Below are 72089 nucleotides of genomic sequence, written 5' to 3'. Positions count from 1 at the left end.
GGCCAGTGTGGATGTGTGTTTCTATTTGTGTGTGTTTTATAAGGTCACCCATAGGTTAGATTTTATGCAGCATTCAGCTTCTGAATAACCCCACCAGCCTGGCAAAGTTGCTGCCTTTGTAGAGATCAACAAATCAGTATTTTACCTTGAGCACCTGCCCCTTTGCCCTTTGGTGCCCAAAGTTCCCTTTTGTCAAAGCAAAATTTCCTCTAATTTTTTTTTGTCATAACGTTTCCTTTTGTGAATGCCTGCTCATACCCAATCTAAATATTAATAAAATTTTGAATAATAATTTAGCCATCAATAAGATGACCAACAAGATGACCTTTGACCTGACGACGACGACCTCCTCATCCGACCGGGACGATTCGTCACGCCGTACGCGCATTTTTTAATTGTCAGAGGATTTTATTTTCAACACCGCGGAAGCTGGTAAGTGGTGTTTCATTCTCAGCGAAGTGAAGTGATTTTGATATTTATTTACTTATTATTATTTTACAAGAACGACGTGATGTGAAAACATGCAGATATGTTGTTTATATTGCGGTGTGTAGCCTGTAGTGTAGAGTAGAGTTAGCATGCTGTTTGAGGGAGAAACGTTTCACAGGCATCGAGGGCAGAGGCGTCATGCCCATTCAAAGATTTCTGAGCCAAGTTGATTTTAAATGCAGCTTCCAAACGACCAAAAAAAAAAAAAAAACAGCAGAATAATATTTTTTATATTTTTTATATAATCACACTGTTGTGATTAGATCGTTCAGTGCACAGCATCAGCTGCTAAATTCTAATCTGTGTTCGCTGGCTGGCGCTGAGCCAGAGACGTTAGTACAACGCTTCATGATAAGCAATCAACGGTTCTGTTGCGCGAATGCAATGGCCAATCGGAGACGTGCAGAAGAGTCATCATGAAACGCGGTGTTTTTGTTCACTTGCTCGCTGACTGAATTATTTAGCGAATTCTTTCTTCAGAGAGAGAGAGAGAGAGAGAGAAAACTAAAAAAAATCCTGATGTGCATAATGTAATGTAAAGTGCTTCAGTGATTGTAATGGTAGTTTTTGAGAGTGCCTGAACTCTGGCTAGACTGAATGAAAATGTTATTTGATAATGTAAATGTTCTTTACTCTCTGTAAAATGAAAGTGTTAAAATAAGTTAACTTACAATATTGTTATTAAAATTTACATTAAATACAAATTCAGTCGTATTAAAAATATTTTATGGCATGATATGGCACTTAAGTAAAAAGTTGGGGTTTTATGTGTAGTTAATAGATTACACTACCTTTCCATTTATTGATCAAATAACAATCTATAAAGGTGCAAAACGCGTTTACTTACACGTTTGAGAATTGAGATATTTCCTGATATATTAAGCATGTTTGGAATTGTTTTGAATAAAAAGGAAAAATAAATAAAACATAAGCCTATATAAGTTATACAGTGCTTTCATAGCATGACTCAGTTGTTTATTGTTTTGTATCAATATTTAAGATGGACTTATTGATTAGGTGCAAGAATAGTAGTGATGGTTAAAATAATAGATTGATAATGAAATAGTAGATTGTGCCTTGTTCCTAGATGGACAGAGACTGGAAAGTAATAGATCAGATGAGGAGATGGAGATAGAGGAAGAAAAAGAGGCAAATGTAGATGCACAAGTGACAGAAAAAGCAGGTAAGCAAGCCAGGAGACAGAGGCTGGTGAGAAAGAGGAAAATGTAGAGTGTTTTCTGTAGTTTTTATTATAACAGCTGTTCTTAATTATTCTGTAGAACAGAGAAGAAAAAGCCATCAGGTTGGGACAATTTAAGACATTTCAGTTTCTAATCCCAGAGCTATTATTAGGTGGAAATAATTTTTCTTTTTTTACTTTTAAACTTGAAATTGTCTCTTCTAATCTTTTTCTTTTTCAAAACTGCATCACAGCATTTGCTGCCGTATCAATACATAATCATCCATATCGATACGCAAATCGGCAAGGAATGCATCACAATATATTGCTGTATTGCTATTTTGAACCGCGCTATTTAAAGCCTTGTTCCATGTGCCCCTTTTATACTTTGAGCACCTGCCCCTCCAAAGGTCTCTGCACGGCCCTGGTAACTTTGCTTGAATGTCACAGATTTTACTACTGTATTGTATGTGTGTGTGCGCAGATGTTCAGTGATCATATGGTTTTCATCATTACATTTTTAAACAGTAGTTCAGTTCTCTGCTCTCTCTCTCCTATCTGTCTCCTCGCTCTTTTTTCTATTTTTATTTCTTTTTGATCAGTTCTTTGCTCTAAGCCTCATTCTTTGTTCTCCTCCTCTCCTTGCTCGCTTATTTCCCTTTCTTCTGGCCTTCATCTTTAAATCTGGATGGCTTATAGCGTCTGTGTGCCAGTCCTCCATTCAATCTCTCTCTCTCTCCTCTCTCTCTCTCTCTCTCTCTCTCTCTCTTCTAATCACAATGTCATGTTTTCAAACTGGCTAAATAGATCCCTAACTCCTCTTTGTTTTCAGCCTCAAATATTTACAGCAGGAGTTATCTGAGAGTCTGTGCCAGAGTCTGTGAGCCAAAACTGTGTGTGTGTGTGTGTGTGTGTGCGTGTGTGTGTGTGTGTGTGTGTGTGTGTGCAGCAGCAGCAGTGCAGGGTGTTCTGGGAGCTTAATTGAGATATCAACGTGACGGCTCTGAACGCTCATAAATTACAATGTGTTGGCCAGACAAACCTGGCTACAGCAATCTCACTGTATGTGTATGTGTGTGTGTGCGTGCGTGCATGTGTGTGAAATAATACGCTGACTAAACCTCCATCTCACTAGCTCCTCTACCATTGCATGTCAATGTATGTCTCATCACCAAACTTCGCCCCCAGGCACATAGTCTATTAAAGTTTTTAGCCATGTATGCTGATTATATTGTGATTTCAATCTCCTGAAATTTTTTAAACTGCACATACATTTTAGGAATTTTTTTTTTAATAATAATGAGTTTAGGATTTAATATTCTACACAAATTCTAGGCTACTTTGTTACATTAGAAATACATTCAGTTGTTCCTGACTTTGGACCCCAATGAATAATAGACTTAATATTTACTTTAAATAAAGTTGATTAATGTTATATTTTTATATATTATGTTTATAAAATTTTTGTTGTTTTTGAAAGAAGTCTCTCATGCTCACCACAGCTGCATTTATTTGAACAAAAATACATATTAAAAAAAAAGACATAATTCAATGTCTCATCATAGTTCAACAGAAATCTTTTGGAACATTACAAATGTCTTTAATGAATCCTTAGTGAATAAAAGTAAGAATTTCTTCATATAAAATTGATCCTGAGATTTTTTTGTCCCTAGCAACATGTACAAACACACTGTTGACTCTTGCATGTGTGTGTCAGTAACGCTGACTTAGGGTTTAATTTTAGAAGCCGTAATGAGAGTGATGTCATCAGCCTGTGCTTCTGAAAACAACCTGGCAATCTGGAAAATGTCAATCTCTCTCTCTCTCTCTCTCTCTCTCTCCCTACATGTGTCTGTATGTGTGTTAAAGTGTGTAGTGCTTCTTAACTATACCCTCCACACATGAAACACACATGGTACACAGACAGAAACACTCAGTCAAACATGGAAAGCTTCATCCACACCTCATCACAGCAACTGTGACACCTTTCCTGTCGCAAAACCTCACCCACATTCCTTAAACGTATTAAAATTCAACAGTTCTGTTCATTCTTTACCTCTTTTTTTTCAGTCACATGTGTTGTTTCAATGGCTTTTTGTCCTTGTAACTTCGCCCTAAACGTTTCATCAATATTAGCCTGTTAGCTAAACTACCTGACTTCTTATTAGCATATATTAATCAATTACCACTGATTATTCCTGACATTCCAAGAAGTCGTCCACTGAAGCGATCATCGGCGGAAGAGAGCAGCGATAACAGGCAGAGAGAAGAGAGAAGACAGCCACTACAAAGTGAGCGCTGGTGCGCTGGCGGGAGCTATGTCCTTGTTATGTATGTTAATGTGCTAATAAAACTTGCAGGAACAGGAAGCCCCCACTTTATAAATGACTAATTAAGATAACGAGGAAAGATGTAGTGGCCATGCCATTTCAGATTAATTCACTTACAGAACAGATTAATCTCATGCTCAAAGGCAAAGACTGAGACTGAAGATGATTGTGGAAGATTAGAGCTGTCACACACATGCTAATGAACATGAAGTCATTGATGATAGATTAGCAGAGGGTTTTGTCATCCATCACACTATCATATCACAGAACTATCTCTTACACTATATATATATATATATATATATATATATATATATATATATATAATAACATGCATATGTATATGCATGTAATTAACATAGAAATTATATTTGTTTTAATATTAAATATTTTTTAAAAGAAACTGGTGTTTTTGATATTTTGCTATTTTCAACTTTCAGACTTATTGTTTAAGTGTGTGTGTGTGCGTGCATTACGTATATATATATATATATATATATATATATATATATATATATATATATATATATATATATATAATGCACTATAATGCAAGTTTTTTTTGTGTGTGTGATCTCATTGTATTAAATGATATATATTTAATATATTTCAGATTTATTCATTATTTATACATTGTGGCTTAAGAAATACACAACAAAAGAAGAATTCCATTCAATATTCATTCTTTTTTTTTTTATTAATATTCCCTCACATACACACATGCAGTATAATATTTATTCAAGTTCACATATGCTTCTTTACCTATTACACACACGCACAATAACACACGTGTGTTCAGCCACTCAGTCTCTCTATCTCACACACACACACACACACACTCTCAAACTGCTGCCCCGGGGCAGGTAGTGTAATGGGATCCTGAGTGTTATTTTTTGCAGAATAAAATAAATCCCACTAATTAGCATGTTAAAGTGATTGATGGGATCGCAGGGCCGTCTGTGAGCGGGGCCGCTTCTCTTCTCGAGGAAAAGAAGACGGAGAAAAAAGGGGAAAAGACAAAATGAGTGACTAGTAATGGGAGAAAATAACACAGAAAGGAAATACAAAGAGGAAATATACTGACAGAAAGAAAGAGTGAGGTTATCTGAGAGAGAGAAAAAATATATTTTTTATAATCTCCACAGTTCTTCTCTTTCTCAGCACTGCTGTCTTTGTAAACGCATCTGACTGAGAAACGCAGAGAGGCGAACGCAAAAGAAAACTAGTCATGTACATAAATAAAATGGGTTTAATGAAGGGAGAACGTGAGAGTTTGGGAATCTGATACGGTAACTCGATCGAGCTTGTCATCTGTTTGTGTGTTTGTACATGCACCTGTGTTTAAAGTGTCCAGATTAGTGCTGACCCTCAAAAAGGACTCTGATTCCCTCTCACGTTAACACACGGCTCACGTTTCTCCACTGCCTTTATGCAGAAGGTGTTAAGCTGTGTTTAAAAAGCACATATCCACTTTCTGAGCTCACTCACACACACGGTTTTTATCTTTCTACACCTGCGTTGTGTTTTTACACATTTGAACTGTAATTTAATTCTGTCCTCCACTATTTCCTCCTGGTCTTTCTCTCATTAAACATTTATTTTTGAGTCTTCAAAAGCTAAGTTCACATTAAAATTTAATTCTCTCATCATTTTCTCACCCTCATGTTGTTCCAAAACTTTTTATCTAATCTAAATCAGAGGGGACTGGTACTGTCAGACTCCATATATATATATATATATAAAACATCTAAATTAAAAGTATTTTTCTTTTTTTCTTAAATCATACATTAGCTTTGTGTGAGAAACAGACTAAAATTGATGAAATATGCCATTTATTCTCTTATATATCATGCCCAAACATCATTAACGTCAATGGGGCCCTATTTGTTTTGCAGAAAAGGATGTTTTTCTGTAATTAATCTCTTAAATGTTGGCCTGTTACTTACACAGAACAATTTTTCGTTTGCAGAAGACGTGTGATATAGCAGTCTGCTGGACTACTTTTATGATGCTTTCATGGTGCTTTTTTTGTCTGTTTGGAGCTTGACAGGTTCAGAACCCATTTACTTACGTTATATGAAAAGAGAGGCTAAAATATTCTTAAATTTATTCAGTTATCGTTAGAAAGTTACATTCATAGCTTTCAGAAAGAAAGCAATTGTTTTGGAAAGATATGAAGGTGATTAAAAGATGACACAACTTTCATTTTTAGGTGACTCCCCCTTTAAATCTAATACTCAACAGTAGCAGCTGAAAAGATATGAAGCAGACCAGGGATGGGAAAAAACGAGAGAGTGTGAGAGAGATAAAAGAGGCAATAAAGAAGAGAATAGAGCAGATGAAAGGATTGATCAGGCCAAAGGTCAAGTGCATTCCATCAGCGCCCACTTGACTTGAAACACAACAATAAGCCAAATCACTGAGAACACACACACACACACACACACACACATACAACCCCTTAGCACAAATTGATTCTCAACCATTTGAACAGTTTCAATGAGCCATACAAACCTGCCTCTCTCTCTCTCTCTCTCTCTCTCTCTCTCTCTCTCTCTCTCTCTCTCTCTCACTCTCACTCTCACTCTCTCTCACTCTCTCTCTAGTCAATTCTATAAATGACATATTTACATTAATTTTAACTTAATGTATTACTTAACTAAAACTAAAACTTAAAAAGAATAAAAACTACAGACACAAATTTAAGAAAAAGAAAAAAATACAAAAGCACACGAAAAATACTAAAATATTAAGAAAATATAAATGAAAATGGAAACTAATTCAAAATATAATAATAACAGTATCTCACGTATCTAAATAGTATCTCAATTATACATAAATAATAGCACTGATATACACATGCAAGGTAATGTAAATATATATAAATATTATTATTATTATTATTATTTGCAGAAATTTATTTTATATACATTATTCATCATCATCATTTTATATACAATATTATTTATATTTTGTATGCTTTCTGTCCATACGTATAGTGCCATACAAACCTGCATCTTTCTCTCCCTCTCTCTCCCTATCTTTTTCTCAATTTCAGATTGCAAGATGGTAGGAGGCTCTTCCTTCTTTCTTTTCAAACAACATCTTCTTATTTGCATTGATGCTGGGTTAATGCAAAAGGCCCAAGAGAGTGAGTCAATGGAACTAATCCAAACACACACACAAACACAGAGTTTCCCCTTGGGTCCAAGCACACTTAGGGACCTCACAAATCCAGCGTCTATGACAACGGTTAGGTCAGCCTAGATAAAATCCATTAGGGCAGGGGGGAAGAGAGAGGGAGGGTGGATGAATGGAGAGAGAGCGAGAGAGACGTGTCAACATGCTCATAACTCTAAGAGAGAAAGTTTTGTTGTCGGGGCCCACATCACTTGTGTTTTAATTAACTGGTGTCATTAACGATCTAATTTGCATAAACAACACATTTGGATAGAGGTCTCAAGGGTCCTTTAAGTCAAGCTGTACATTAGCCCTTTCTCTCATTTAAGTTTAAAACTGCTTTATTGGCATGGTTAAATAAATAAATAAATAACATGATGTTTGTGTGTGTGTGTGTGTAGGGTACAGTACATATACACAGTCAAGACAAGCTATAATGTTTGCATACTAAACTTTGCTGGACAGTTTGAAAATATGTTAAAATGACTGCTAGGGCGGGTTTGATAGCTAAAAGTGGCAGTCTATCATTTTCAGTGAAACACTGTGGGATTTTCGCCTCTTAAATGGGAGAAATAAATTAGAAAATATTTTAATTTGAGATAATGTGTCATAACATTACTAATTGTACTTAATTTTTCTATTAATAAATGCAGCATTGGTGAGCATGGGAGGCTTCTGTCAAAAAGGACATCTTACATCTTAAATAATGTTAATAATACAGTTAAAAAGGTTGTGTTATTGTACCTATTTACAAAACTGCTTCTAAGCATTTTATGCCTGTTGCACGATCATTGGTCATTTTCATTTTTAGTTTGCTGCTCCAGTCTACCCACTGGTGTCTTAGCCTTCTTCCTTTGATGACCATTCTTGCCATCTGCTCGCCTCTGTTGTGTTTAAAGTTATAGATGTTATGCTAGAAAGCTTTTGTGTGTGTGACTGCGGCCGTGTGGTTTAAAGGTTCAGTTAATAGTTCACTCATAGCTGTGTGTGTGTGTGTGTGTGTGTTTAGCTGACTCATGGTCATGCATGGTTGTGGCGTGTGGTTTTTCTAGCAAATGATGCTACAGTAGCATAATGGCTCGGTCATATTTCTGCTAGGATTAAATGGAGAGCGAATGGAGACTTTGGCTTCCCGAGTTTATATAGACCGTAGACTACAGTGGAGTTTCAGAAGAGTAGTGTGCTCAAATTGTACTGCGATAAGTATATGATATATGTAGGTGCCAGTGTTATTCAAAACAATAAAATGTTCCTGTTGGTCTTTTTGTCTTTCTGTCATTTTGAGTAACGACTGATTACCGCACTCTGTTCTTCTAATAGTCTCAAAGTCAGATAGAGACATGAGCGAGTGTGTGTAGTAGACGAATGTTAATCGATGCATCTGTAGGTGATGTCCTAAATCCAGAGGAGACGGGTCGATAGATGCTGATTGGCTGTAAATCTAGCGAATGGACGAGTTGCATCACCGCTCACAATCAAACTGTAGGGCAAAATGATTACTGGTGGAGTTTGTTGATCCACTGAATTCTCTATTTGTCATGCAGCCAATAAAGTTTTGGTCAATTTGATGTAATTGCGAGATGAGGATGACCTCACAAAACAAGGAATGAATTTGAAACCAACTATTCAATTGGCACAATCCAAATGAGGACCATCAGACTCGAAACTCAGGGGGTACTCACACTAGGCACGGTTGCCATGAACCGGGCCCGAGAACGATTGTCCCCCCTCCCCACTCCCCCTCTGGCCTGCACTCACATATAGGGTTTCAGCATTCGTGCCGGAGCACGCTTACGTCATTATGGTGCGACGGTTTCGGGATAAACAGGAAGAGCGGCGCTCTCTGAACACAATGGAGTCCATCGCTCTGTTTTCTTTGTGGATAATTTTGTGTCATTTGGTCCACAGCCCTCTCACAGCCTGTTGTTAAACAGATGTGTCGCCTTAGTGGCGCGAAAATTTTCACATAATCGTGCTGCTCGTATGAGGATGTTTGCAAGGTATCAATCAGCTGAAGTGCAGCAAGGACTTTGCAGTTTTTAGTTTTTATGCGTTTTGCACCTCTGCCGTAGACCAAAGCGACTTTTCCCTGCCATGTTGGTTTTGGAGCGTCGCAAAACCATGACGCAACGCGTCCTTTTCCGTGCTCCGGCACGGTTAGCGCTCACACTGCATGCGAACCGCGCCCGAGTCCAACTGAACCGTGCCCTGGCCCACCTCTTCCAAGCGGGCCAGGGCCGGCTAATCGAGCCGCGCCCGGGCACGGTTTGGAGCACTCACACTAGTCAAACGAACCGCGCTTTGGTGGTCAAACGCACTCGGGCACGGTTCAAACTGGCTAGTGTGAGTACACCCTCACTTTGGTTTGTTTGAATGTTAAACATTAACACGGAACACAAGAGTTAGTTTTGCACTTTAGAGAGTGAGTTAACTAACTGTGAATTTGAATCCCTCTGAAAAGTACCAGTGTGGTTCAGCTTCTATCAACCATTAAAGAACCTGAGTAAACACTCGACTGTTGACCGATTTGATTCAGTTTGGACATTTTGACTTTTACAGAAAGGAAATCGCTCTGAAACATGCCTGTATTAATGCATATGCATTTTGACTTTTTGGGTTTCAAAACGGGTTGTAAAGATAACACCAGAAGTCTTTGTGCACAGAGCATGTGTGTTTTGAAAATGGCTGCTAACTTTAAACTCTATTAAATTTAAATGTTTAAATCAGGGCATTTTTATGTACAATTTGAAGTGCTGGACGTATGTCGATTCTGCTTATAGTGCCTCTTGGTCCCTCTATTAAAAACACAATCTTATTTTCTTTTTTGTTGTTCATTGTTCTGGGCAGTTCTTGGCTGATTAAATCAGTCATGTTTTTGGCCAAATTGAACAGAATTTGTAACACCCGGGAATAGATTTGATTACAAATGAATCTATTTCACCCTGTTTATATGTCAACCTGAGCTCTTTGTACTTCACAGATGTGTTTGTCATTTTACACGCGATGACTTGGTGTATTATGCATGTGATATGATTTTCATTTGCGGTGGGATATGTTTTATATTTTCCGCCCATCACATGTGGACATGTCTGACCTGTGTGTTCTGTAGAGCAAAGCGGACAGCCTCAGGCAAACACACATGCACACGGATCTCCGATTACACTGTATTGATTAATATTTTTGCAATCATTTTTCTTCACGGCTAATAATTTTGTTTGTGGAAATGGTGTTTTAAAATGTTTGCATGATGAGTGTGAGAGCAGGAGTGTGTTCGGGCAGCGTAACCATTGTCTGTGCATGTACCATAGTGTACCAGCGTGGGTCAGGAACTGCAGGCAGTGAATACTGGCACAAAGTAAGGTCACCATGTACCTTCACACACATAGTGTTCTCTCCCTCGTTCATTCTCTCACAGACTGTGTGATAGTTCCTATATGTTCTCTCTCATAAGCGTCAATCAGGAACATAAACATAGAGGAAACGGGTGAGATCTGCAGGAGTTAATATACTGTTCGATCTGGAACTCTCTTCAGTCGAGAGAATCTATCTCTCTATTATTTATAAATTATACAATATTTTAGAAAAATTTAATTAAATAATAAAAATAGTAAAATAACATTATCTCTGTATGTTTGTTTGTATTAAATATTTATATTTAGAAATTATACAATATTTTAGGAAAATTGAATTAAATAATAAAAATAGTAAAATAACATTATCTCTGTCTGTTTGTTTGTATTAAATATTTATATTTAGAAATTATACAATATTTGAATGTAATAAAAATAATAAAGTTACATATCTATCTAATCTGTCTGTCTTTTCACTGTCTGTTGTTCTATTGGTTGTCTGCCATTCTTTTAACTAAGTTTTATATTTTCTTTATTGTTTTGTCTTATGGTTCATCTTTTTATCAATCGATTGCTCTTTTATTCTGTATATTTATCTGTAGGTTTTCCTCTGTCTTTTGTTTTTTTTTTGTCTGTTTTGTTTTTATCAGCTTTTGTCTATGTCTGTCAGTATTTTTTTTTTCTTTTGATAACATAAATTTGCATTTTTGTTACGTTTAATTGACTCAAATTTTGAGGACAGATTTGAGCATTTGTGAACCTAGAGCTAGTTCAGAGGCATCAAGCTACCACACTAGCATGATCTGATTGTGACAATCTAGTCCAGATGCCCTCTCTCTCGTGTGTGTGTGTGTGTGTGTGTGTGTGTGTGTGCTGGAGTCAGTTGTGAGGGGGGTATGGGTCATTAAGTTGGTGTCCTTTGTTTTGTCAGTTTGTTTTGTTGAGCCCTGGTGTACTGAGTAAAACCAACCAAGCTGAAAATTGTCTGCAGCATGTTCAACCCCCCCACCACCACCACCACCACCACCAAACACACACACACACACACACGCACACACACACATGGCCTGGAGTGGCGCCCACTTCCCCTCATTCCAGCCACTTCACCCTACATTGATCACAGATCAGCCTACATCTCTCTCTCTCTTTCTTTCTGTCTCTTAAGTCTAAAACTAATTAGCTTGTTTTTATGTCACATTGTAGCAAATACAATGTTTTCAAGCACTACAGTTTTTAAAAATCAAAATGACATAAACAAGGGAAACTGACCATATCAATCCTTACTTTACCCAGCTCAAAGATTGTTGTTTATTTAAACAACAAGCCACATGAGTGATTTCATCTTGATGAACTACATCACAACATCATGCAGAACCCTAAATGACCGTGACAGACCGGAGTGTCTTATTAGAACAGATTATGAATCAATACAGATGTTATTGGTAGATCATTTAAGGAAAAAGTCCATTAGCCTAACCAGATATGTGAGATATAATGAGGATAGTTTATTAGTCAAGTCCTGTAAGGTACAAATATCTCCCCTATATGAGGTGTTTGAGGAAAGCAGTTTTTCAGTTGCATTTGTTTTAATATTTGTTCATACTTGTACAAATTGTTGTGGACTCATTTATGTCTGGTTTTATGAATTATAGACTTTTGACTAGAGGTTTTGAATGGTTTGTGCTCTGCCCTCTACTGCCCAGTTTCACCTATATGGTGTATCTCAACTATAATATTGGTGGAACAATTCAATTTTTTAAATTTGATGAAATGTGTGTGTGTGTGTGTGTGTGTGTGTATATATATATATATATATATATATGTGTCTTTTTTTTGCCTTTTTATGTTGAGCAAAGTGTTTTATGGTTCATATATTGCATAAACTTTAATAAAGTGTTTCTCATTGGTTTTCTCTTCTATAATGTTATACAGTGTAGTAATTATTTGGAATAATTTCCCTCTATTACCCTATTACACTTTGACACACCAATAAATCAAAGCATGGTTCTAATAATGGGACTTTAATTTTCTGAGCGTCCATTTCCTCTCTACTTTTCTAATCTTTTTCTAATGAAGTGTTTTCACCTGTTGAACAGCACAAAGGACACTGCCCCGGCATTCTGGGACGCCCCGAAGGTCCTGCTGGGAGCCAATGAGAATTTGCGGAATCTGCGAATGATCTTTATTGTTGCAGAGCAGCAGGCCTGTTACCGTGGCGCTTTGATGTGCCGCCAATCAGAGTGCAGATTTTAAATATGTGCACATGTCCAACAAACTAGAGCACAGGGACCTGGAATACATCACCGTGTGGAATAATTAAACCCGGATTCAGGAGGGGGAGAAGAAATTGCGCACCAGTGAAGAGAAGAAAAAAAGGAAACATAGAGTTCAGTAAACAATATCAGTCTTGGTGACACTGGGCTTCAACTCAGTTGGCTAAACATCCAAGTGGACCAGCCAATCATATGTAACCAACCATAGACACCCTGGGTTTGTGACATGTGCAGGCATAATATGGCATTTGGTGTACTTTACATTTTAAAACAACAAACCATTATTTTGTGCATTGATGTTAAAAAATAGTATTAGTACTAATTTCTAAATTAATCAGTGTGTGTACTTTTTTTTATATATATTTAGGGTTAGGGTTAGGGTTAGTCACCCTTGAGTGATGATTCAAATGAATCATAGAGTCATTATCTGGTATGTAATTGTTCATTAAAATTAATGTTCTGAACAAACTGATTCACAATGAAATAATCCCCAATACTAATTGAAATTAACTAAAAGATTTGCTGCAGGAAAATAAATGTGTGAGAACTTGTATTTGGCGGCTTTACGGCTTGAAGAAAGCTCTAAAAAGGAGACTCTTAAAAGACTCTTAAATTACACTTTTGTGAATGTGTTTTTCGCCCTTTTATTTATGGAATATACTCACTGTGTGTGTGTGTGTGTGTGTGTGTGTGTGTGTGTTGAAACTAGAGGATGTTGCTAAGTGTGAAACTACTAGAATTTCACAACATTTAATTATGGCATGTGGAGTGAGAGGTCAAAGTAGAGTGGATCTTCCTGTTTGTGTGTGTGTGTGAGTGTGAGTATGTGTATCTATCTATCTATCTATCTATCTATCTAGTTTTCTAATTTCAACTGTATGTATTCGGACATAATTTATCTCCATCTCCCTTCTTTTTTCCACATGTCAGATTTTCACGTCACTTTTTGATTTTCACTTTATCACTTCATTACCTCTCTCTCTGTCTCTGTGTCATTCTCAGCAGCTGTTTGTGATATTCTCTCTGGTTTAGCCCCGTCCTGTCCGGGTCGAAAATGATGCGGTGTATCTTTACACAGGGTTTGATTTAATTGCCGTATTTTTCTCGTATAAATGCTTAATTGAAGTGCCCAAGGCAGCGCTGCTAAAGTCAATAAAAGACTGAGAATAGGCTTTATAGGGCCTGTCTATGCCTGTAATTAGAGCCTCCAGGCAAAGCCAAAAATCTCTTAAATAAATGGTTATGCAAGAAAGTCCTGCTGAGAGAGGGGAGGAAAAAACCATTAGAGTGAGCAGGAGAGAGAGAGAGTACAAATCATCATCTGTACAGACACCTCAGGGATGGCCTCATCCTGACAGCAGCCTTACCACACACACACACACATACACACACACACACACTTACACAACTGTGAAAATAAAACAAGTGAAAAGTGGGTAATTCATAGTCAAAGCAAAGGACTGTGAGAGCGAGAGAGAGATAATAGTGCAAAACCCTTTGTAAATATTAAATGAAATATGACAAGAGGGATTAGAGAAAACAGGAAGAAAGGAAAACTATGAAAAGTAGGAATTCCGTGATGAAAACATTGTGTAAAGGTTCTTAATGGAGTTCTCAGTTATTTTCATTAATATATATATATATATATATATATATATATATATATATATATATATATTGTCATTCAAACATTGTTATCAGTCTTTATGAGAAATAAAAATAGAAATTGTTGACACAGTAAGATTTAAAGCTAAAAAATGACCATAACTTCAACTTAAATGTCCAATTGCTATTCATTCGGTCTCACTACTGCATAGGCTCTATCGATAGATATCTTGGAACAATTTGATGAGAAATGTGTGAGTTCATATTAAGATACGTGGTTATTGAAAGCAAGCTTTTGTAAATTAAACCTAATCTGAGACTCTGGGATGCCTTCTGAAACTTTAGCAGGTCTTTTTCTCAGGAGACCATCTGAGGAGCAGAAAAGTCTCTCTATTTAATCTCACTGCTGTCTAAGAGAAACTGTTGAGATATAATAGAGATCTTATTTGGGATCTGTGTTTCCTAATGCGTCTTTGTGCGACTGTGACATTTAAAGTGACCTTGATGTGTGTCCAAGTCTGAATGAGTTTGTTTCTCCTTAATGTAAACGAGTGTTTCTGGATCACTGACATCCCAGAGTTAATTGTCTGAAACGGGGTGGTGGGGGTGGGGGGGTTGGTATGTGTTGAATTCTTGTTCACTTGAGGGAATCCAGGTTTCAGGGGAAGAGGGCTGAACCAATGTAATGTGTGCACTGTGAGTTTGTCGAGTTGGGATTCTAAAGCTCCTGTATCACTTACCCTGATTGGAGCGTCTCAAATGTGGCCATGGAGATGCTAAGATGAGATGAAATGCTAATTTTGATGGCCGTTTCAAACGTACCACCAGCTGCTCTGCAATACATCATAAGCAAAGCGGACAAATTAACAATATTTCTGTTTTCATCAAATAGAGTCACACATAGCTCACCATTTGCAACAACTCAAGCTATTTATTGATGACAAATAGGCCTTGCTCTGCAGGTAGTGTGTGTGTGTGTGTGTGTGTGTTTCGATGATAGATGATAGTGTTTGGAGCAGATAACTCACCAGGAGACTCGAGCAGAGACCAGCCAGGCCAAATTCTGCAAATCCCCGCAGACCAACCAACACTGCAGCCTCTGTTCATGGATGTGTGTGAGGTGATGTGTATGATAGAAGCACTGCTCTCTACACGCTCATGTCTCTGGTGTGTGTTCACACTGTTGTCTGTGGGTGTTTGTTTATTCAGCGTATTTTTGTGTGGATGTGAAAGGCTGCTGCCCTCGTACACACACCAACACACGGTTTGGCGCCAGACAGGCGCTCTATCTCCTCTCAGGGATGTTGAGGGTCCGTGAGGATGGAGGGAAAGCTTGAACAAGGGAGGGATGGATAGTGGGTCAGATTGGCCTGTAAGAGCAGTTCTGTTATCAGCTTTTAAAAGTCAGCCCTTTGTCTGGACTGAGACGTGTGTGTGCGCTTGTTTCAGTGTTGTTGTGAGGGAGAAATTCCTGAAAATGTAATCGGGAATGTTGTAAAACATAGCCTTCTAAGTCTTCTGTTTTAGTGAGTCCTACTTCATATTAATATCTTAATTAAAATCCAAAAATACCTGAAGTGTCTTTAAAGATTAGGTTTAGGGTTAAGGTGTAGCATAATTATTATTGTTTGGTATTTTTGCCACTAATTATTGCTTTTGTTGTGTTGTTTTGTTTTGTTTTGTTTGACTTTCCTCAAAAAGTCACTGATCAAAAAATTGCCATTGTGCAATGTGAATAGTCTTCACTTTGTTGCTCCAATAACATAAACAAAATAATAATAATAATAATAATACAAAAATAATAAGCAGCACAATTGATTTTCGAGATTGATCATATTAAGAAATTTCTGCTGATAATAATACTGTATATAAAGGATGCTGAAAAATCAGTAATCAGTAACTGCCAACAGATAAAAAAAATGTATATAATATTATGCATATAATCATTTACCTTTTTTCTCAGACAATATCAAAAATTGCCTTTTTTATTTGATTATTACTGAGAATTGTTGTGACTTTGTGTTGAGCTTTTTTTGTGGACTCTTACTTTCATTTGTGTAAACTTTGTAAACATTGATGAAATCTGTATTTTTTTTTAAAATTTTGTCATCATGATTTTTGCCTCATCAGCAGTGAGCAATGTCATGCATTTCTTAACACGTGCGTTCCCTTGATGTGTGCCTGACTAGAACATCTGAGCATGTAGAATGTTGGAGCTAGTGGACGGTGAATGGAATGCTCTGGTCATGAGGAATGTTCTACAGGAGAATGCAGAATGTTCCTCTGTATTACGAATTCTATTTTCTGCACTCTAGTAGCATGCTGTGGTTTACACACAGGAATGGAGCTTCTCATTAGCAGCACTGCTCTGCCTGATTGCCATATAATAGCGGACAGGAGCAGCTCCCCCTCAGTCAATTGTCCAGGTTGGTGAGGATGATCCCAGCTCAGCATCTACCCACAGCATGTAATGACAGCCCTCTTTCAGGACGCTGAGTTTCTATTGGCCGGCGTTCAGGCTTAAGGGGTTACGGAGAGTTCCCCTGGCACCTACACAAACACACCCTCACACACACTTTTGGATCCGACTCAGTTACTTTGGTCCAGTTACAGTGTGCCAGAACCAATGAAATGTGTGTGTGATTCATTGCACAGAATCTGCAGCACTTCTGGATCGTACTGTAATGCGGTGAACTCTTTAAAGGATGGTGCTCATTGGCCTAAGCACCTCAAAGCTTTATTGTGCAGCAAAAGGTTGAGAAAGTTAAATTAACTATTTGAAATTGAAAAGGGGCAAAAAACAAAAGATGATACTGAAGACCAAATCAGCCATTTAAAGGCGGGGTAGGTGATTTGGTTCAAAAACATTTTTTGTTATGCTGATTTGAAAGTCTCTTCACATCCAGACAGCAATCATAAGTAATCCTAAATGTATTTATATGTATTTATATCATCTGTGGAAGGCATAGGACCTTAAAATGTTCGTCCAATAATATTCCTCGGTCCGAGGGCTGTCCTGCATACATCCGTGCACCCTGTTAAATTAGCCTCTGGTCTGCCTGTGTGCGTTCATGATTTTTGGAGGAGGCGCGGCTTTGGAAAGTGGTTTGCAGGGAGGGTGGGATCTTATGCTTTTAAAACTAGCTTACTATTGCTAGCCTCTCTGAAATCGCTCACCGTACTTTTAACACAGTTTATCGCCCAACTCTATTGGAGATAATCCAAAATTATATTTCTCAATATAAGTTTCGCTTTTGAAGAACAGGTATACCAACCAATTTGCCTGCAAATCAGTTTAGGAATGTTACCTAATTAATATTCATGAGCAAAACTGATCAATGTATCCCTCCCCAATTTTTACACCCCAATAAGAACTTTTGTAAAATCACGTTAATTTGGTTCAGCCCACTGTAAGATTCTCAAAACTACAGGAATGTGAGAAAGTGATACTAGCATTTAAAAAAAAAAGTCCTAACCAGCCAAAGCTTCAACAAGACATTTTGTTGGTGTCTATCAGGTAGTGTTGGGTAGCACAGCAAAATCTTATTGGACCAAATCTCACACAATTAGTTGCATATAATCATCAATTGTGTTCTGATTAGCTATGATTATGTCCCTTTGTATATTATTATATTTCCAGGAGCGAAGAAATGATCATATTCATTGGGCCGGGCACATTAAAAAAATTATAAGCATGTGTTATGCATATTAATTAGGTCACACAACACTGCATAACTTTACACAGTAGTTTCAACATTTTTCCACATTTTTTGTTTCCTTCAAATGAAACTCTTTCAATCTAAGTTTTATATGCAATATAATATACAATCACATAATGCCTTGTTAGGACATTGAATGCTGTTTGGATTCATACATTTGCTGCTGTGATTTTTTTTCACACACTTGTCTCTGTGCATTGATTCAGTTTAGATCTTTTTTTGTGTGTGAATCTCTTTTTATTTCATCCAGCGTCTGCATGTCTGTTTAGGTTTGAATTTATCTTTTGCTACTGTACTTTAATCTGTCCTCCAGGCGGAGAAAGGGGGTGGCTGACACAGGGCTGCCCACAGAAGGAGCCTCCCCGCTGGGCAGAGCGAGGGGCAGGCTGGGGCGTGTTGGTCTGTGTCTCTCCTCCCACCTTTGTGCGGCTCTCCAGGGGTCCGCTTACTTCACTCGCCTCCAGACACAACCTTTGTGTCCGCAAGACAGAGCCCCCTCCGGGCCGGTCTGAGCCAGTGTCTCAGGATCTAAAGGATGTGCGTGTATGTATGTATGCATGCTAGAGACAGAGAAAGAGAGGAGACAGGAGATTAAGTTTTGTCTCTTTGCTCTAAAAGGCCAACTGCCATAACACATATAAATCGGATTCTCCACAAAGTACCATCTTAAAGATGCTCTCATTCACTTAGATACACCACCAGTACCATCCCACTCTCACAGTCTTTTCACTACCAGTCATTCACTTAGATAAATACGCGTGGTGCGGGCGATCCTAAAGATTTTCAAACAGCTCACTGAAAGAAAAAAAACTGCACACATATATAGTTTATTTACACATTTGCTTTGTTATACCAAGGTTTGGAGACACATTATTCCAACAACAACACACACACAGACACATTTTTATCATATTAGATGGCCTTTAATGGTTCTGCTGCCAGAAGGCAGACCCTCAACCACACCAGGGTCACCCGGGCGTCACAATGTCACAGCAATGAGCCTTCACCTCTGCCAGTGGCTCCAGGCGGGTTCGAGAGATCAGTGAGTGAGTGTGTGTGTTTTAAATTCTGATTTGGGATGTTCTTAGGTTCAGAGGTCATAATTACATAGGGTCAATTGGATTACCTTTCACTTAGTCACACACAGGCACCTTAAATATATAAAAAAGAAATATATATATATACAAAATGCTAAATTATAATAACATAAGTATACGTATTCACAGGGTATGTTTGTGTGTTGGAATTTTGGAGTGTGCCTCAATGTATATGGTGTATTTGGTGCATGTTTGGGTGTAAGTGTGTATAAATTTGATTGTTTTTTGTATATTTTTGTGTTTGTGTCTTAGTGCATGCTTGTGTGTGTGTGTGTGTGTGTGCATGCGTGCGTGCGTGTGTGTGTGTGTGTGTGCTAGAAGAGCCTCTCTTCTTCTCTGAATGCTGTCTTTGAGCCGTACTTTTTGGATTGGCCAAAGTCAAATATTTGCTCTCTACATATTTAATATTTATGATGTCTGAGACCAATATTGAGCCATGCAGTGAGTGATAGACAGAGGTCAAGTACAGGAGCAGCACTGGGTGCAGTTCATGCAGAAAACTGCTGCACTACTTGTGTTAAAAACACCGAAACATGCAGAAAACTATTTCACAGCCTTATAAATTAAGTTTCGCTTCAGATCTGCAGGTCAACAGGTTTGTGTGTGTGTGTTCAGGTTCAGCCTGCCAAGTGATTCATAAATATAATAAATTATGTTTGCTAGTTTTTTTTCTTATTCTAAAACTAAATAATAAATAAATAAATAAGGATAGGATTAGGAATTGTAATATGTCCTCATTTAGACAGATGTGTGTATATATGTGTGATTCCTCTCTTTTTAAGCGCTAAGCCACATCACAGACTCACTCTGACCATACTGTTTACACACACACACACACACACACACAAACTCTGTATGTTCAAAGACCATCATGTAAAAATGACACAGGTCAGAAAACATTTATGAATATATTTATTCTACTCATGAACACAATCCCGTAACATGGTTGTGTTGAAGGCTGTTTTGTGTGTGTGTGTGTGTGTGTGTGTTAGCAGTTTAAAAGTGTGCAGTATCAGCGTAACTAAAGCTTGGGCCTCAGACTATCTTTGAATGGCATATAACATTACCACACACCCACTCTCACTTAAAAACCCTCCGAAATCAGATCAGTTATATCATTTTACCATCTACAGTACTTTCAGCCACACAAACACATTTAACCAGCTAAATGAGGAAATGCTGTGTTCATTTATTTACTTGTTATCATTTGTTTATTTGTTTACTTATTTAACTAAACAAACACACTCTCATACATTAAGATCTCAATCTCAATTTTTGACATTTCTTTTAACTTTCTACTTGTATAGTGATGTAAATTTTTCATTTTATTTGTTAATTAGCAATGTAATAAGTTGGATTTATATTATCACAGACCAAACCTTACCATACCCCTAAAAGAAACTTTTTTTTTCAAGTTTGTTTTTACACACACACACACACACACACACATATATATATATTTCTTTATTTCTTTATAGCTATAGTCAAGTAAACCAACACATGCTCACCCTCTCATACACACATAAATAACTCAATCCAAGACCATGACGACATTTGTGTGGAGCAGTGTGACCTTTTTCTCGCTTTCTTTCATCTTTTATCTCTCCACCGTGTTCTTTTCTTCCGTTTTCTTGCTCCAATAAGTGGCAAGAATGTCCACACACCGTGTTTGAGATGTCTTCTTTTGTTCCCGCATTCAAACAACATCCCTCTCTTTAGTCTTTTTCGTCATAGACAGGGACGAAGGATGAAACAAAATGAAAAAGAGACAATATTGGGTGATGATTAAGGTTGGAGGTGGCAGAGCAGAACTCAGATAGCGACATAGATGTTAAGTCATGGAGAAAGCAGGTGTACGGTAGAGCTCGTAACGGACGGATAGCATACAAACACGCTGTATCATCAGTCCTTTCATAAAAAGCCATTAAACTGTTAGCTAAACGACAGCTGAGACTGCATTAGCAACATTGCCGCTGATTAGCATCTACACGCACACACTCGTGCAAATGTGCACACGGTTTGTCTCGGTGGAGCTGACCTGTTGACACGCCGATCGGTTTGTCAGAGATGGATGGAGTGTGTAAGAACTGTGGAGGAGGAGTGTAAAAGAGATAGAGAGGAGGAGGAAAAGAAAGAGTGACAGAGGAGCAGATGGATGGGTTTAGGGCATTTACAGAGATGGAGGGAGGCTGTTAAAGATGAAAAGATGGAAAGAAACAAAAGGAAACAGACATGTGAGGGTTCAAACCGAGAAAAGAGTCTGAGACGTCACTTTTTCGGTTATTCAACCTAATAAAGGCATCAAAGCAACTTCAAATACGAACGACGGAAAGCGTGTTTGCATCCCATCAACAGCAGCTGGAAGAGCAGATCTGTTTGTTTCCTGTCTTCCTCAGATAACATTGAAAGGAGAGAAAGCGAGAGATAGAAAGAAAAGAATGAAAGAGTTTAGAGCCAATGCAGTCTGATGAGAGGTGAGATATCATCTTGCTCCTCCTGTGTGTGTGAACAGACGTAAAGACCTTCCGTGTAAAGGTGATGACATGTTCATAAAGTTTAGCACTGTTCCCAAAAGAGACACGAGTGTCTAACACCCTCCATCCTGCTGTCCTCTCACAATATGAGTGCATATTATTTTATTATATTTAAGTATAAGACAGATGATATCTTCTACTGTAAGTGCTGACTAGTCATACAAAAAAAAAACATGAATGAATGAATGTTGACTGTCAAATTGTGGTAATGTGTCTGATTAAAATAATTTAATTAATTTAATTTAATTTAATTTTATCTTTCAGAATTGTAATTGAATTGTGGATGTCAGACTATGATTGTTTAATATGTTTTGTGTGTGTATTTTACATATAATGGCATTAATAGCATACATACAAATAAAACACCAACAAACTGATAAATAGTAAATAGATAAATAGATTTTCTTCTAATATCTAAGTAGAATTTTTGGTAATGTATCTGGGTTGGTAGTTTTCTGAAAGTTGGAGAAAGTTATTATAATTTGTTGAAAGCTTATGAAGACATATTTTTTTCTTAAAGGGGGGGTGAAATGCTATTTCATGCATACTGAGTTTTTTACACTGTTAAAGAGTTGGATTCCCATGCTAAACATGGACAAAGTTTCCAAAATTAAGTTGTACGTTTGAAGGAGTATTTCTGTTCCAAAAATACTCCTTCCGGTTTGTCACAAGTTTCGGAAAGTTTTTTTTGAGTATGGCTCTGTGTGACGTTAGATGGAGCGGAATTTCCTTATATGGGTCCTGAGGGCACGTCTGTTGGAAGAGCGCGCGCTCCCGTATAGCAGAGCAGAGACGAGACATCCACTGACCAGAGCGAGAGCGTCGCGAAATGTCACAAAAGAAGTGTGTTTTTGGTTGCCAGGGCAAGACAACCCTGCACAGATTACCAAAGAAAAAACTGCATTAAGGGACCAGTGGATGGATTTTATTTTTACAGAGCATCAACGGAGTTGTGCAAGTGTTTGTGTTTGTTCCCTGCATTTCGAAAATGCTTGTTTTACAAACAAGGCCCAGTTTGACGACGGATTTGCACATCGTTTATTTCTTAAGGATGATGCAGTCCCAACGAAAAAGGGTCACGATCGTGTGTTGGAACCGCATGCAGTGAGTAAAACTGCTTCAAATATCTCTGCCTCCTTGTTAGTGCGTCTGCCTCCCATCGGAGACACAGGTTCGAGCCCCGCTCGGAGCGAGTCGTTTCTGCTGCTGCTCTCGTTCAGTTTCAGCCTCTGGATCTGATTCTGGGTCATAAATAAACGGCTGAATCTGACTGTTAGCCATGGTTTGTTTTGGATGTTTTTTTCCTCACGGTAATGTCACAGCTTCCAAACGCCCTCAACACAAAAGCCTACTGGCGCTTGTGATTCCTTAGCTCCGCCCACACGCCACGCCTCCAGTCGGTCGTGTTTTTCCGGGAAAAATCGGTACAGACTATCTTTCTCTTATGAATATAATAAAACTAAAGACTTTTTGGAGTTATGAAGGATGCAGTACTACTCTATAGGTACTCAAGATTAACAGGATATTGAGTGAAAACGAGCATTTCACCCCCCCTTTAAGAATAGCGTGCACTTTTAAGTAGTCCACAGCAACACTATTTAAGATTCGGTCGATTTTGATTTGATGTTGTCTTTAACATTGAAGCAGTGAATGTAAAACAGCTGACAGTAGGCCGAGAGCAGTGTGGATTAGTATCTAGTGTTTGCCATCTTGCTTCCTCCACGCTCTCTGTGTGTTTGTCAAGTTGTAAAGAATCCCTTGTGTGATCATGTTAGTGTCTGCAGTCTGTTTGTTCTCTTCTGATGCATCATTATTGCATTGTGTTCTTTTGAAGTCGACTGTGTGTGTATGTGTGTAATGTGCAGATGAGTGGATTCAGCCATGAGAGTGTGAGAATGCACTAACCATGTTCTGCTGTGCCACGCTGAACATCTATCTATCTATCTATCTATCTATCTTGTTGTGACCTTTATACACATTTGTCTAGACATCAGATTGACCCTGGTAATGTTGTTGGGTGTCTGCAGCACAGACGACACTTTGAAGAAACCTCTTAAAGTGATTAGCAGTGTTTTACATTGGACTCCTGTGGTTTACCAGATAATAGCAATCAACAAAACTATTCTTTCCACTTCCCAAATGAACATCTGCATCTGCAATATCTGTTAACTAAGAGCCGCAGTTCAGCGGAGCTATTTCTGAGACCAAGTGAAAATCAAGCCAGCGGAACGGTCCAAATCTGACTTCAGCCTGTAAGGGAAATAATTACTTAGATCCAAACCTGACGACAAGATTAAGTTCCAAACATGAGGTTTGCCTGAATGCGTGGTCTTTCGTGGAACACGGCCCGTTCAAAGAACGAGAGATGACATGAGACAGAAAGAGAGAGTGCGAGTTCATGAGAGGATGAGAAGTGAATGTTCTGACCCAAACTGCCCTCGCTGTCCTCCGTAAGATGGATGGACTGGGCTTTAGAAGGACTCTAAAAGTAGATACACACACAAACACACAGCCCAATATAGACCAGAGTGCATCACTCTTCAGTAGACACAGAGAAAGAACGTTCCCTTAAATATAAAGACAAGAACTGAGGTAATTGATGGGTTCGAACTGAATGATGGAAAGACGAGAAGAGAAATATTTAGGGAATTAAAGGATAGATGAGGAGAGATGGAATCCAAAAGGAAAGAAAAAGCACCATATTCCAAAACCAAGTGAGCCGTCCAGCTGCCTACCGCCTTATAAAGCAGCGACTGAACTGAAACTCTCTACTTAGTTAGCAAATCTGTATTGATTTTTAATAAAGGCAAGTTGAGAAGAACATGATGCACCAATAAGCATAAATACTGTACATGTAGCACAACATTTTTGGTATAAAATCATTTTATTTCATTTTTATTATTATGAATTAATGTATTTCAACATTTCTTATGCTTCATCTGCCATATTAGAGATATATTGTTTAACTGTAATAGTTTGTAAAATGTAAAAATCTTTCTGGGATTGCATTACAAAAAGTAAAATTTTGCTACCATTGTATTTTGCTACTGGTATTTTGGATGTGTACCATGGTCCTATTATAATATATTGGACATGCACCATGGTAATATTGTGGTATTTTAGACATAATCCATGTTACTACAATGCTATTTTGGATATATACCATGGTACTGCCATGGTCAATGCAGTTAAACTTTGATACTACCATGGTATTTTGTACTTGAACTATGGTACTACTATGGTATTTTTAACATGTACTATGGTATTTTGGACATATGTCATAATACTACCATGGTATTTTAGATGTGTACCATGATTCTTTGGGTGTGTACCATGTAGTACCATGGTATTGTGTTATTTTTGGAAAAGTGCCATTATATTCTGAATGTGTTCCAAGGTACAATCATAATATTTTGGACACATGTATCATATAGTAGCATGGTATTCTTCAAAGTGCCATAATATTACCATATAATAGCATCACTGTCCTAATTTTTTACGGAATTACAGGAGTAGGCATAATTATGATGCCTATGGAACAGCATTGATTTCTAGAGCACATCGGATGTCTTTAAATGCTGGCTATGTAGGCAGCTCTCTAGGTTTTAGAACAAGTCTTTGTGCAATGAATGGGTCAGAGATGTGTTTGTGTTTGAGTTTATGTGTGTGTGTGTGTGATTGTTATAGCAGACGTGCCCTGCTGTTTTATTTCTTTTGTAAAGCATCCAGTTCGCCCAGCGTTGAAGCAATGTTACATTTAAGTCTTTGCAGTGCTGCAGCTAAACCACAGGAATGCAGCTCTCTCCTTCCTCCTTACTCACTATCTCTTTCTCAGCCTGTTTTTCTCTCTCTGCTCCCGATTTCCTCTCTAGCTCCTGTCTGTCCCCGTCCCTGCAGTTAACCCTGGAAAAAAGAAGCTGTCAGAGCAGTAACGTGAGCTTTCAGGTCTTTGTGCATGTCCAGTCAAATGAATCACACACGTGTTGGTCTTTTACCTGTCTGTCTCTCATTTGGGTCTTAGCTCTGGGCTCAGCTGGTTCCCGCTCCGGATGGTTTTCTTTCCTTCTAGGCACAGCGAACAGTCTGTTCCAGACGCCCAGAATTCATTTTCATGACACTCAGGAGAGATTTTGGATCACTGAACTGATAAAATTAGCTCACTGTTCTCCTGATAACAGATGTGTTGGGATTCACGTATTAGTGTCAGGCCTATATAAAGGATGTAATGGATTTAGTTATGAAAATAAATAATATTATATTGAAAGACATTTTTTATGAATTAATGAATTAATTAATAAAAATTATACACACCATTTTAACAAGTATTATATTCAAAATAATTATTTATTTAAATTACATTTTAATAATAAATTATATAAAATGAATTAATTCTATAAAATTAATAGGAACTTTGCACAGACCATGTTACCGTTAATAAGAGTTTTCCAAGAACTGCAAATGTCTCGGCTCATGGCTTAAAGTTAACGCACAAATACATAATCGTGTTTTTTTTTTTTTTTCTATGCAATATTTAGGGCAAACTTTGACTATAAAGTCATCAAACAAGTTTAATAACAATGTGCCGTAAGTTAAAGAAACTTTCACTTATGCGCAAAAGGAACTGCATTATGCCGTAATTGTAACAGTTATACTGTAATTAAGTCTAAAATCTGAATCATAAGGCAAAATTTAAAACCCACATTTTTTTTGCAGTTTAAATAATTACCAATTTTTTTTTTTTTTTGGGGGGGGGGGGGGTGGGGAGGGTAAAAATGGTATCAAAAACAGCCTGTTTATTGCTAAGAGTCTGAGACAGTTCTGGCTGTTTTGGTGCAAGACATCCTGACTAACTTAAACTCTACAATAATGCAACTTCAATATGCACTGATGCTTTTTTTTTCAAACTCTGTTCTCTGTAAAACAGCTGCTGTCCTATCAAAGCAACAATTACTGAGTGCTCAGACTCGACACTGAATGTCTGACAACCCTGAGTGAACAGTGATAGATTGTGTGTGTGTGTGTGTGTGTGTGTGTGCGCACTGGGGATGGTAATGTCTTTAAGATGTCTGTTTGAGGGATTTGAGTTAATTAGGTGGATTTACATGCATCATTTACTGATCACTCTCCCCAGATACAAATTCCATATTTCTCCATGGCTCATCATTATTTTGATATCAGCTCATCCACAGATATATATATATATATATAAGAGCGAGACGGGGTCAGAGAGTTAAACAGAGGCACATGAGGATGGAGGCTTTTTATCAGTCATTGTTTTTTATACTGACCTAATGATACTTTTGATCTCCTTCACTTGAATCTGTCCTTCATACTAATATTTTTAGATTTTCATGATTTAGTATGTTTATTAAATGTTTTCTGGTCCTGACAATGTAGTTAATTTCCAAACTGTCCACTTTTACCCGCAATTTTTTCTAGCTAATTTAATTCTTGTGTTTGTTGGTCAAAAAAAAAGAGAGAGAGAGAGATTTTTTAGAAAGAAGACTTAAAGGTGCATTGCAAAAACAGCCTGTTTACTTCAGCGAGATAATGGATTATATCTAAGAGTTATGGCTGTTTTGGTGTAATAAACCCTGACTAACATTATAACTTAAAGTCTGCAATATGGTGATTTCAGTATGCACTGATGAGCTTTAATTGCAAGTACAAATGCAAAAGTACCCGTATTTGGCTGGTTGTGTGTTTATTTCCCATCCTGACTCTTTCTAAGAGAGAAAGTGAAGAAAAGTAAAGAGAGACACAGAGATGTCCAGTGATGGCCATTTCCCAAGCAGACTGACAAACTGAATCACACATACACATGCATTATTGCATTTAGAAAGGTACTCACTTTTAAAAACTGACCTGGATGTGCCCAGGTTTACTGAAAGGGTTTGTTTGTAAGTTAATTAAGCTTGATTAATGGTCTGTGTTTTTACTTTTGTGATATCTGTGATGACACAAAGCAGCGTTCAGCCACGGCAGGCTCAAAGATCACTTACCGACACACTCTCTCATCAATCACACACACACACACACACACACACCCACAGAGAGAGAGAGCTGTGTGCAGCCTTGTCAAGCTCCACAAACACTGAATAAGTGTTTATGTGATCACATGTGATGGGTCCCCTCTTAGTAACACACAGTGTCATCAATCACAGACACACACATAAACACATAACGTGCTCACATATACTACCAGCCCAAAAATCTCACCATTTATATCTTTTGCCTCTCATTGTCTCCCTTCATAGCATCTTTCTCTTTTCATGAATATACATAATGTTTTTTGGCATGTTTTAAGGCCTTTTGGCCATTTTACTGTCAACATATCTCTTGTGTTTCTCTCTTTCTTTTCTCTCTTTCATTCCCATCAGTTCCACATTTTCTGTATTTTTTTCCTTGCTCCTTCATTCTCATTTTCTCTCTCCTTCCTCTCTGCTTCTCTTTTTATGTGGAGTTGCCGTAGGCGGCATGGCTGGCCGGCGAGGGTCACCAGTGGGAATTCTGGGAGCTGAGGTTCCAGTCATCCATTACTCTGCTTGTTTCTCACTCTGGCAGCCCTGCGACAGGGTTCTATTAAGAGCTCTTACACACACACACACACACACACATACACACATATACTCATGCATTTGATCAGCGCTTAGATTACACTCTAAAAGCACTGGACACACACATCACACTGTGTCGCAGACAGCCTCAGGCTTCACGTGCATGTAATGACATCCAATATTCCACTGCAGTTTTCCTCACTATGCATGTATTTATATGTGAGTGTGTGTTCAGGTGCAGGGAATGTTTTTGTATGCTAAGCCTGACCTGAAAATGCAAAGCGGGGTTTAAAGAAAGCGAGAGAGAATATAAGAGTAATAATAAAAGTTTTGGTTTTGGTTGTTTGTTTGAGGAAATGAGTGGACAACTTAAAGTTACCAAGAAAAAAAAAAATCTACCTTTTTTATCTTTTGAAAAAGTTCATGGGCTTATCTTGCATGATTCATCAGGAAACAATTATGTTTTCAACTAGATTTTTTTACATTTCTGAAAAAAAAATAAAAAATAAAATAAAAAAAGGATAGCTATGCAAAACCAGTTGCCATGACAGAGGGTTGTTGGTAAGTACGCATTAAATTGAAGTATAATGATTTCTACAAAAACTTAAAGCAGCACCGCTGTTTACAGCATTGATAATAATAACAAATATAAAAAAAAATTCAGCTTTGCCATCACAGAACTAAATTACATCTTAGAATATATTTAAACAGGAAAAACTTATTTTAAATTGTAATAACATTCCACAATATTACTTTTTATTGTATTTTTGATCAAATAAATGCATTAAAAAAAAACATCTTAACGACAAACAATAATGTGGCTAGATGTAAACGCTTTTCTATGTAGTTTTTGTCACTTTAGAATACCATTTAATGCCGTCTTTAAATGTTTACTGTTAAACGTATTACCATTTAAACATTAATTGTTCTGCTATTAATAGACAATCTCTCTCTTGCCGTGACCCCCTCTAGCTTTTCTGTAAGAGTGCTATCATTAAATCCACATATGCATTCACACATATAGCACACACACATACACTGACACACATTCGTATTTCATACAGACAAAAACCAAACACAATATTTCTTCTCCATGAATCCCTTTTGACCACATAACGCCTGGTCTTAAAGCCTGCGGTAAACTTTAAAGTGCTGTGGAGCTGCAGCATATACATCATAAACCTGCGACCGGCAAACATAAGTACATTATAAACATGAGCCAAACCATACACACCTCACAGCTTCTCAGCCAAACACACACAGCTTTATAAACCTCTGACTCCTCTTTATTATGACATCATAAACATGAGCCCTACATCCAAACTCATGTATGTGTGTGTAGCTGTTCTTTTAGAATTTAAAAAAACCTGTGAAAGAAAGCAAAAGAATAAGGATGCAAGCAAAGAAGGAAGAAACAAAAGACATGAAGAAGGGAGGAAGACATAAAAATAGAAGAAAGGAAGTTTGGAAGGAAAGAACTAAGAAAGGAAGGAAGAAAGGAAGTTAAGAAAAATAAAGCAAGGAAAGAATAAGGAAATATGGGGAAAAAATAAGCAAGGAAGGAAAGAATAAAGAAGGAAAGTGGGAAGAAGAAAGGTAAGAAATGAATGAAGAAGGAAATGTAACCATAAGAAAATAAAGACATGGAAGGAAAGAATGAACTTTCTTGAAGAAAGAAAGTGAGGTTAAAGAAAAAATAAAGAAATGAAAGAAGAAAAAGGGAGTACGGAAATAAATAAGCAAGGAAGGAAGGAAAAAATAAAGAAATTTATGAAGAAAGAAAGAACGTTATGAAATTGAACTTCCTTATAGCTTTGGAGGGAGAAAAAAGAAAGAGGAAGCAAGGAAAGAATGAAAAGGGAGCAAGGAAGTGAGGAAAGAAATGAAGGAAAGGAGGCAGGAAGGAAGAAAGGAAAGAAGAAACTAAGAAGGAATGAATGAAACAAGGAAGAGATGGGAAGAATTAACAGCCAGAATGGAGGGAGAGAAGACAAGAAGAGAAAAAGAAAGTGAGGAAGAAAAGAAGGAAGGAAGAGGGAGGAAGAATTAACAGTAAGTATGGATGGATGGAAGGAAGACAGGAAAGAAAAAAGGAAGTGAGGAAGGAATGAAGACAGTAAAGAAAGAATGTGATAAGGAAGTACAAATGTTTAACCTGTTAAATGTCACCCCGTCCCGTATACGGGACGCCTACGTTGACTATACTATTTTACAATCAAATCTAATCTAATCTTGACAAACTATATATCGTTGGAAAGGTCTAAGACTTCCAAATATATATTTTACCAATATTTTTTGTTAGAAATTATGTAGGAAAAGTAATAGATGAATTTATGACAAGAGTGCACCCTCAGAAATCTACATTACAAAAGGAGCTTTGACCTTTGTTTAAAAAAAAGACTTCCTCGTTGCCTTTTTCTCTATCACATTTTAGAAATCGTCAGAAGTTATATATCACTTGAAAACATCAAATCTCAAAATTCATCCTTCAAAACCCATTTTAAAATCAGACATTGCATTACCATGTAAATGGCACATCAAAATCATGTTACAAAATGTTTTCAGTCATGAATTATAAAAATGTAGGTTTGTATCATGCACATTCATGTCTATCTTCAAAAACGTGAGTGACAGTTAACAGGTTAAGAATTAAAGTCACAATAGGACAAAGAAAGGGACTCAAATTAAGAGAAAAGAAGATGGAGTGAAGGAAAGAGTGGGACAGTTAAAAGTGAGATGACAGCTCTCGTCAAACAAACAGATATTTAGTGTGAGCTCATCAGTCGAGCCGACACTCTGTGTACACACTCTCCACATCTTCATAATGAGGAACTTTCACTCTTTATAAACAGGATTATCCACAGATAGAGAGATGGAAAGAAGGGGGTCTCTGTGTATAACTGATCTGAGGAATGTTTTGGCAGATTTAGGCTTTTGGGGTGAAGGGAAGCTTAACACCAAGAAATATATGGATTTTTGTGAGATATTTTTGGAGGCATGTGCACTTTGGCTTGTGGTATGCTGTAATTTGATGGTGGTTTATTTGATGGTGATTTTGTTCTAATAAACATAAATAAAATGACTATATAATTAATTGTAATATATATATATATGCACTACTGTTTCAAAAGTAAAATATTTTTTAAAGCAATTAATACTTTTATTCAGCAAGGATGCATTAATTTGATTAAAAGTGACAGTACATTCATTTATAATTACAAAAGATTGTTATTTTTTTTTTATTCATCAAGGAATTCTGAAAACATTTCTCAGTTTCTATAAAAATACTGACATAGATAATAATAATAAGAAATGTTTCTTGAGTACCAAATCTCAATATTAGAATGCTTTCTGATGGATCATGTCACAATGAAGACTTACATAACTGCTAAAATTCGATTTTGTTATGACAGGAATAAAATATATAAAAAAAATAAATAAATTGTGTGTTAATGAGAAGAGAATGTGTGTGTAATCAGTAGCCATTTCCTGTCCCTCCATCTGTAGGGCCCCTCTTTCTCTTTGGCCTTTGTTTCAAACTCCGTCCCACAACTTTAGGGGAAACTACCATCTTTGGTGTGGTCAGTGTGTTTGTATGTGTATAAGTGTGTGCCTATTTCTGTACTAATCGATATTTCAGGGTGCTGCAGATGTTGTTCATCCACAAGAGAAATGTATCAGTGTTAGTTTATGTAAGGAGAGTGTGTTTATGTAAGGTTTGCTGAAGCTTCTTGCATTAGGACTTCATCACAGTGAAGACTATAGAGAGAGAGAGAGAGAGAGAGATGGAAAGAAAGAGCAGAGGAAAGAGCTTTGGCATTGTGAGTAATGCAGAGAATGCGATGAAAGATGGATGAAGAGTTATGCCAAGAGAAAAGATGGAGGAATGAAATATTAGAGGGATGGAGAGATGACGAGCGACGAAAGAGGAAAATAAAGAGGGAGAGAGAGATGATCTAGTCATATCCCAATGGTGTTCCATCACCCCAAACTCACAATAAGCATCGATCCACCTGTACCTGTGTGTGTGTGTGTGTGTGTGTGTGTGTGTGTGTGTGTGTGTGTGTGTGACGCTCACCATTGTCTTATTCGCTCACACACACATGATTGATCACTGAATCAGTCTCTCCAACATTCAGCCATAAAAGCTATAACTGGCCCTCATAAAAGCAGATTTATCAGGCCAGGCCTGCCCGGTGCCCGCACGCCACCCAAAAGCATGTGACACCTCCATGATTGGGTTGGAATTGAGTAAACCTGCACTATTGACGCCCATGTCTGACAAGTCAATCAGCTCCCGGTTCACACACACACACAGACACTAAAATATGAGAATGCAGTCTTCTAAAAGACTCTTTGTGTTTCTGCATACATTTAATATACAAACCAACTCATAGACGCAAACACGTGTGGCCATTTGTGTCACAGCACTTTAGCATCTTGCTGGGTTAAATATAAACCAACTCTAACTTAGCTCCCCTTTGAAGCTACTGAAAACCAGTGAAGCTCTAAATAGGAGTGACAAGTTAATTAGGCAGAGTTGTCTTTTTTATCCCCTTTGAAATGTTGCATTCGGTTTGTTCTGCTTGCAATTAAACGCAAGGGTGTCCATTTCCTTTTAAACGCTCCTTAGATAAACTCCTTAGATAAAACTCCTCAGTAAAAGTTGCCCATGTGTAAAAGCCTATAGGAATCCAATCAGAGAAAAAGATCACAGGACTGGAGAGGAAATTGGGAAATTTACCTCTAAATCCTACAATGAGTGGAAATCAAAGAACATAATATTACATTAATAGAATATGATTTACTTCATCTGCACATAATCCCGTTTGGCTTTTGGAATGCCGGCATTCCATTTCTAAATGAAGCTTTTATTTGTCAATCTTTAAGCACTCATGATTTTTCACCTTGTTTGACTTTTCCTCACAATTAAAAAGGTGCAAACTCATTATGGTGGCAGGCCAAAATGAAAATTGTTGCCACGTGCCTGCTAGCACATCAGTAACACGTGTGTGCTCCGGTCTCCTCCAAAACACCTGCGTTTGCAGGAGGAGGAAAGAAATCAACTTTTTTTTCCCAGCACTAATGACATCAGTTTAAAGGGTAGCGCTGAAACGATTGTGCCTCTTACATGCATGATTATTAAAATGTAGACCTGACTGTTTTAATGGGCACCGTTGCTCCGCAGGAATTTCATTTCCCACTCGGTTTAAGCCACAGAGTGACGGCCTGTGGATGTAATGAGCCTTTTTTGTGGTATCTAATTTCCCATTATGATAAAGGTGCATGTGAGTGTGTGCCTGTTCCTCCGCTGGTAAGCACACCAGATAGGCCTATATCTCCAATATTAAATATGATGCTTTAAATTGGACACGGCGTACAGGAGAGCTTGCTGTTAGCTCTCAAGTGCATCACACATCAAAGGCTCTCAGACAGCACAATAAACGTAATAAATGTTCAACACCCACGCCTCGGATCTGAGGTGGTACGTTCCACTACTTTAGCATTAAAGTCTTTTAAAGATGATACACAGGCTTTTAACCCTGTGAAGCCTGACATGTGAAATAATCTAAATGGAAGTTTATTGAACCTTTAGACAAAAGTTTGCATATGTGTTTTTTGTTGAAGCTTTAATCATGCTTTTATGGCTCAAAAAGTATGAAATAGATAATATGGAGGTCATATACATACTTGAGTAGGGGAAAAAACTGAGTTTGATTCAGAAGAACAAACTGAGCAATTATATTCAATTTGGTGCAGGCGCTGATACAATGATAAATGGCAAAATTTGAAGAAGAAATTAGATGGTAATACAAATCATTGGGAACTTTAAAACAGTGTAGCAGGCTACTTCAGGTTGCCTAATCTTGAAATATTACAAACAATATAAATGTTTTTGTTACACTCGCTTTATAAAATCTTTTGAAGATTTCACAGCAGAAAGTGTGTATATTTTGGACATTTTTAGAATGATCCTAAACGGCCTTTTATTTGCTAAATAAAAAAGTATCATCTATCGATCAGCAGAAAGCATGTAGTAGATTGTGGACAACAGGTTTTTCTGCAAAGTTTTAATCATGCAAACATTTTAGAGTCCATAGAAATTTGCATATCAAATTTAATATGCAAAACAAAAGGGTTATCTTATTACCCTCCAAAGCACCGAGATGTCTGTGTGTGTGTTTTACTGTGGTAAATGAAGTTGAAATTTCCAGTGTGTCCTGTTGAGTTTTAAGTACGCTTCTCCCTCCTCACTAATTTATGTTTTAAAAACGTTACCTCTGACACAGCTGCCGAGTTTATCGCACACCACGGCCGGCATACATTCTGGGACATGTGTGTGTGGAAACGAAAGGGAAGTATCTGTGATTACCGCAGCCCCCTATCATAAACCCCTCCCTTCCCCCGTCCCCCCGAGGTGGCACATTCCAACGGTCGGCTGTGTGCCGCACGGTGCCAGAGGCCACACTTCAGGAGAGAGACTTCTCAACCCTGAAAATCAGCGGTGTAAATACAAGTCCAGCACTTCCCACCTATGTTTTCGAGAAGAAAAAAAATGCATCCCCCTGTGGCCCCTATAAGTCTCACGGTTTGAATAGTGCATTGTGCTGCAGACTACTGGTTCTGTTTTAGGCCGGCCTGTGTTATTGCGACCGAGTCACGTCTTGTCATTCCCGCTGTCAAAGCAATTAACTTCATGTTAGCCAGAGAACACAAACTATCTGTTTCTCACCCGCCCGTCTGGCGCAACGGGTCCCGCCACTTACACGAACCCGTTTCGTATCCAAAACATAAATTATGCTTGTAATAATTAATCCTCCTGAGAAAACCGCAACAACTTTTTAGTCTCTTAATGATGAATTGAAGATTTGTGATGTTGCAATAAAGTGGTGCATATTGCATTTAAACAATCAATCTGTGGTAGCTGTTTGTTCCACACGGTTGTTCTTCAAATATAAAGACTAAATTATTCAGCATGTAAGTGGAAGTTTTGGGAGCTCAGCCAGTTTTCTTTTCATTTGGATGTGTGTGTGCTTGGAGATGAAACATAGGCCCCTCGTCATGCATTCGGGGCCCCAGGGCCCGCAGGGGACGAGACGGGTGAGACTGCACAGACGGGGCCGAGATGATGGGGTACTAATTCAACACAACCCACTCCTGAAATAGAGGGAAGAAACACTCTCTCTCTTCTCTTTCTTTGTGACCCTGGCAAATGAAAATAATCTTTAATTAGGAGTGAGCCAGAGACCGGGTGAGAGGGTAAACATGGCGCAGGCGCGACGGACTTAGCCAGGGCACTTCAGAGGAGGGGGCACACTGACCTCGTCCACATAAAGCTGTGATTTATGGCACGCAGGGCGCAGCAGCGGGGATGCGGTCCCTCTCTCAGAGAACCAAATTACCGAGGTGGAGATTAACACACACGCTACGGGCCTACTTCCAGATCCAAGGAAATTTTTATTTACATTTTTCCACTTTCATTTCCTCCCTTCTCTTTTAATGGTAATTGGTTGGTGTTAGGAAGGAGAGCTCTCAAAGCCCCTCAAGAGTGTTTTATTTAGGGATGCAGATGGAGAAGAGTGGTAGTTTTGTGTGGCACACATGCAATATTTTTTTAAATGTCAAAACATGTAGAATTGTACTGACAGATGTGCCACACTTAATAAATCGTCAAGTTTTGATATTATTTATTTGTTTTATGTTGACAACAATTTTTATTTTGTTTTTCAAAAGTAAAACGTAAAGAAAAAACAGTATTCATGTTGGTTTCATACATTAAAAAAACATATATACTATAAACGTAGTTAATATTTAAGTTTCTTGTTATCACATTATGTTTAACATGGATTCCTGCATGGTGGATGCTTCACATTTTGATTTGGTTAATTTTTTTTTTTTTTTAAACAGAATAACTTCATTAGGAACTTCACTACTCAACAACTAATAACAATTATTTATTTTTTCAGCCTTTTAATGACACCCCCACCCCATCTTTTTACTTTAAACCTAACAAAAAATATCAAGGTGACTTTTAATGCAGATACTGAAAACATTTTCATCATAGACAATGTGTTTGGAATTGTCCAAATTAATTGCTGTTTTGATGTACTTACTTGATTATTGCACCTTAATCATGTTATGCAAAATGTTATTAATGTTGTTAATGATGACATTATTATTGTTATATACAGTTCGATGGCTGTTTGAAATGTAAAGCTCTATCTAGCCACGTCAAGATCATTATGTAGCTGTTTTCATTAGATTTTCAAGCTATTAGAGGCAAACAAAAGATGACTAAGTGGTAAGGAGTCTCAGCCCCGGGCTCTAAATTGGTCAGTTGGAGCAGTTTTAAATGAGTTTTGGTTGAGCCCGTTGATTGAGTGGCCCCGCGTTTTAAATAAATAGCTGGTTGTGGAGTCCATCGTCTGCAGGGAGGCGCGGTGCAGGCTTAATGCAGAATTTCGCTCCTGTCAATGGGAGGTCTATCTCGATGAATGGTTGAACTATTTCATGTGGATTTGGCTGCGATATTTTCTTTTTCTCTCGCCCCCTACCCCCTTCCCCTTTAGGATGTGCTGGAATGCATCTCTCGTACACAGTGTTTCCATTAGAGCGCGACTCCAGGGCTGAGGGAGAACGCGGGGAGCAGCTCCTTCCCGGCGTCAGTTTCTCGCCCATCTGGGATTCCCCTCCGCACAAGTTTAACTAACGTCTTAATGCGCGCAGTCCAGCGCTGGTGCACTGCAAATAAACAGATCCGAGCTGCAGCGCTGCCTGCCTGCCAAACGATTGCGTCTTGAAGAGGGGAACGGTGAATGCATAACTGCATCCAGACTTTAGCATATGCTGATTTTATGTAGCGAAACAAAACACTAAATGCAGCTTTAATGTGCTCCAAAATAAAAAATAAAATAAAAACTTTAAAACACTTAATCAATAATAATAATAATAATAATAATAAAATAAAAAGATTCAGTTTTAAAGTGTTATTCTGTTCAAAGTGTTTATGAATGAACATAAAACGCTAGACATTTAAAATCCTCTGATCAATGCACGTTTTAATGGTAGGCTTTCGGGTCAATGAAGTGACGCGTCTTTTCCTGATCTATTAGGTTAATTAAACACATTAAAATAAATGTAATTGGAAAGAGAGTGACTTCAGTAAAATTTTTATTTGATTATCATTGTGTTAAATGTAACTTTGATATTTATGTTGCGCTTAAAATCAAATGTGTTAGATGGTGTAACTGTCCAGTGATTTTCTTTTCTTTTTTTCTTTTCTTTTTTTTTTCTTTTTCTTTTCCTTTTTTTGTTAGAAAAAAATGTTTGGTAGCTTGGTATAATCAATTATTATTTATCTAATAATAATCAGTAGACAATAGCAATTCTGTTTTAAAATGTTAGTACTTAAAACACGTCCATCAATTAAAACAAGTCGCAGCCTATTAGTGTGGCATAAACGTGCAGGAGGCCACTTTGTTGTCTTGTGACATGAAAACCATAAAATAGAGAGAACCTCTTTACACCCTCATGTCAAGTAGGCTATATATTAAGTCATTTTTATATAGTAGACTATATAAGCTATCGCTTATATATTTTTATTTAAGTGTTATTCAAAGCTATTCATTACCTAAAAACCTAGGCTATTTGAAATGTATATTTATAAAAAATAAAAATAAAATTCATTTATTGAAATTTTGAAAATATTTAATTTTATTTTTTTATTGTTTTTTTACTTGTTACACCACCACATTTTAAGAGTCAAAGGTTAGCCTACACGATTACGAACATGGCACGTGTTTTAAACTTGATAATTTTAAAGGATTTCTCATAAAATCATCTCTGATATATTTAGCAAAATAGCATTGATCTACGTGCAGTCAGCTGTGACGTAGTTTAAACAAACACCTAAAAGAAATAAATAACATCTACTATCTAAATGATAGTGCTTTTATTAAAGAGATTCATTATAGGGTCGGATTAAATTCAGTTTTATTGAATTCAACCATGTTTAAGCGTCGAGTTGCATTGTTAGGTCGTTTGGGCAATTTTTCTAGCAATACAACTGAATCTTTCATGTTCCATCTAGCAATTTGACGCCTTAATGTGTACGGCGTTGTGTGCAGCAATTTCGCAGCCATGAAAAGAAATGACTCCCGGTCTCGGTAGCTCCACAGCTCCGCGAGAGAGAGAGCGCGCACGAGAGCGAGCGAGAGGCGGCCAGTTCTCTAAATAATACAGTTTCTAGACTCCTCGAATCTATCGAATTAAACATGTGTGCCCGTTCAAAATAATGCCTGCAGGTTTTCCCTACACATGTGACATTAAAGAACGTGTCAACAATGCAAAAAATGCAACTTCGTTCCTGAGGAAAGTGGAAAGTTTTCCTCCTGTTTTTAAACCCAGCTCACTACGCCATCTACCGGAGAGGCGCGAAGTGACGCTCCAGGAGTTGCCCCTGCCCCGTGGGCTCTCTTACCCCGTGTTACCCCTGCCTTGGTACAGATAGCACCGGCCCTTTTGTTTATCTGCTATCGCTTCCTCCTTTTCAGAACAATTCAGCTGAGGAGCCTCTATCACCAGCCTCCATCAGACCCCGGCGAGGCCAGGCAATCACTTTCCCAGATTACTTGTATTTAATACACAATGCATCATAAACCAAATCCCTCATCCTGACAGTGAGAAAATAGAACAGCTCATAGCTTGAGCTTTCCCAATTTATGGCTAAATTAAAAAGGCTTCCAACAATGGACAAGTCGAGGAATGGCAGGAAATCGATGCGCGGCGGACCGGGGTCTCTTTGCGGTTCTCAAGGAGCGCGGCTATGGGAATCTTTGACGAGGGCCGCCGTATTTACAACATGATTTTTCCTGTCCTTCCTCCGCTTCTGCCCTGCGATTTCATTAAACAATGGACATTATCTGAACCTTGAGTTCAATGTCAAAGATAGGCCAGGGAGACATATTCATCTTCATCAGAGTCATTAGAGTCCCGTCAGTGGACTTGCGCTTCTTACATGCGCATGGACTCCTCCAATATGAAGTCTCACTCTTAAAAATAAGGGCCTAGTGCAAAATGAGATCATTCAAGTTCTTAAGAAACTTAAAAAATAAACAAATAAAGAGCTATGTGCTAAACCGCTTGATGAATCTTTACTTTTAAATATTGCGCTAGATTTAAAATATAAATAATGCAAAACATAAGTGAATAATAACCACATAGTGTAGAAAATGTATTGCACTAAAAACACATTTAATTTGATGGAGCTGTTAAAATAGTAGGAAATAATTTTCCTGCTCATAATAAACTTTTTATTATTAGTAGTAGTATTTTTTTTTTTTTTGAAATAATGCATTTGTTTCGTGTGAAGAGATGGGAGAGGATTTATTTCGCTTTGTATCAGTCGTGGGCTGTCTGGAGCAGGTGTATTGTGCATGAGGCGAGAAAGAAGACAAAAAAAAAACTATTAGCCTATTTGGAATGTTAAGGTAGCTCTGTTTGTGTACTAAAGCTAAACGCAAATGTTAGTTCTTAAATGAGTCGTAATGTTAATTGCACGTCATTTAGTTTTAAAGAAACAACAGTGTTACACCTCAGTGCACTTTCACTTGCACGCTCCCTCGATTTCATGTCCTTCCCCCGCGAGCAAACGCCGCTGATATCGTGATTATTGGATGGCTTCATTACAGCAGGGAAATTCGGGTCCAACTACGAGCAGCCCCGTCCCGACCTCGCGCTGACCTCGCCTCACCGCTATCGTGGAGAAGCCTCGCGCAACTTCCGACCGTGGACACGCGAGACAGGTCCCCCCTCCCCTCCTCCTCCCCATCCTCCTCCTCCTTAGCGCATCTCCCTCGCTTGGGACAAGAGAGGATCCACTGGAACGGGACAGACAGAGACACTCCTACACGTTCAGATCACTGAAGGTGGACGATCCTCGCCGTCATTCTGTTCCTCTTCACGCTCTTTCAGTCGTTATCCGATGCCAGGAAGAGGGACAGTCAATAAAACCGCCAGCCAGACCTACCGACACCTGGGCACTTTCAACGGAACGATTCGTGAAAGGACGGATTAAAGTTGGACAAAGTTTTTGTCCACGGGGGAAATTAGCGTGTCGTCCGCTTGATAAGAGCAAAACGAGAGAGAGGCGGCGATTTTTTTCTTCTTCTTCAGCAAGAGACACGGATACATGCCGCAAAACACAGCGGTCGCGTACGAGCTTCATTCGAGGCTGTTGTGAGTTTTTTGGAGCAGTTTGATTAATTCATTCGTCCCAGTGAGAGTTCCGCGGAGTTTTTAAGGTAGGCGGTTTAAGTTCTTATATCAGCGTTTCTCTCTGACAAGACGCGAGTTAATGGTCAGATAAAGTCCATTCATCCTTCACCTTTGAACTTGTTTAATTGTATTGAAACGAAGGGCTTTCGTTCTTTGCTCTGAAGCGGAACGCTTAAATGCAATGCGACTCGCTAGAACTCCAGCTTTTCATTATTATTATTATTATTAATAATAATAATAATAATAATAATAATTTATTTGTCTAAAGATTTTGTAGGCTACTTTTGTAGTATTGGGGGGGGGTCCTGAATAACTGATTTGTATTTACTTTTCAGTTGAAGCTTGTTTTCTGAGAAATGTTTCACGTTTTGTTTTTGTTTTAAACAATTGTGTAGATCTTTTTCTAAACGAAACGAATTTTGTTCAATGAAAGATGCATTCTCATGACAAGAAAAGTTATTACAGCTGACAAATGTGTCTAGTTTTACGAGTTTAGTTTGTATAGCCTTTTTTTTTTACAAAAACACAACAAAAATATCTCTCTAGACACTTGTAACACACTTTTTCTACATAGTTATGCACTTCCAGACAGTTATTTTTTATATATTTATTTCAACACAAATTATATGTCTTTATATTTATTTAACGAGAGAGAGAGAGCTCGTGAGTGAATCAGTGTTGTTTGGGAGGGGCGAGTTTGCGCGCGGTGGATTTATTTGGCCTTAAACTGCATAAACTCAAAGCCTAAATATTAAAGAAATGTTTAGTTCGCTCCATTTTCTCCGTTAATAACGTGTTTGTATTCGTTACCCTTCACGGAAAGAGCGAGAGGGAGTTTGTTGGGGAAGTAACGGTAGTTTGGCAGCTCTGTGAAAGATAAACCCGTTATTTTCGTTTCGAGAGTTTTGGCAGAAAACAAAGCAAAATGTGAAGACTGTTACTGGGCAGACTGAAATTCTGTGTCTTTCTTAGATATTTTTGACTTTGCAAAATCATTTTGATTGCATTCAGATCTGCAATTTAGACCCTTTTAAAGCATTTCCATTTGATTTTTAAATGTATTGTAAAACCTTTAAATTGTATTCTATGGATATTTGCTGAAAAACTAAAGGCAGACTACTAAATACAAGGTAGTGAAAGTGTATGCATTTTATGTTTATTATTTTGTCAATTTCGCAAAACAATACTTTAAAAAAACAGCACTGTTGTGTTGATGTGTAAAACTTGAACAGATTCCAGTTAGTTGAGCCACTAGATGATGTATAAGATGAAGTTAAGAATATTTTGTTTTTGTTTGTGACATTCACTTGATGACTAAAAAGCAAAGCTGAAGAGGCTGTGAGTGAGGGAGAGAAGCAAAGTGTGCAAAGAAGATGTTGTCAGTGTCTTAGAGAAAAAGTGTGTGTGTGTGGATAAGTTTGATTTATCTCTATCGCTGTTTTCTAAGTCTCAGTGGGTGGCATGAGATTTTAGTCACTTCACAGTAATCTGTAAAAGTTGAAGATCAAAGACTGATCTCTCTCTCTCTTCTCTTTCTGTCTCAGGGTGAGCACACAGGTTTGGATGGGAAGGTGTGTGATAGCTGGAGCTGGCTAAGGCACGTCCAGATCTCTCCATCCACCCACCAACACAACCTCACAGCCTGCCAGATACATGAGCAGGTACGTGGAGAACACACACACACACACACACACACACCCAGAGCACCTGCGTGGCCAACATAATGAAGTGTTTAAAGGTGTTTCTGTTATCTTTAATAGCAGATTCCTTCTGCATTCTCGTTCTCGTTCTATGTGTGTCACTGTGTTTTGGTCTTTTGCATCTTAGCTGTAGCGTGAAGGACCACAGGCCAGGATCACACACACACCCACACACACTCTCTCAGTCAAGCATGATGATAATCACACATTTTGTATCTTTGCACTCGGATATGAGGGATGACAAATTCCTGAATCCTTATGGAGTGAAAGACAGTTACGAAGAGACTCTCAAAGAGAGAGAGAGAGAAGGCAAAGAGAATGAGTCACATCCATAAATTCACAGCTTTTATTCACAGTATTTTACACACCACAAAACTTTACTGTTAACTTTTTTTTTTTATTCTCTTCCTTAAAAGGCTGAACCAATTCTGTGAGGCTGTCATTTTGTGTGTTTAAAAGGCAGCTTTTTAAATGTAAAAATGTTATGTCCATATTTGAAGAGTAATTGGGTAGTCTAGTTGGATTAAAATAAACGGGATTAAATGAGTTTCTCTGAGATATATTAAACTGAGTTGAGTTGGTCTGAATTGAATTGAGATTAAATTGAGTTGAGAATCAGATGTACAGGATTTAACTGAGTTAAGTCAAGTTGAGTTGGATTCAATTAAGATGAGCTGAGTTGAGCAGGATTCAACTTTTTTATTTAAGGTGAACTTTTTTGTTTTATTGAGTTGAGTTGGACTGAAATAAATTAATTTGAGGCAAACTGAGTTAAAATAGATTTGTTAAAGCAAAGTAGACCGGACTGGAATAAACTGAGATGAGGACTGGATCGAATTCAGACTACATTGATCTGGACTCAAGCAGATTTAAATGGAGATCAGCTGGGTTGGACTGGGTTGAGTTGTGCTTTCTTGAACTACTTCTCAGCACAGCAAGCTAAATCTAACGAAACAATAATCATGTGATCAGTTCATGCCGTCAGGATTATTTTGGAGATCCCAAATCGCACAATAAGATATTCAGTGAACCCAGTCCTTATGAAATTAACTTACCGTTTGCCAGATAACAAAGAACTCTTGAAGCACCGGTCGCCCTTTTCAAGTGAAATGACGTATGTTGAGGATTCATTCAAATGTTAAACAGGCCAATTGTATTCTCCATATTCAACTTTGCAAATCCAAATGTTTCTCAATCTAAAGTGTGATTTTGATGTTTGATGAATAATAAAAAAGCAGGACTGAGTCTAGATCTTCTAAATATTTTACTTTTCTAAAAGAGAAACTAAAAGAGAGAGAGAACCTGTTCAGACATAATTGTTCAGCTATGGCACCTTGACATAACAAAGAGTTGGGCTTAGACTTTATGGTTTCCGGCCACCCACATGTTTTTATAATCACGCTGTACCTCCTTATAGCGACAAAACCTGAGGAGAGAGATACAAAAGACTGACCGTTATCAGTTTTCATAAAGAATAGATTTAGGCTGCGTGGAGATGAAAGAATGTGTTCATCTTTTTCCGGTCCCACTCTTTTTTGCACGGACAGCTTTCCTTAATTTATTCTTTAAGATATTATCTAGAACTGTTGGATGGATTTTGATCGTGTTGAATGTAAAGCTTAATTGTTTTTATTTAAAACTGAGGGAAATAAGGAAAGATTCACGCTAGATTCAGCATCTTGATTTAGCTGTTTAACACTTAAAAGTTCTTTGTTAAATGTTACCTACAACAATTAGCATGAAGAAAATCCATTGCTGGACAGCTATTGATCAACTTGGACACAAGGAATGCTGATTGTCTGATTATTCCAGCTTATCTCTCGTCACCTTTACACTGGACCCGGGGAAGGGGAAAGGGGATTTCAGTGTGAGGCGTTGGTCTGTGTGAAAGTGTTTTTCATTCCTACAGTGCTGAACGAAGGATCTAATGGACCTGTTTATCAGGACATCAGTGCACTAACATCCGTTTCTCATAGACACTTAGACAATAGAGCCGAGCTATGTGAGTGTATGTGTGTGCGGTGCTTGTATATGAAGTGACCTCTCTTTCTTGGAGAGGAAAGTCTTAGACTGTTTGCTTCAGTAATTGCAGAAGTCAAGGTAACGATTATCTAGTGCACTTCACTCACAGTGCCCTTCAAAGTCAAGTGCAAGTGTTTGTGTATCTTAAAGTCTTGGAAAGAAAAGTCATGATGATAAATGTTTGAGTTTTCTTCTGTGGTTCAGTATGGGTCAAAATTGGCAAGGATCATATTAATTCTCCATGTACATTGCGGTATGGGTCAGTGTGTTATTATAAGCCACTGAAAGTTAATAAGTTTACAACCTTCACTTATCAATTAACATGAAACACAAGTACACTAACCAAAACCCCATCACCTAAAGAAAAGAAAAAAAAGAAAATTGGATTAAATCTTTAAGGCATTTTTTTCTTTCAAGGTGTGTGTATTTATTTATTTGCCTTTAGTATATTTACTGTTTATTTTTAATATGACATTTTATTACCTTGTATTACATATTTTATTATTTTCATATTTATATATATGTATTTACATGCATATACTGTACTGTACTTTACTTAATTTTACTTTTGGAAAACATACAGTAAGTGAGTATTATTATTTATTTTGTTTTGTTTTGTTTAGTTTTTTTAAACTCTGCTATATATATATATTTTTTTTTTTTACCTTTGGGAGCATCCATGGATTTATTTATTTAGTTAGTAGTTATAGTAGATTTACTATATATTACTATACAGTCCCAGCCACCCATAGTAAATATGAGCAAAGGTGGCTTGCAAAATTATCATTTTAATCTTTCATTTTTTTAAATCACAAAATTCTTACCTATCATTGAAGTAAACAGTTGAAATTGAGGGAAAACACATTATGAAATAAATGTTTTCCACCAATGCATATTGCACGTGTGTCTATAAATCGTCCTAATGCACTATGAAGAGGAGCGTTTGAGTGGCCAAACACTCTCCTAGGATCAAAGCTGGAGAATCGTAAAGATTAGTTGAGTCTTGGGTTAGAAAGTATAAAAAAAAAAAAAAAAGCACTACATCATTACATGTTGTTCGGGAAGGTTTCAAGAAAAATCTTCTTCGCTCATTCAAAAAAAAAACTTGATTGGAAATGATTGGAACTTCGAATGGGACTGACTTCTATGGTCACGTGAAACTAAAAAAATGAGCTTTTTGGCAGCAAATCCACCAGATGGGTAAAAAGTACCCCATGCCTAAATATAAATATTGTTGGATCTTTAATGTTGTTGGGCTATTTTTCTGCAGGAGGTCCTGGACATCTTGTTCAGATATTGGCATCATGGATCAAATCAAATACCAACAGATAGAAAATCAAAACCTTACTGCCTACTTTAGAAATCGTATAATAGGTCATGGTTGGCTCTTCCAGCAGATCAATAATCCAAAAACAAACATCAAAATCAACACAAAAATGTGCCACTGATGACAAAATGAAGCTTCTGCCATGGCCATCTCAGTTCCCTGACCTGAACCCTATAGAAAATGAGTGAGGAGAACTGAAGACAAGAGAATCTGTGAATCTGAAGGATCTGGGGTGATTCTGTATTAAGGAATGTTCTCTGATCTCTTGTCAGGTGTTCTCCAAACTCATCAGGCATTATATGAGAAAACTCAGAGCTGTTGAGCTGTAATAAGATTTCCACCAACTTTCCATTGATTTACTTCAATGATAGGTCAGAATTTTGTGAATTCTTTGAATAAAAGATCCAAAAGATAAATGGTGTAAATTTATTTTCACAGCCACCTCTGTTTATATTTACCAAGGGTGCCAATATTAGTGGTTGGGACTGTTTTTAAACATCCAGAGTGAATTTATCACATCTACTAATTTCGCACGCTGTAGTAACATTGTCCTGATATTTAATGTTCTGTTGTGGTTACCACTCAAAAGTCCTCCCGATAATACGCATTCGTCCTCAGAACAGCGTGTGTGAGCGTGTGCATCTGAAAAGACTTGCAGGTTGGCACTCACCCTTGGCACTGAAGAATCAGTCCATGGCCCAGAATAGGTTGCCAAGAGTGATGCCCTGTAAACTCTCCTGATCTCTGATCTTGGCTGGCTCGCTGTGTCCTCGACCAACACGTTGTATGAGTGTGTGTTCCTGTATCATTCATCCCATGGCCCCTCACACCGCGTTTGAACAGCTCTGCCTTTGTCTCATACTCACAATATTATTGCGGCCCTTTGCTCCCTGTCTTTGTACGATAAAAACACACACACACTCACAGAAAGAGGGTCAGTTGTGACATTGCAAGTACAAGATATCAGAGATCTGCAGGAAGGCACCAGAAGGGGTAGACTGGCCGTGAAAGTGTGTGAGAGAGACTCCGTTCTCATGTTGTCTTGAGGGTCCTGTTAGTTCCCTGTATTTTCCTGTTAAACAATAGAGCAGGACTCAGTCCCTCTGTGTCCCCTACAGCCTGCTGGGTCTTGTACACACACACACACACACACACTCACACATAATAACCATGGCGTTTCCAAGGGGTCTCCACCTCACTGTTGCCTTTATCATATTATCAGGGGTTTTTGTGCATGTCTGTCTGATTGTGTGACATCCCTAATAAGAATGCTCAAATGTCACCACCGGACCTAACAGGAAGTGAGCTGTCTAATGCCTTCAAGGCTTGCCAAAAATAACACCATCCAAATAACACAACTGTTTCTCCCGCTACCTATTGTGTTCACGCAGGAAGTGTGTGTGTCAATCAGATAGGTCTCCATTCGGATTCTTTAACACCGTCTCTTTCAAACACAAATGCTCAAGCTCAAGTTCCCATCATTGTTTGTCCATCAAAATGTATCGTCATTTATTTTTTATATCACATGCTCGTAAAAATATAGCCTGTTACACCATTTGGAAAATACTGAGGATCTGATGAAATAAAGTTGAACTGGCATTAAAATCTGATTTGATAGTGGTGTAAAGTTTATCGAGTTTGTTCGTTTTATGAGATAATAGTCATCAAAATTCATAAACAAATTTATGTTGAATAGAACAAAGCATGTTTTCGAACAGCTTGGCTTATGAATTAACATAATATTTATATATATATATATATATATATATATATATATATATATATATATATATATAGAAACGTTGGTAACATTGTAGATAACATCTTTGGCTTTTGCTCAATGCATGCTTGCTGAATATCTTTTCCTCCAAAAATAAATAAAAAATAAACTGAAATATTAAACACTAAACAGTATTCTGTCCCATGTTTAAATGTCTGCCTCTCTCTCTAGATCTTTTACCGTGTGGTCCGAGAGGTCCAGCCGGGTGAGGAACTCTTACTGTTCATGAAGGCTGAGGAGTTTTCATGTGAGACCATGGCTCCGGACATACATGGTGAGTTGGCACTCATACACACCAACACACACACACACAAACACACAAATGCTAACTCACTCGTTTTGTTGTCCTGCAGAGGAGCGTCAATACCGTTGTGAGGACTGTGACCTGAACTTTGAGTCTGGTTCAGAGCTGCTGGACCATCAGAAGCATGTTTGCAGTACGCCGCCTTCCTCCAGCTTCAAGCTGTCAAAGCAGGGTCTGCCCTGCACTGCAGACGATCCTGATCTTGACCCGCTGCACTTCCACACTCACCCCCTGAACTTACCCCACTCCCCACAGGAGTGTAAGGAGTGCGAGCAGGTCTTTCCTGATGCCCAGAGGTAAACAGAATTAGATTAAAGCAAAATTTCAACTGTAGTCCCTTTTTTATGACTACAGACTAACTCTGACCCGAACCCAAATATAACTTTCTTTTGTTTCTACCAAAACAAAAAAACACAATCAAATCTGATAGTTCTGTCTTTCTCCTTTTCTGTCTGTCTCTCAGTCTGGACACTCACTCGCTGTCTCACTCCGATGAGAGGGAGTATAAGTGTGATCAGTGTCCAAAGGCCTTCAACTGGAAATCAAACCTGATTCGCCACCAGATGTCACATGACAGCGGCAAGCATTATGAATGTGAAAACTGCTCAAAGGTAGAGTCCAGACATTAGACCAGATGTGTGCAAAACTGGCATCTCTTACTGAAGCTTACCTTCTTTTACCTCAAACCCAACAGTAATTCCATCATAGAAAATATGGTGATAAATACAATTAATAAAAAGCAACTGACTATATAATCACGTATAGTAAGGTTTGCAAAATAAATAGCCTTTTCAACATAAAAAGGCAGGAGAAGGATCTTTGTTGTTGTCTTCAAAGTTTGTACATCCAGTTTGAGCAAATTCGTAAGCGTGAACCTATAGATGTCAGTGTTTGTTTTCAACAATGTTTTTGTTTACTTTTGTAGAAATAATCAGTTCTGGTACTTTTGGATTGCAACTTTGATGTCCAGTCAAAACCAGTTGAGATGCACTCCAATATATCACACTGTCTGTAGGCTGTGTATGTAAACTTTGTCCCTGTATCTCTATCTTTACCCAGCAGGTTTTCACAGACCCCAGTAACTTACAGAGGCACATCCGCTCTCAGCACGTGGGGGCGCGAGCTCACGCCTGCCCTGACTGCGGCAAGACCTTCGCCACCTCCTCAGGCCTTAAACAACACAAACACATCCACTCCTCTGTCAAGCCCTTCATATGTAAGTCACTCAGACCCTTCATATGTAAGTCTGCATGCTTTCTACTCTGAACACCACACCACCGAGCTGGAGAGCTCCAGCGTCCTTTTGAAATTCCCGCCAAATTTTAAATCTTTGATTCTAGATAGGTCAACTCCACTTTCTAATTTGCTCAACTGGCATTTAAAGACAAGTATACCTTCAATGCACTGTAACTTGCTTTGGATAGAAAGCATCCGCCAAATGAATAAATATAAATAGATTTAAATCTGTTTTTGAGACTGGTGGAGCTCTCCAGCTGGCCTGAGTTATCCAGCACTTATGTTGATGTTAGATCTGTTTAAGAGATTAAGTTTAAGAGATTAAGTATATTTATATTTATATATATAATATTAATCATATATAAATAGGAAAATAAATATTTCTTACATTTATAAATGTGTGTGTGTATTTATATACACATAAATATACAGTACACACACAAATACTATTGTTAACAAACTTTTGTTTTGGATGCGATTAATCCGTTAGTCAACAAATTCTGATTTTATGTTGTCTTTAACATGAGGTACTGAATATTATATTGATATTATATATAAATTATTAGTAGAAGTATTAAAAAATTATTAGTATTAGTATGTTATTCTTTATTATTATTATTATTATTATTATTATTATTTTGTGTATCTAGTTAACATTTATATTAATGAATATTAATCTTTAATTTAATAAAATGTGTTATTCTGTTTATTTGCTATAACTTAAGATTGCTTCTTTTACAGGCTATTTCATGTACTGTATTTATTGACTGTGTGTGTGTGTGTGTGTGTGTGTGTGTGTGTGCTGTCTCTGTCTCTGTACACTCCATTTATGCTGTGGTGTGTGATGGTTCGCTTTCCAAAATCTGACTCTTTTGATTTTCTGTCAAACCTGTTGAGTTAATGTTACTGACAATATTATACAGTACATACCAGCATAGTCATGTTCTTATAATCCTATCAATCTTTGAAACCCACAATTTACCCTACATTACCCTAACAATGCATGTCAGTACACCACCTGTGCACTCTTGATTTCAATGCATGACCTCTGACCTCCGACCTCATTCGTGAATAACCTCAATTCTTAATCTCATCCTGCACTTGCCCCTCATAATGATTTAAACGTCTTAAACTGTACTGCGACCTCTGAACTTTGCACGATTGAACTTCATGCATTGACCTGACCCTCGAAGTGCTGATCCCACACAGCTCGTGTAGACGTAACCCCCCCACCCCACCACATATCAGACAGTAACTAGCTTGCTAACTCTAGCCATTCCGGGAAAATCACTACCACATGCAGGCCGACTCATACAGAGACTTAGGCACAGCCATTTACAGCAATCAGCATTTGAACAAGCACAGCTAACAACACTTAATGACCTTGCAACAACACACACGCCGAAATCCACCACACGCATGCACTTTGATGCATGCACAGGCAAATATACACTCTGTAACAAAGTGAGCCTTATTGAGTCTTATTTTTATCATTTGTTAACGTACTTATATTTCAATTCAATACTGAAAGGTATTGCTAAAATATAATTCAGTCAATTTATCAAATCATTCCAAGTTATTCACTTATGAGGTTTAAACTCAGTATTGACCTCTTTACAAACAGACCCATGAACTCATTTGTGTCTTCATTTGCATGTATGTGTTCATATACATCATTCTGGATTTGTTACTGAAACAAACACTGACAACAATATTGTTAACTATGCTAAACTAAAAGAGAAAATCTCTCTTTTTCATAAACACTCACACACATTTGTTTTACTACTGGCTGTTCACCACTGCGGATTGTGTTTATAATATTTCGTCATGGTTTATTAAGACCTGACAAAATACAGTACTCTGAACTGCCCACAGATCTTCCCTCACACACGCCCCAGATTTCACACCTGTTCATCCAAGTGTGTCCCGTTGTTCACAATTATATAAGCAATGTGTGTGCGTATTCCTGAATGTATGATATCCAAGCAGTATGTGTGTGAACAAAAAAACCCACCATGAACTCTTAAAGTGATAGTTCACCAAAAATAATAAAATCCTTTCATTTACTCCCCCTTGTGTTGTTCCAAAACTGAAAGCATTTCAAATGCAAAAGTAAAATATACAATATACAGAGAAGAAATTGTTGAATAAAGTTTTCTTGAAAAGTATTCTCATACCTTCATAACATTAAGGTTGAACCACTGTCACATGGACTATGTTATCGGTGTTCTTACTACCTTCCTGGGCCATAAAACATTTCAGTTGCATTGCAGTCTATGGAGGGTCAGAAAGCTCTTGGATTTCATCAATAAAATCTTAATTTGTGTTCTGAAGATGAAAAAAGGTCTTACAGGTTTGGAACAAAAGAGTGTGTGCATGAGTACATGAGTACATTTTCATTTTGGGGAGAACTAACCTTTTAAGTCATCATTTTACCCTGCACTAATATTTACATCCCATCTCTTGATCAGTCTGTTTGAGTGACCGACTCTGTAAACACACATCATGGTAGAACATCCTCTCTTTCCGCACCTCACACCTCATGCAGTCTGACAGGGATTAGAAAACCCACCCTGCTAGACTCCCATAAATTTTTAAAACATTACGTTTGCAATAGGATATGTGATTATGAAGAGAAATGTTAGTGGATAAAAGGCTTCATTTCACACTAGAGGTGTTAGACAGGTAATGTATAGGGTGATTTTATCACTTTCAGAGTGTGCATTAGGGATTTAACAGTATACACTGCTGTGTGCAGTGACATGAACAGCAAGAGTTTAGGATTCATCGTGAGTTTTAAGAATGTTGTTTGACGATTGAATATTGTGTAATTATGTGAGATGTATGTGTGTGTTTATAATAGACAGGGACGTCGCTTGGTCCATGGGAATGGACCTGCGGTAGAGGATTCATTCAACTCTGTTTCCTTCTCACGCTTAAAATAGAGCCATTGTGATGTCCTTGTCTCTGTGTGTGTGTGTGTGTATGTGTGTGTGCACCTGCATTTGACATTGCATTCTTTCATCTGCCATCCTTGCTTGTCCTGCATTTTTGTTTGTTTTGTTTGCATTTTTGAATGAATGTATGTGTGGCATGCCTAAACTGACCATTCTTTTCCTTGGTATTTCCATGTCTCACTGTCTCTAGGTGAGGTCTGTCACAAATCTTACACACAGTTCTCCAATCTGTGCCGCCACAAACGCATGCACGCGGACTGTCGCACTCAGATCAAGTGCAAAGACTGCGGACAGATGTTTAGCACCACGTCATCCCTAAACAAGCATCGGCGCTTCTGTGAGGGTAAAAACCATTTTGCTGCTGCTGCAGGAGGATTGTTTGCCCAGGGCATGGCCCTCCCTGGCACCCCTGGCCTAGACAAGTCTGCACTGGCTGGAATGAGCCATGGGAGTCCTGGTTTAGCAGACTATTTTGGGACAAACAGGCACCATGGTGGGCTGACATACCCAGCAGCCCCTCCGGCATTCCCATTCAGTTTTCCAGGGCTTTTCCCATCAGGACTTTACCACCGGCCCCCTATAATCCCATCCATGTCACCCATTAACGGCCCATCGAATGGTGAACTACGAAAGAGTCCGCTGCTGTCCTCACCCATCTCTGGGTCACGTGACCTCTTGAAGAGTTTATGCAAAGATTCGTTCAACGGGGAGAGTGTGGAGCGTCATAGGGAAGGATCTGTCTCCAAACCAAGGCATAGCGGGAAGACGAGTGACCAGTCAGAGAGTAGTGATCTGGACGATGTCAGCACTCCGAGTGGGAGTGAGCTGGAAAGCACTTCAGGTTCAGAGTTGGACAGCGAAGCAGAAAGCGACCGAGAACGGGTGCGAGGGTGGGAGAACGGGAAGGGCCCGAAAAGGAAGTCAAGTGGGTTCAATGATGCCCAAAGCCCAACTCTTGTCAGCTCCAGTAGTAGTAGCAACACCAATAACGGAAAAGACTTTCCTGTGCCGGGGCTCCTTCCGTCATCTTTGGACGAGCAAACGGCTGTTTCCGGTGCTGTTAATGACTCAATAAAGGCAATTGCCTCCATTGCTGAGAAATACTTTGGTTCTACTGGACTTGCAGGCCTGCAAGACAAAAAAGTTGGGGCATTGCCATACCCTTCCATGTTTCCTCTGTCTTTCTTTCCTGCCTTCTCTCCATCAGTCTATCCTTTCCCTGAAAGGGAGCAACTTAGACCTCCAGGCCACAAAGGGGAGCCAGAAAGCCCTCCGGTTGAGGGTAAAAAACTTCAGGGCAGAAACGCTGAATCACCTTTTGACCTCACCACCAAGCGGAAGGAAGAACGTCTTGCAGCCAACTGCGGCCCTTTGAAACCTGAAGCCTCACACGTACAATCAACCAACCAGGATCAACCGCTGGACCTGAGTCTTGGTGGACGAACTCAAGGAAAGAGTGTAAGAGGGGAGGAGTTAAAAACGAACCCTGTCTTTGGTGAGGAGAGGGTAGAACCGGAGCCACCTAAGGCCGACCCTTCCCTCCAACATGCAAGACCTACGCCTTTCTTTATGGATCCCATTTACAGGTACTGTCAATCACATGTCCTTCCTACTGTGTTAGTATAAATGAATATAGTTGGTTTGGTTAAACTTGCCCTGAGAACTGATAGAAGTTTAATATCAGCAGGGTTGAGAAAAGAAAGATGAACGATCCTTTCGAAGTCCTCAAGGACAAGTATATGCGGCCGGCTCCCGGATTCCTTTTCCACCCACAGGTGAGATTTGTCGGAATATTTTCCCACTGCTAACTCCATTTTATTTTATCACCTCATCCCTACAGTCCTGCAAAAATCATTAGCCTATTTTCAAGAGCCTCTTTCATGCATGTTCCAGACGCAAATGCGCACCATGACCAGTTTGAAAGCTTTCTCATCAGTTATTTCAACCCAGTTTTGTAGTTCCCACCAGTGGTTACAGAAAGGTGGTGTGCAGAATTGCCAGACATCTTACTTTACTCACAAAATACCATTATAATAACATATCATTATTTTTGCCATAAACTAATTTGGTTTAGTGCCACTAATGGTACAGAAACATGGAACATAAACAGCACATCAACGAAATTCAAGGCGATTTTAAATACTGACATAACTTTACTTGTCCCATTGAATTAGTTTCTACTATTGACAGAATAACTCCACATGATCTTGTATTGATGTAATAGCTACAGTGTGGTGGCAGTAGTTATACAGGGCCCTAGTGTTTTTGCTTTAGCATAGTGACTCCATGTTCCTCCATGTGGTTCTTTTACTGAGTGATTAGGTCCAGATGTGAGATTCAGACAAGGTGGGAGTTTTGTGACACGTCTCTGTGTGGGTGTCTTTGATTATTATGTCACAATATGATAAACAGTTAAACTGCCAGACACTGAGCCACGTCCCTGGATGAAGACTATATATAAATGTGTGTGTGTGTGTGTTTGTTTGTTTTGTTGTAAATCTGTGTGATTTATTTGTTTATGAGTGATTTTGTCAGAGTGTAAGTGTGTGGTTTAGTGACTGAGTGTCTATGTAACCTCATTAGTGTGTATTAAATAACCTGTCTGCTTTATGTCATTGTACGTTCGCTATCAGTGATCTGTAGAAAATAATACATAGTTCTCATATAAACCTACACACACACGTCTGGTACATATATAGACCCTGAAACACTCATAGACGCTCACTGGTGTAGTGTTTTATTGGCTGTTTCAGGACAGTGTTTTATGGGCTGTTTCATTGGCCTGATTTATTCCTTTTGTATGCTTTGTGTCTGTGCTAGATAATATCCACATGTCCCTCACACACTGCCTAACGAGGTGACCTATCAGCATCCACTTTGTTGCACTATCGTCACTGGACTCTCTAAATGGCACCAGGGATGCTATTGACGGCACAGATGTATTATGGGAAATGCAGTTTTAAATCTATTGTAGAAGTGTGATGCTAAGCAGTAGAAAACAATTCAAACATTGGGAGATTAAGTGGATTGTAGGGGGGAAGAAATTAAGAAATAGTTCATGCAATTTAGTTATATTTATATTTTACTGTATTACTTTTTTTCATTTTGTTTAAATCTGTATAATAATTGATAATAAATAATTATCAATAAATTATAAATATAATTTGTTTTCTTACACCGCTTTTTTCTTCCACTGCAACAGAAATACTCTGTAATATGAGTAATTATAACTAATGCTTTGCATTGTATAAAATAAAACAATCAGTGTGTGATGTTAACCTTTACGAAACATCACATTGCATAATCACACACAATCAGTCTAATTCTTGATTTTGATTTGCTGTTTCCCTTCTGTCCTGCCCCAGTTTCGCATGCCTGATCAGAGAACATGGGTAAGTTACTCCAAATCAAGTCATTCATGTGCTTTCACCACAAACACACACACACACACACACACATACACGCTTAATAATTACATGTTACTCACACACACACCTAACTTTAAAACATGTACCCACAATGCAGCTCACTATTAGTGTGACTTGATAGATGTAATGCATGACCCAAACAAACAAATGCATGGACCAAATCACACCTAAAACAGCTAAATCTGGTCCAAAGTAATTTCCATTTAGGGAAGATCCATGTTTATTTAGTAAACCACCCGTTCTTTTGCCTGATCTGTTCAATACATGACATGATTAATTAGTTTTTGGAATTTAGTACCATAAAACAGAACATTTGATCTGTGAAAACACACAACTAGCCTTCAGATGAAACACTCTCTGGTTGAACATTGGAAGAAAGTCTTTTGCCTGTGCCGGTGAGAATAAATCCGCTTTGTTCATGTATCATTTGGTGCACGCATGTCTCCACTCTTGTATGCCAGTGTGTGTGTTAACCAGACAGAACAGTTGTTATTTCTGATGGCTACCCCTGATAATGCAGTGAATGTGAGTGAATGTGATTATTTACACAGAGAGAGTAACAGACCACAGCTCTGATTTGGGGTGGCGACACTCCCGTTCGGCCTCGCATCACTGGTGGGGTAACAGTCTCTCTGGGACCCTCTCTGAGTGTGTGTGTGATAACACAATGGGGGTTTCCAAACCCAAGACATCTGGTACCCTGATAAGATCAACAATTGAAAAGCTCTTGCTAATGAAGGCCCTCTCAGACACACACAACTGAGAATGGGCAGCTCAACAGCTGCCCTACCACAGAGAGGGTGAAGGCTACTTAGAGATCCAGGAAGTCCAGTCGTTGCCGATCACAGATTTCTTTGTACTTAGTTGTTACAGCAATCATAGAGATACCAATCTATGGTAATATGTTTAGACTTCAAGTACCAATTAAAATGGCTATAATATATGTATGTGTGTGTATTTTTGACCTAGACACACTTGGTGGACAAAATCTCTGTCCCGGTGGAATGTTTTATTGCGCTTTCATTGCTCAGAAGACTTAATGGAGACTTAATGGAGTCTGTTATGTTTCATGTAACTTCGTTTCTCTGATGTTTCTCCCAAAATTCCCAGGGAGAAATGAAAATAGACACAAATGAGTCAATTGTTGACATGCAGTAAGATCTTAAAGCTATAAAACTGATGTTGATTGCACAGTGCAGATCATTTGGTCTTGGAAGTAAGTGATGAGAAAAAAATTGAGCTCATTAAAACTGACTTTTATTTGCAGACCTCCAATCTGAGCACAGTTTGAGATATTGTAGTCACATGAAATTACTATGGTATTTTTCTCTGGAGAAAAATTTTAGAAGCTGGAAAAGTAAGCAAAAGTCTCCATTTGGTCTGGATTATTAGAGATATTGGTGAGATATTCCTATGGCAACAAATGTTTAAACAATGATTATGTAATTGACTACATGTATAAAAAGTATTTTGTGTGCTCATTTAGATGATTTGATTACTAGATGTTTGCTCAAAGCTTATGAGTGTTGTGGTTTAGTGGTCAGGCAGAAAAATGACTGTTTTGTTGAGTTGGAAATGCTAATAGAGTGTTAGCTTTGCATTAGTGGAGACAACAAATCTCTTTGTTCATCTCTCCCTCCTTCTCTCTGTCAGTGATTTATGGAGAGAGGGAGAGAGAGTTGGGGTATCCCTAATCAAACAGGTCTGACACTTCACATCCTCCCAGAGGAGGTGAGCCTGACATTCCAACAGAGAAATTTAACTCCAAGCTGTCATTCCTCATCAAATGTCAAATTATCTTGTGTTGATCTTTTTCTCTTTCAGTGCCTCTTTCTTTGTCCTCTCCTTAAACATAATACTTAAATATTTTAAGATTTATCCTTTGATATTTCTTCTAAGAAAACACGCAATCCATCACATATCTGCAAAATTAAGACAAAGATCTCGCTGTGAATTTCAACCATTTGTGTATCTTCCATTCATTCATACATGCATAACAGAACAGATAATTTGGTCATTTAGGAGCTTGATCAGAAATGTTTGAGTTTATTCTGAGATATTTAACTTTGTATTGGGATACAGAAAGTCTGATTGCAATTTGAGATCAAGCAGTAGCTGGAGACTTCAGCACTAGTCCCCATTGACTCTCCATTGCTTTCCAGAAGAAATGTCCTTCTTTCTTAGAACTTTCTTAGAATATTTTCTGCAGAAGGAAACATTTCTTTGTGTATGAAAGTCCATGTGTGTGTATCATGTTTGTCCTTCACTGTGAATCAGGACTGATTTGTCACCAAAACCCAAAATAAGAAAAAGGGAAAATTCAATATACGCATAAAAAAATGCAAATCCACTCAGCTATCTGAAAGGCCGTACTGTTGCGCTTCGGTTGATTGACCCACTCGTGTACAGCCAAACCCCCCCCCCACACACACACAGCTCAGTCCCCTCCCTCTCCTTCCTATGATATCATTATTACTGCTGTCTCAGCCTTGATCAGTAATGTCAACATCTTTCATATTGACAAATGTGCTGTCTGCTCATATTGTGCACTGAATGCTTTATGGCCAACATTGAACATGAATCACTCCTGCTCTTTGCACACACACACACACACACACATTCAGGCCTTGTGTTGTTCTCATTCTCTGGCTGACACACACATGTAGCTCCATCCACTTTGAGAGTGTGTCCATTTCTGATGAAAGCAACTGTTAGGCTTAATTAGTAAATTGGCAGCGGTTCTTATCCGCTTGAATCTCTGTGTGTGCGCACATGTGTGGTCCATCTTATAACGTGCATTGTTAGTTGAGTTTCTGTGCCAAAACTGGCCAATACAAATCAGCAAAAGCATTTCACACTGTTATCCCAGAGTGAAAGTTCACGGTCAACATTGTGCCCTGCACATCTTGCAACTCCACATCAATAAATGCGATAAATTAATAACAAAGTGGGAATGTGTGTCCTTAAAGACCTCACAGTGAGGTAATAAATGTTTTCTCTATCTCTCACAGATGTCGGCGATTGAAAACATGGCCGAAAAGCTGGAATCCTTTGGCTCTTTGAAGCCGGACGGCGGTGACATCATGCGTTCCGTTCCCTCCATGTTCGACTTCCGGGCTCCGCCCACCACCCTTCCTGAGACACTGTTACGCAAAGGCAAAGAGCGCTACACCTGCAGGTAACGATCACTTTCTCCTAGCACATTATGAACATATCTTATTAAAAACACAGCAAATTATCTACCTTTTGAAAACAAAACAAATAACTAAACAAACATACCTTTAAAAAATCTACAACAAAACTAAGAAAACTGTATAGTAACTAAACAAACAAATCTAAAAAATATTATATCGAAAGTTAATGACTAAGCAAATTGGATAGAAACTAAACAAACAAATCAAAAGCATTATATAGTAATTAAACAATAGATAAAAGTATTTAATAAATAAGCAAACAAAACACATTTTAATTATAAACTTCATTTTATAGTGTAATAGTTTCACTATGTATAAATAACATTATTATTAGTTCTGTTCCAGTATCATTTTCACTAATGGATTATCAGGTCCAAAAGAATCTTTGATAAATATATATTTCAGTATATCAATTCATCTTTAACTTTGTTTAAAAATGTTTAATGTTGCCCTGTCAAACAGATAGTAGGTGCTGCATCATTTACAAAATAATTGTACGTGATAGTATTAATATAATATCAGTATTAATTTTAAAATATTACATTTATTGTTAACACTGGTATATTGTGACACCCTTAATTATGATGAACTAAAGCATAATAAATAATATTAAGTCATTATATTTATAAAAACATTTGTTTGTGTTTTGTTGTTTCATTAATAAGATGTTTAAGTAAACATGTGTTTGATGTTTAATGAGTGTTGACAGCACTTAGCGAGGAATGCAGGGAGTTTTTTGGGAAGTGTGTGTGTGTGTGTGTGTGTGTGTGTGTGTGTGTGTGTATTGCTGAGTATTGTTCCTGGAGATCTGTTTCCTTCCCCTATAGATACTGTGGCAAGATATTCCCACGCTCGGCCAACCTTACAAGACATCTACGGACACACACGGGAGAGCAGCCTTACAGGTGACACATTGTCCCACACACACACACATTAATATATACTGTATAATGTAATCAGATATTTATATACTTGAATGAGCTGAATTATATGTTAATACACAAACCATTAAGCTATGATTAACTATATTGCAATAGAATTGTTCATTGTGATAATTATTATTAATAAAAGTACTTTTTGAACATTAGTGTGTTTGTACTGGAGACTGCTACCACAATTTTATAATTCTATGCATTTTATTTCTGTTAAATGTTTTCTATTATGTCAGTATAATGTGTCCATAAATTAGAATATCTATTTAGATATATAGATATTTAATCAAATGTAACCGTAATATGAAAAGATATCATAGTTTGGAAAAGACTGAGGTGATTTGACAGTTTGTGACATTGTTGAGTTATATACTGGGTCTTTTTCATATATAATTTCATATATAATAGTGTTCCTGTAGCTCAATTGGTAGAGCATTGCACTATCAAGCGCAAGGTTGGGGGTTCGATTCCCCGGGAACACATGATAAGTAAAAAATTGATAGCCTGAATGCACTGGAAGTTGCTTTGGATAAAAGCGTCTGCTAAATGCATACATTTAAATTAACATTTTTAAATTTAAATTTACATATATTTACCACAAAAGACTACATTTCCAATGATTGAAAACCTGTTAATATCAGGAAAATTAAAACTGATTTTTTTAGAACAAAACGAAAAATTTTAGAATTTAATAATCTTCATTATTATATATTATTTCTCAATTTTAGTATTTGATATTTAAAGTTATTGTCATTTGGTAAGAGTGAGGTGACATCCACAAGAGAGAAGGACAGACAGACAGACAGGGAGACTGAAGGAAGTTTGTATGAATAATGGAGGTGATGAGTGGCGTACAGCTGCAGGCCAGCAAAGGCAGCTGGGTAATTAGGCCTGTGTTTAGGGCTCAGACTCTTTCAGGGAGTTTTAAAATACTGCACAGAAACAGGCGTGCGCACACACTGTATTTGTGGTCCGTCTGACCACAGGGGAGGTTTGTACAGGGCTGTGTTACTTTCCAGATACTAGCCTCAATCTCCTTGTGCTGGCAATGCTTTAAACAAGCCGGTGATCAGCCTTTAACTGCAATTTAATTTCTATTTTTTCTCTTGCATTTGGAGGGGGGCGAGATAGAGAGAGAGGGAGAGATAACAGGTTCCTGGGAGATGCAATTTAGCGCGCAACTCTTACGGTGGAGGGGAAGATATGATCACGTAATCATACGGATAATTCTGCGTGAAGAGACTTGGCACATGCAGTCACTTTCAGAGCAGAGGGAGGATGTGGACGAGAGTTTGAGAGTTACTGAGTTGGCCAAAGATTAGAGACAAAGAGTTCATGACCACTCAATCATGTGTTTAGGACCCTGCGTGTGTGTGAGACTGATAACACGAGAGTGTTTGATTTCCCGTGTCTATGTATTGTAAATACTGTACTGTCTAATTATGTTCATATGTGTGTGTGTGTGTGTGTGTGTGTCCACAGATGTAAGTACTGCGATCGTTCGTTCAGTATTTCATCCAATCTCCAGCGTCACATCCGTAACATCCATAACAAAGAGAAACCCTTCAAATGCCATCTTTGTGACCGCTGCTTCGGGCAACAAACCAACCTGGACCGGCACCTCAAAAAGCACGAGAACGGTAATTTATCAGGTATCCTCACACATATACAGACATATTAATAAATCAACAAATTTCTATAAAATCTCTAACACCCGTTTTTATGTTAAGCATTTGTAAATAACCTTAAATAACCTTATCAGTAACTGTTATTTAGTTCATGTTTGCATTAATACGCACAAAAGATACTGATATATTGTTTTCATGTGTAGGCACGGCAATGTCATCGCCCCGTTCAGAGCTGGACAGTGGCAGTGCCATCTTGGAGGACAAGGAGGACTCGTATTTTAACGAAATACGAAACTTCATCAGTAACACAGCACAGAACGCCACGTCTCCGTCACACTCTGAGGAAGGGTAAACACCATCTTCTTCCTCATTTATACTAATAAATACACCGTTCATACAAAAAAATCCAGCTTTTAGTGGGTTAAACAGCTCTTCAAACACTGAGCTTGTACAAGCAGGTTCAAATAAATCTTCACATGGGTTCTCAGTCCATCTCACAATTTTCTGTCAAATTGTAATATTTAATTGTATTATTAATGTATCAATGTTTTTAGATAATAATTATGTAATGTTTTATTTTTTTTAAATAATAAAATCTAATCTGAAGTCTGAACTTCTATGAAAAATGTTAGATATATACATTACAAATAGTCATGTGTGGGCTCACACACACATGCAAGCGGAGTGTCCATTAGGCTGTCAGTCATCAGTTGGCACGAGTTGCCTCAGGCAGATTGGAGGTTATTATACACAAACATTACTGAACACAACACTTCTCATGCCTTATTCATTAACCCTCACCTCTGGGTGAATAGCATCACATGAAAGAAGCAGCCTGGTATCGCAGTGTGTATTAACTGCACATGTGAACGTATCTGTGTGCGTACATGTATTCTGTACGGTTGTTAATCATTAGCCTGTCGCCTGCGGTTTTTAAGAGCAAAGATTAGGGCAGGTCTCCAGCAGGACGTGATTACTGATTGGCCGATTGCGAGCACGTGCAGAACGCTGTTGACTTTTGGCTGCGTGCGCGTACATGAATTTTGCCATCTGCATATGATAATTATCGCTGATCATTTCCCAGCAGTGATCATCGGATTGGATGACTGTTTTAATGTTTGAACTGGTCATCTGTGTCTGCATGTGTGTGTGATAGATAAAGATCTTACAGGCTTTTGTCTTTTGATTTCTTCACTGTTTCATTAAAAAGATCCTAGAGTTTGCACGCGTCCCACATCTGGTCCCAACATGTGTTTGTGAACAGGAAGTAGGTGTGGGAGAGGAGGTCAGAGGTCGTTGAATGTATCCTGTCAGAGTGACTGCTCCTGATAGGTACTTTATCCTCCACAAATTACCACAGCTCTCTCTAATTAGCCGACCTGTTTTCATCATCACGCCATCGCTGCCTCTCTCGTACTCTCGTCCCCTCTCTCGCAGTATTAGCGGTGTGCCGAGTGATGAGAGAAGGTGATTTCAGGGATTAACCCAGATGTGAAAAGGGCTTTATATGGCTCACCCTGCAGAGTTACACTAATCTGAGGATAGAACTGAGATGGAGAGCTGAAATAGATGGAGGTGAGAGATGAAACCTAGAGAAAACATGTTATTAGACATGATGGATGGATGGATGGATGGACGGTCAGACAAATGGACATACGGACCAATAGGTAGGTAGATAGATAGATAGATAGATAGATAGATAGATATTTTCATTGCACATACACATAGACTTGTATTTTCTCATCCTCTCTGCATTCATAATCTTTCCTCTGTTTTTAAGTTTAGATAGGAAGTTGCTATTTTTAAGTCAAGGAAATAGTAGAATCAGGACAAAACGAGTGAATCAGCCTTAATGTGGTTCCTTTGGCCGAAGTATATTTGTGTGTGTGTGTGTGAGTTTGGATAGCTGGCCTCTGGCTCTGCTTTGGCAGCTCCTTCTCTCCACTCACCAAATGGGCTGTCAACTAAATATTTGGCCTATTAGATGAATTGGAGATAGAGAAGAAAATAAACTAGGAAACGAGGAGATGTGAGCTGTTTGAGTGAGAGAGAGAGCTGAATATAAGTGAGAGGAAGTGTAGGGGCCTGCTGTAGAAGTGCCCTGCCAATGGGCGGCTCGTTTCTGCCAACCAGAGGCCCTCATAACTGATGACAAACAGTCTCTTTCTCCAACACAGATTCGCCTTCTTTCTTTGAGCATTTCCTCTCATTTAGAAAGCTCGGGCATGTGGTTCTGCTTTTTAAGGTGGTTTATTTTTTCGAGACAAACAGAACTTGGTTTCAGCGCTAAATGATTTTCTTTCTGTAATCAGGGATCGGCATATCAGTCAAAATACATGCCTGCATATCGTCACTGCAACTGATGTCTCTGTTCTCTGTAGGCTGAACGGCAGTCATTTTGATGGCGACAAAGCCCTGCCTGGTCAGGGGTCACGTGACCTGGATGAAGAAGAAGGGGAGGAGCTTGGAGCAGAGGAAGAGGAGGTGGAGCATAGTGACAGTGCCAGGAAACCCAGCGAGGATGGCGTGCCTAGCAGTCTGGATCATGACATAAACGATGACATCGATTTCGAGGGACCAGATGATCTGGAGATAAATAGCAAACCCTCGCCACGAAGGCATGTATAGCAAAAAAACTTGTTATATCCATTCAGTTTTTTGGTTGTAAAGTAATCTTTATATCCATTCTTTTTTTATGGGGGATTGGGTTGAATGAATATTTTAAAATAATCTCTGCATCATTTGCAGGTTTAATGAGGATGATGATGATGAAGATCACAGCAGTTTCTCCACGCTGGATCACATCCGTCACTTTAGTATGGAGGATGGAGACCTCAGCGACAGTGATGTCATCAGCTTTGGCCCCACCCACCTTCAGGAAGCCATCAAGCAGCCTCTATACAGGAAATCTAAGTCACAGGTATTTCTATGATAACTAGTCAGATACTAGCCTTATCCACGTTTTTCTTTAACGCACAAGTAAGCCTATGGGGTGAGACTAATAATAATAATGAGAAGAATAACCGAAAAACAAGACCCATAGAATTTACAAATTTGCCGCACCCATTTTTACGACAAGAAAAAGGTGGATAGAGCACAAAATGAAAAAAAACTTTCATTTAAAACTTATCATTTAAATACTAATATTTCATTTTAGTGTTATTCATATTAGTACAGACAAGAACATTAATTAGAAGTAGTAATAAAGTATTATTAATAATAACAATATTATTATTAAAATATTAAAAATACTGTACTAAATGTTAAATTAATATAGTAAAAAAATCACTTTAAATAAATTACTTATTTAATTACTGATATTTTATTTTAATGTTAGTATTAATAATAATTAATTAACTCTAATTAATTTTATTAATCAATAAAAATTTATAATATCACATTTGCCTTGAATATTAAATAAAGACTTATTGAATTACATTTTTTATTTTAATGTTAGTATTAATAATAATTAATTAACTCTAATTAATTTTATTAATCAATAAAAATTAATAATATCACATTTGCCTTGAATATTAAATAAAGACTTATTGAATTACAATTTTTTTATTTTAGCGTTGTTGTTATTATTATTTAGTTGTTTTATTATTATTGTTATTATTACTATTATTAGTAAATAAATTGTTCTTATTAATAATTAATAATAACAAGTATCAAATTTTCCATGAATACAATTTGTGTATTAAAATTAACATTATTTTATTGTTTTATTATTTATATGATTAATTATTATTAATAACAAAAATAATAGCATCATTATTATTATTATCATTGTGCATTTATTTATCAAATACATTTTCCATTAATATAGTTGCCGTATTTTTAACTGTATATCTCTCCTTTTTCAAGGCATATGCTATGATGCTGTCACTAGCTGATAAGGAACCACTCCATTCGCCTACCCATAATGCCCCGATGTGGCACAGCTTGGCCCGCACTGCAGAACCCAGCGCCATTCAGTCTCTCAGTCACGTATGACACGCCCATGTACCATGTGACCTAACTTAACATTGTGTTAGACTTCTGCCAGAGTCCCTGGTCCACACTCACACCTGCACAAGTGCCCAAATCCTCATTCACTTCCACCACACACACAACCAGACCCTGTGCATAGCAGCTCACTGTCCCACAAACATCAACAAATGGTTGATTGACTTATTGATTGAGTACAGTTTGTAGGAATGACATTAGTGTCAGTAATTTTGATGGTGAGGATGAAGACGATGATGACAATGGTAGTAATACGTAATAATAAATGTATTTATTCTGTCAAGTTTCAATGTTTTGCCCAGCAGTGGCAGCTGTTGAACAGTTTTTGAGATTGCTAATGAAAAGTCGGTGTCATGATTGTGAGTTTTGTCCGCTAAAACCAATGGTTACTAAGAGTAACAAATGAGTGTCTTCCACAAAACAAATGTGATCGCAGACTATTCGGGCACAACGCCTACCGGCCTGTAAATATCGTTAGAATTAACGCCATCACACACAAACAAATAAATGCAAATACAGGCACGCAAAACAACCATGTGTTTTTCAAGCATTTTAACAGTTTCTTTTAAGTCTTGTACAGAAACGTACAAGTTTACAAACTTATGCGAGGGGTCGTGGGGTTAGTGTTTCTCTTTTTTTAAGATATTCTCCAGGAGTTTGTGAATCGAAAAACGTATACAGATACAGATAAAAGGTGTGACCTTTCCACCTCTCACTGACGCTGCTTGTAAAACAAAAACAAAAAAAAGGTGTAAGGAGTGAGACAGTGACTATTTTCAAGTTCTGTCAAATTAAAGCACTGCATTACCTTCAACCCACTTTCCCGCCAGTTTTTTGCGAAAACATGCTCTTTTTAGTTTGTTTCTTTTTGAAGTTGGAAGAGTGGTTGTAAAACAAATGCTAGAAAAGTCGTTTTGTTTAGTTTTTTTTCTAAATTGAAAACAAACTAGTTTAAGAACTGAATCTGTAGAACTTACGTAAAGGGCATTTTATAATTTCCTCTGTAACCTTTTCCATTAGTTGGCGAACGATACCACTAAATAGCCTGAATGCTAGTCTTTAGCTACACCGTCCTTGTGTGTCTTTCATTTATAGACAATCATGTGTTCCTTGTGTTTAATTTTTTCCCCTTGTCCATTGTTGCTTTGTTTTTGTCTCACTTTTTTTTTTTCTCGGTTGATGTTGTCAATGTTATTGCTGTGTATCTTTAAAGTTGTATTTATTTCTCTACAAACTGTAGTTTGTTTACTGAATAGCACTGCTCTCAACCGCCCCCTTGTGTTGAAATGAAGAATTTCTCACTGAAAATTTTGGGCGAAGAGACTACTGGGATTTGTAGAAAGGTCTGAATGCCAGATAGTATTAAACATACCGTCACAGCTTATACTTCTAATAAAACTGGTAAAGGATATAGATATTACTTAGGTTTTTTGTATGACAATTTATTGATTCAACTGCAAAATATATAAAAAAAGAGAAAATAATAAAAAACAGCTGATATTATTTCTTCATAAAACGCATGATTGGTCCAAGCTGTACTTGGCATTTTCTATGGTTGTCTGCAAGCTTCTGTGACGTTTAGGTCCATGTTGATTTCTTGTGCCAATCCCAGAAGAAATGTCAGATTTTGTTTATCCTCACGAGGTGAAGGACCAAATCTCTCCTAATTCACTTTGTTTTGTTTTTTGTTGATGTTTATAATCCCATTTTTAAAAGTAATCAGTGAGTTGAGGTACTTCTGTTTTAATGCTTTCTACAATGTAACTGTATTGCATTATAATTCAATACTGTGGGAGGAGTTGCTGAGAAATAAAAAACTCCTATGTGGGCCGACTGTGCACTCTCACATGGGCTCGGGCTCTGTCTGTCTCTTTTTCTCTTTTATGGTGACTAGAAGATAGAAATGTCAAGGTCATATTTCACCCCAAAATGTTATATATATATATATATATATATATATATATATATATATATATATATATATATATATATATATATATATATATATATATATATATATATATATAGTACAGACCAAAAGCTTGGACAGACCTTCTCATTCAAAGAGTTGAGGAAAATGAGGAAAGGTTGCTTGCATTATAACAGTATTAAGCATTTTGTATTAATAATCATACATAACGTAATGTGAATAAATGTTTTATATATTATTATTATTGTACTAATTTAATTTGCTGATTCTAATGTAAGAAAAAAATTAATAATTTTTTGCAAAAAAGGCCTAAAAATAAGGTTAGATTTCTCAGATATAATTTTGTTGATTTTTAGTTAAATTGTGCTTTATCCATAATCTCCTGTCTCTGAATAAGAGACCTAAATATGCTGGTGCCACTTGACGTTGCAAAGAGGTGTCAGTCAATGTGCGGCAGACACACATGTTTCTGAAAGAAAGACAATAAAACTCTTTTGATAGCCGCTCCCTCACACACCCACTTGTATTATTTCACACCAAGACGCATAAAAATCTTCTTCACACACACTGCCAGATGGACACAGAGCAAATCTGATCCCCGGTCATCGCTCTCACACAGATCCACTGTCCCATAGCCAGAGAGAGTCTGCAAGAGAGAGAGAAAAGCGGCTGAAAGAGAAAAGAGGGAAAGAAGAATGCACGCTGCACTCGTTTGTTTGAGGGAAATGATGGATGAGGTGGAGAGATGTGATGACCTGGCTCATCGCTCAAACTCTCATTGAGAAACAACATTCGACTGACGTCTCTCTCATTGTTTAAATGGGATCCAACTTTTCCAGGCAACCTGATCAGAATCCCTCGTTCTCACCCTCATAATTCTCCCTCCTCCTTTCTTAATCATATTCCCCATTGTCTAATTTTTCCAGAAGGATGCCATTTTTATAACTAATTTTTTCCAGTCCATCTATTCTTCTCCTTCTGTCCTTTTCTCACCCTATTATTCTCTATCTCTCAGATTTGTAGTGGGTGGATGCCGTTGTGGACAGAGGGGTGATAAGTGCTTGTCTGGGATCGAGGCTTTGTGTGTGATGAGAGGCAGGGTGGGATTTGCTTGGGAAAATTAGTTAAGACCTCTTTTGTGTTTCCTGCCATTTTCACTCAACATAAACTCGATTTTGTTGCCCCTGTCCGCATTACGTGGGTTAGACGACACTGCCACGCAAAGACAAAACATAGGCACTACACACAAGTCTCTCAGTCTAAACAAATGAAAACTATGTCAACATATAACTCACCATTGCATTGTTATGAACCTCTATGAATTTCTTTCTTCTGCAGAACATATTTTTTTATTTTTTTGTCCATACAAATGTGAATACTGTGTTGTTTTGGACCTCATTGAATTTCCTTTAAAATGTGTTTTTTTTTTTTTTTTTTTTTTACAGAAGTAAAAAAGAAATACAGGTTTGGAACAACATAAGAATGATTAAATGAAAGAATTATAATTCTTTGAATGAACTATGCCTTTAAGGCTTGTTGAAATTGAGCCCCTGAAAGGACACGGCGATGGTTAGAAAAGAAACGAAAGAAATTGGAGTAAAATTATAGTTTAATGATTTTGCATTATCAAGCTAAAATTTTCTTGGGAGAACACAATAGTTTTGCAAAAGTGCACAATAGCATTGTAATATAATGTTTCCTCCCATCTCATAATTTTTTTCTATCACCATGTCCCATTGGTGGCTGCGCAGATTTACACTGATCTGAAAAATTTGGTCAGTTGGACAGTGTGAATGTGTGTGTAATTTATCAGACCTGCCTTAGTTATTATGAACTAACATTGAACAGTTGTATTTTTAAAATGCCATTAACAAAGTTAATAAATACTGTTACAAATGTTTTGCCCATTGTTAATGTTAGTTAATGCATTGACTAATGTTAACTAATGGGAACCTATTGTAAAGTAAAGTGTTGTCAAGTTCAAAGTTGCCCCTTATTTAAGTGGAAACTGAAATGTAAGGTACACACCGGCACTTGAACAGTAAAAGCGGTGTCACACTCAATGATAATTGATGGCCCGCTTTTGGTCAGTGCAAGCCGTCATTCTCTGAGCTCAGCAGGGCATCCTGCTTTGATGAGGTCATCATGGGTCAGCCAGCTCTGATGAGGTCACAGCAGGTCATCCCAGTTTGATGAGGTCGGCTGGAGAGGGTTTTGTGGGTGCTGTAGTAGGGTGAAGGTGATAACGGGTCTGCACAAGAGGAAAAGAGGCCAACATGGACTATTACTGACCAGCTGTTTGCCGTGTACGTCTGTCATGTGCGTGAAAGATCACAGGCCAAGGCTTGTACGTCTCCCTCTACAGGGCAGCATCTCAACCCTAACATACTGTCAGTGTGAGTGTGTGTGAGCCCCTCCTGAACACACAGTCACATTTGTCATTCTCAAGGGAGTGGTTGTGTTTGACGGTGGAATTTCCCATTGCATTCATCAGAGTGTATGGATCTATCTAATGAACTAATGAGTCTTTTGGCATAGGTACAAAACAGCCGCACACACGACATCCCACTCTCATATGTGTGTTCAAACACAGGCCCCTCTCTTTTATGGTGACTGAAACATTGCACGTTCTGCCACCACCCTACAGTAGCACCGCAGCCCTGGTCAGGACACCTATCATGGCCCCTGAGTGCAGGGTGTGACGCTGCTGGCACTCTCTTCCTGATTAACTTGGCACTGTTACTTGCCCCCTCGCCAGATGAAACAGCACCCACTGTGCTTAGTAGTGGGCTGAAACAGAAAGCGCTGCAGGCCTTTTATATCTGATGGGCATAGAGAGAGTAACATCTTTAGAGTGATTTCTACTACAACAAGCCATTTTACCACACCACACCACAGCTATAACTATAAGATCACAGAAAAACATCATTGTTGATATCAGTTTCAATAGGTTTTTTATTTTTACAACTGACAACCAATCAGAATCCACTGGACTTTAATGCTGAATTATCTGAATTATCGGATTTGTGACGTTATAATGCTTCTCAGACAAGACGTCAATTCATAAAGGAATGGGGGGTAAATGACTGTAAATGGTGAAAACTTTGTCACTAGGGTTCCCAACAAAGCCTGTCCAATTGTTACTTAAAACTAGTCCAATTGCGTTTCGGTGGGGGTCCTCCAGTAAAAATTGGGGGGTAAAATACAAGATTTTGGTGTTGTTTATTGGGCTCCTTTCAACCTGCAAACAATCTGCGGCAACAGTTCTAAAGTAGCCCAATTCCGTGGGAAAACCTCCGACTTAGCAACACTGGGTGTCACTTTGTAAAGAAATTCACACAGACATGACGAAACACGAAACCTTGCATTTATTTTTATACATTTTTTCTGCCTTTAAAGTCATTCTGCTGCTCACACTCCAGTCTAGTAGGTGGCAGTAATGCACCTTTTTAAGTCACCAATCACCATGAAACCCGAAAGAAGAAGAAGACGATGAAACACGTAATATGCACACATGAATTCTTGTATTTGTTTACACAGAGACTATTCATAGTTCCCACCTGGAGCAGTAGCCCCTCACTGCAGAACACAAGATCCAGGGGCTGAGGTAGGATCCACATCTAGGGGGTGGAGATTGGTAGGTTTAGGGGTGGATTTACAGATCAGGTTAGATTTAGGTATATGTAAGGTGGGAGGAGATTGATCCGGATCCAACCACACCCCCTGGATCCCTGGAGGGCAAAACAAAGCTTTCCTCCACTGACTGCCAGTTATATTTATGAGGTTTGCATTTAGCAATGATGCAGAAAGACAGTGATATTGATATTGGTATTGAGACAATGATAAGGCCAAATTCAGTACACACTGATGATGCAGGCAAGCAGATGAACCTAGAATATAAATGCATTTCACATTTAAGGGGTCATATGATGCTGCTAAAAAAAAAACATTATTTGGTGTATTTGGTGTAATATAATGTTTTTATGTGGTTTAAGGTTCAAAAAACACATTATTTTCCATACAGTACACAATATTGTTTCTCCTCTATGCCTTGCCTTCTGAAACAGTCAGTTTTTACAGGCTCATCGGTCTGAAAAAGCAATATGTCCACTGATTGGCCAGCTATCCAGTGCGTTGTGATTGGCCGAATACCTCAAGTGTGTGATGGAAATGTTACGCTCCTTAACATATGCCGTCTCCCAAGCCAGCAGCGCGAGAATCAGTCCAGCTGCTCTGCTCGTGCACGTCCCATCATCGGTTTTCTTTTAGCAGTTCAGTCAATGTATTGTTAGAAGTAACTAAATAACTTGAGAAATTGGTTTATTTCGCATCAGAGGGAGTGTAAGGCACATTTATAAACTGAATAACTTAAGTAAATAGTAGATTAGTGCATACTGGAGATGCGAACCATTTCAAACGATTCAGTTCGATTTGGTGAACTGGTTTGACCAGTTTACTAAGAAGATCCAGTTAAATAGAAAGATTAGTTTGCGATCCGAATATCACTGGACAAGACAAAACCAACAAAACCCATTTCAAACAAGGCATTTGTTGCATCCAGTTGGGACATAATTAGCGATTATATACGTATTGTATATAAGGTATGACTGTGTGGTTAATGAATGTTATCTTGTTTTACTTGTGGATCAAAATTGCTTGGTTTTAGGACTACAAACTGAATAGCTCTACTGAATAAGGCTTACCTTTCTTCACTACACAGTGTGCATATCTAGAGATCAAATATAAAAAGATGGTTATACTTTTAGTTAATGATTGTTGGCTAAAGCTCAGATTGTCTTACAGTTGGCACAGAGAGAAGAGCCAGATGATGAGGTTTATAGCCTGTATGCCCTTCAGTGAGGTTTCTTCTTTTATTACATCTCTCACAAATGGCACACGCTTTTCATCCCTCACTGTTTTTGATAAAGTCAGGCCGGTGGCAGCTGTGGCTGGACACGTGACAGCTCGTAGCCACGGAAGGAGCAAAGGCCCTGTTAAAGACTGTCGGGGATTTGTTGTGATCCCCCGGGAAACGGGTCATTAGCGTTATTGA

The 72089-nt window shown here is 38.0% G+C and overlaps 1 protein-coding gene across 10 annotated transcripts; it reads left to right on the top strand.

The window, feature by feature from the left end:
- Positions 1-40113: 40113 nt before the first annotated feature.
- Positions 40114-65259, top strand: LOC113078801 (MDS1 and EVI1 complex locus protein-like). 10 transcript variants are annotated; one of them, XM_026251105.1, is made up of 16 exons: positions 40115-40616; positions 42135-42251; positions 47591-47693; positions 47773-48019; positions 48187-48334; positions 48786-48939; positions 52107-53502; positions 53604-53691; positions 55282-55308; positions 58356-58522; positions 59366-59443; positions 60953-61122; positions 61302-61446; positions 63480-63716; positions 63847-64018; positions 64966-65259. In XM_026251105.1, the coding sequence occupies exons 3-16, from the start codon at positions 47645-47647 to the stop codon at positions 65092-65094; spliced, it is 3207 nt and encodes a 1068-aa protein (XP_026106890.1). In that variant the 5' UTR covers positions 40115-40616; positions 42135-42251; positions 47591-47644; the 3' UTR covers positions 65095-65259. The 10 variants fall into 10 exon arrangements, with proteins under 10 accessions (XP_026106894.1, XP_026106890.1, XP_026106888.1 ...); XM_026251103.1 differs by having other exon boundaries at positions 53601-53691; XM_026251102.1 differs by having other exon boundaries at positions 40116-40616; positions 48783-48939.
- The last annotated feature ends 6830 nt before the right edge of the window (positions 65260-72089 follow it).

This window comes from Carassius auratus, unplaced genomic scaffold (assembly GCF_003368295.1).
Source record: "Carassius auratus strain Wakin unplaced genomic scaffold, ASM336829v1 scaf_tig00026611, whole genome shotgun sequence".
NCBI lineage: Eukaryota > Metazoa > Chordata > Actinopteri > Cypriniformes > Cyprinidae > Carassius > Carassius auratus.
The sequence above is the reverse complement of the archived record's forward strand: the minus strand, read 5'-3'. Positions and strand labels throughout refer to the sequence as shown.

Excerpts from the sequence above, each read along its gene's own strand:
- LOC113078801 (XM_026251110.1), top strand. The coding sequence starts at position 47,645 with ATGAAGGCTGAGGAGTTTTCATGTGAGACCATGGCTCCGGACATACAT. Across the intron at positions 47,694-47,772 it reads CATGGCTCCGGACATACATG|AGGAGCGTCAATACCGTTGT; the intron begins GTGAGTTGGCAC and ends GTTGTCCTGCAG. Across the intron at positions 53,503-53,600 it reads TTTATGGATCCCATTTACAG|CAGGGTTGAGAAAAGAAAGA; the intron begins GTACTGTCAATC and ends GTTTAATATCAG.